We start from the raw sequence: 72,089 nt of genomic DNA, 5'->3' as shown, positions 1-72,089 counted from the left end.
GTAGCTTTAATGGATTGTCATCAGGTTTAGGTGCACGTGATTCCGACCCGACCATGTTCACCCACACTCGTCACTGACCAATGGATCAGCTTGATGGAAATAGTAGACGGGTGGACTTCCCTGGGGGAAACGTTACAGGTTGTCATTGAAATCTACCGCATCAGATAATAACCAAGTTTTAGCTGCAATATCTACAATTCAATTCTACTGACTGTCCCCCTCCCCCCCACCCAGTTCACACCGAGACTCATTCACCCAACAGCCCTGTATTCAGTGACCTACTCTGATTTCTGTTGCGGAAATACTTCAATTTTCATTTTCTCATTCTGCTGGAAGTCTTTCCTTGGTGTCACACCTCCAATTTGTTACATAAACAATATCCATTTAAGGTACTAATCTAAAACGTTTGCTTTCAGTAGTGCCATCTTCTGTATTTGAAATGAATGTGTTTCCTTCTGTTTTTCTCCTTGACCATGAATCAGGGCACTGCAGTATCAGTGGTGCCAGCCTTGTCACCATGCCTTACTCTTCAGTTCCCAGTGTATGGCGCTCTATGGTGGACAGGATGTTTGGGCATCTTTGACAATATGTCGTTGGAAATTGTTCAAAAACAGAAATTGCTGAAGAAATTGTGAAAGATGCTGCAGAATTTTCTGGAGTGAATGTAGAGTTAAAATATTAGGTCCAAAGAAACTTCTATAAAGTTGTTTTTTAAATTTTCATTTCCAGTATCCATAATTATTTGTTGAATTAAAAAATTGTTCTGTGCCGATTCATTTCTGGAGAAACTCAGCAGGTCTGTCAACGTCTGCAGAGAAAGAGAAACAGAGTTAGCGTTTCCAGTCCAGTGTGACAATTCTTCTAAACTGAATACAATTGCAAAATGGTCTTTTAATCCCTTGCCAGATGTGGAGGATGGGTGACAGAGAAAAGAGGGTGTGGCAAAGGAAAAACGGGCTTTTAGCAGCGGTGAACGAGAAGATTCTGTATAACGGGTCGAATTTAAGCTTTGAATGGAGGAAAGGGGTTCTCTCTATTGAATGCAAGATAAATAAGACACAACCACACAAAGTCATACGGAGGCCAGGAGGGAGAATGTGGACCATGTGGTATTATATAAATCTGGCTACAGAAACGTTTTCACTGTCGTGATCATTACCCCCTTTAGACAAAGGAATTCAGGTGCTTGACTTCTTATTGGCACTAGTGAGCGTTTCATGCTGCCTTAGTATTGTAATATGGAGAAAAACAAATCACAGTATGACGTTTGGGCTGAGTGTTGGTTACCTGTCATTTTTAATATTGTTTCAGTTTTGCAGTGCTTATTTTTAAACGCTTGTTCTTGAAGTTAGCATCAGATGGAGTGTAGGATGTTGAGGAATGACATTATAGAAGCATATAAAATCAAGAGTGTTATGGATAGGGTGAATAGACAAGGTCTTTTCCAAAGGGTAGGGGAATCCAAACATAGAGGGAATAGGTTTAAGTTGAAAGAGGGTAGATTTAAAAGGGACTAAAGGGCAGCTTTTTTACACAGAGGGGGTTTTGGGTATGCAATGAACTTCCAGAGGAAGAGTGGGAGTTGCAAGGACAGCTACAACATTTAAAACTCATTTGGACAAACATATGAATGGGAAACATTTAGAAGCCCATGGACCTAATGAAAACAGATGGGACTAGCATAGTTTGGAAAACCTGGCAAGCATGGACATTTTGAAAAGCTTCACGCAGAGTCAGGGTGGTTTTGTGAAAGGGAAATGATATTTTGCCCTGTAAAATCATGCAAAGTATTTCTGGAGACGCCTGTAAACGTAAGAAGTGGACTTGATAAAGGGGATCTGGTGGACACGAGGCTTTCCAGAGATTTTCCACAAGGTTTTACAAAACAAATGTTCTTACACAAAACAGGAGCTCCAGGACGTCGGGTACTGTATTAACATGGGATGATGATTGTTTAACACATAAATCGGACAGTCAGGATTAATGGATCTTTATGGTAAAGGTGTATCTGCTGGAGGACCACAAATATCAGTCTGACGGCATCAGTTATTTACAATCTATACTGATAGCCTGAAGGAGGGTGCTGACTGCAACACACATCCGAGTTTGAGGATAACACTGAGGATCAAAAGGCAGGCTGTTACTTAATGGAGAAGACTTCCAGAAAAGGAACAGTACAAAGGGTTTGAAGTCTTCCTTGTATAAAACATAAAGTCAGCATGATGATGCAGCAAGTAGCTTGGTTGGTACATGAGGCGGTTTCCTGGGAAGAAAGGCTTGTGTTATTGAGAATCTCGAAGATGGTGAGGCGATAATTCATTGGGGTTTAAATGAATGAGGAGTGATACTGCTGAAACCTGCAGGACATAGAAGGGATTGGAGAAGGTAGATGTTGAGAAGTGTTTTTCCATTCTTGAGCAAAGTGTCGAACTCGATGATATAGATACCGAATAAGGAACATCGATTTCAATCTGAGATGCAGAGTCATGATTTCTCTCTGAAGGTAGCGAATGTCTGGAATTCCCTAACTCGGAGAGGTGTGGAGGGATACAAGGAGTCGGCAAGAGAGTGGAGTTGAGCCCTGGAGTAGATCAGCCATGTCCTTATTAAATGACAGGGTTAGCTTGAGGGGCCGATTGACCTACTCCTGTTCCTATTTATTCATTTCACATGTTATGCTTTTGGAAAGTAACGGGTTATTTTCCTGAAAATCGTATTGTACAATGTTGTATCCAGGGAGAGCAGAGGATTTGTTGTTTTAACCCTGGGTGGGGGGTATGGGGTTGTATTCCCAGCGTATCTGGGTCTGCAACATGACCCACATCTGGAGCAGAAGTTACAGAGAGGGGAAGCCTGGAAACAGGGACTGGGGGGTGGCGGTGGTGGTTACTTCCTGATCAAGCCTGGATTTTCCAAGTACATTTCCAAAACTACACCTAACCATCAGAGTGGCCTCGATCTGCTCCTGTGTAGCATGTCCGAGGGCTGAATGGAACATCAGAACATAGGGTTGAGGGACAATAGTGGGCTATTCGGCCCTTTCACACTACTCCACCAGTAAATAAGTTCATGGCTCATCTCATTGTGATCCCAGCTGCACTTTTCTTTCCATGCTCCATTATCCCTGATTCACCTGTCCATGGAAAATCAGACAAAGCCAGCTTCGATCTAATACAAAAGGTCCAGCCACCCAAACTTCTGGGAAAGAGAATTCCCACTTGACTGAAATCCCACTTTGTGGATTTATGCTAATTCCTGCTCTGACGGATGTCGGAGGGTGTCACTGTTTCCTTTTCTTGTCCCATTCCTCCACTGCTGACACCACATTTTAAATGTAACCAGGTTGGTGATATGGCCGATGATAACGTTCTCAGACCGAGTCAGGTTCAGTGACAGGAACAAGTCAGGCAGATTTCTTTAGTTAGCCACAAGTAACTAATAAAACTAACGGAACTAACTAATAGAACTAACGGTGGATACGTGGTTAGCACTGATACCTCCCGTTACCAAGTAGCTGCGTTCAGTTCCAACCTATGGCAACCCTCTATGTGGATTTTGAATATTCTCCCCATGTCTGTGCGGGTTTCCTCCCATTGTCCTTAGAGCGATTGGCCATGCTAAATTGCCCATAGTGCCCAGGGATGTGTAGGTTAGATAGATTAGTCATGGGAAATGCAGGGTTACATGGACAGAGTAAGGGGGGAGGTCCGGGGGGGATACTGTTCCGAGGATCAATGTGGACTTGATGGACGGAATGTCCTGCTTCCACGCTGTGGAGATTCAATAAAAACAACAAGAAGTTTGGACTATACAAACACCCAGTGTTTATCTATCTGATCACTCTCCTCTAGGTTTTGTATGTTTCAATAAGATCGCCTCTCATTCCAAGAGTAACCTGTTAAAGCCTTCATAATATAAGACCAACATTCCTGGAATACATGAAGTGAAACATCTCCGAACTGCTTCCAATTTAATTTTCTCCTTTCTCAGGTAAGGAGGCAAAAATAATCTCTCACACAGATGAATTTATTTTTTGTTTTCTCAATGGTGAGAGTATTTGGAACTCTCTTCCTTGCTAGAGCATTGGAGGCAGAGATATTGAATATGTTTGAGGCACAGACAGAAGGTTCATAAATAATAACGGAGTCAAGGATTATCGAGGAATGGCAGGAGTGTGCAGTGTTGGGGAAATGCTGACAGTGGTAAAAAATCACACTGCTCCAGTACATCCAGGAACATAATGCAAAATGAAATGATAATATCGATAAAATGTTAAGGGGAAATACAAGATGGTGGTGATCTGAAAGGTCTTCTTTGTTGGGCTCTGCATCACAGCACGGGCAAATTGGTTCCCTAACCCACTTCATCCCAGCCATTTACTTAAAATGTTGTGGTTCTGTTCGCCGAGCTGGGAATTTTTGTTGCAAACGTTTCGTCCCCTTTCTAGTGATATCCTCAGTGCTTGGGAGCCTCCTGTGAAGCGCTTCTGTGATCTTTCCTCCGGCATTCACCTGATGAAGGAGCTTCGCTCCGAAAGCTAGTGTACTTCCAATTAAACCTGTTGGACTATAACCTGGTGTTGTGTGATTTTTAACTTTGTACTCCCCAGTCCAACACCGGCATCTCCGAATTTTGTTTATTAATGATCAGTAATTCGTGTTCTTCCTCTCTCGAGTTCAAATGTTGCGACAGTGTGTTCTGAGTAATGATGTGCTCTAATGGTCTACCTGGAGCATTAAGGTGAGCCATTGGCCAGAAAAGAGGAAAAATTATGTTCTAGCCTTAAAACGAGAGGGTGGATGTTGTCCTATTGCAGGAGTTGCATCTTGATGACAAGGAACATTTGATATTGCAGCAGGTCGGGCTTGATCGGGTTTATTTCTCCCCTTTTCATATTACGAGAAAGGGAGAAGCCATAATGGATAAAAAGAATCTTCCATTTAACCTACTAGATTGTATTTGACACTCACGGGAGGCTCATAATAACAAAAGCCTTGATCTATAGTAAAGAAAATAGTATTTTGAATGCTTATTGCTCCCCCCCCCACCCCCCACCCCCACACCCCCCACCCCCCCCCCCCCACCCCCCCGGCACTCCGAGCGTACCCTCTTAAATTCCTGGTAGATGCATTTTCCAAATTCAGTTATCTTGCATCGTGGTACATTATTGTGGAAGTTTTCAAAAGTCTTATGGACCCCGCGGTGGACAGAATGTCCAAAGTTGCCCCAACACACTCATTATAATGTAAGCAATTAGTAGATATGTGTGCAGAACGAGAGGTGGTGGATGTCTGGTGGCAGATCCAAATCACAAGTAGGGATTTTATTTTCTTCTTTAACCGGCATAAATGCCAGACGAGGGTTGATATCTTCTCCATTCCTGCAACAATCTTAGATTCGGTGGCATCCTACACAATTGGGAATATTACCGTTTCTGACCTTGAAGCAGTATACTTATTGATGAAGATTAAGGGCAATATAATAGATTCGAGGCACTAGCGAATGTATCCCTTTATTCTTAAGTTTAGTTGGTTAATTGAGAAGTTAGATGAGATTACTTACAGTGTAGAAACAGGCCATTCGGCTCAAAAAGTCCACACCCACCCACATTTACCCCTAACCCTACAAGCAATCAAGCATGGCCAATTTACCGAACCTGCACATGTTTGGACTGTGGGAGGAAACCCACGCAGACACAGGGAGAACGTGTAAACTCCACGCAAACAGTCACCTGAGACAGGAATTAAACCCGGGTCTCTGGCGCTGAGGGGCAGCAGTGTGAACCATTGTGCCACTGTGCTGACTACTGCAATTATTCAGGTCTTTCTTAGCCATTAATTCAGATTCAACTAGTAACTCATCCACGCTATGGTAAATAGCTACGGCTTATGCCAAGGGAATAATCATTCCTTATGATATTGTGGAAGGGGGAGCAGGAACGCTGGTTTGAGGCAAAGCTGAGGGCGGCCGAAAGTACATTCTGTGATTGCCCTTCGTGGCTAAGCTGCAGATGATAACAACGCTTCGGCCTACAGTGAATTCCACGCTCACACAGACAGCCAAGAAGGAACTTACTTTTGCAAAACAAAGGCTTTTTGAACATGCTGATAAGCCAGGCAAGTATTTAGCCTATCTTGCCAGGAAAACGATCGCCCCTCTTACGCCATTACCTCAATTAGGGAAGGTATTGGGATCCTTACCTTCAATTCCAAAAAGATTAATGTCTCCTGTCCGAGATGTTTCACCGAATTATTTCAGACTGAACATTTTGAGGATAGTTGGATTAAGATGGAGTCATTTTTCAAGAACCTGGGTCTTCCAGGAGTAACCCCTGAATAGGTGTTGTGCCTTAATGCACCATTGTCAGCGCAGGAGGGTGTGAAGCAGCTTCAGAATGTAAGGGTGCATGTTCCTGACAGATTTCCCAGTGAGTTTTATAAATAATTTATAAACTTATTGTCAGGGCTGATGTTTAACGTGTTCCGTCACTCATACAGTCACAAACCCCTCCCTCCATCCTTAGTAGAGGCTCATGTCTTCGATCCCACCTCTGGGGCAGGATATGGTGGCATCCCTACGGATGGCCTCCGTCAGTGGCTCAATCCCCAATGTAAACAACAATGGCAAAAGGTGTCAACCTTGTCGGCTGCCTGGAGAAAAATTAATATTACTGGTTGGCACACCATTAGTGAGAACTGCAGCCAGAGGATCGCGGTAAAGGTCACTCACCCACTTGATAAAAACTTTGCGATAACAAAACGTTGTAATGTACAGAAGAGATCTGGCTACTCAACCCAATCAAATACCTTCCCTCATCTAAAGAGATCAATAATCCATGGACAGATTGTTGTTAACACTCTTGGATCATATTGAGTAAAGATCTGCGGCCCTGTATAAAGCATGTTTGGTCCTCTTTGGCAACAGAAGGCAGCAAAGTTTCCAGCCTTAATGCACGGGTCTCAGACAGGATTTTGAGACCAACATTTTAAAGTGAGATTGGCATGTAAGAAGCACAATCCTCGGGGGTCTTCCTTTCTTCAGCACCTGGCCCATAAGCCTCCAAACCCTTCTTATTCATTTACCCATCCAAATGCCTCTTATATGTTGCACTTGCATCAGCCTTCCCGACATCACCTGGTTGATCATTCCATACACGTGCCACTCTCTGTGTGAAATAGTTGCCCCGTAGTTCTCTATTATATCTTTCCCCACTCACCCTAAACCTATACCCTCTCGTTCTAACTCCCCGATCCCAGGGAAAAGACTTTACCGATTTACCCTATCCATGCCCCTCATAATTTTGTAAACCTCAATAAGGTCACCCCTTAGCCTCCGACGCTCCAGGGAAAACAGCCCCAGTCTGTTCAGCCTCTCCCTATAGCTCAAATCCTCCAACCCTGGCAACATCCTTGTAAATCTTTTCTGAACCCTTTCAAGTTTCACAACATCTTTCCAATAGGAAGGAGACCAGAATTGCAAGGAATATTTCAACACTGGCCTAACCAGTGTCCTGTACAGCCGCAACATGATCTTACAACTCCTGTACTCAATACTCTGACCAATAAACGAAACGCCTTCTTCACTATCCTATCTACCTGCGACTCCACTTTCAAGAAGCTATGAACCTGTGCTCCAAGGTCTCTTTGTTAAGCAACACTCCCTGAGACCTTACCAATAAGTGCATAAGTCCTGCTATGATTTTCTTTCCCAAAATGCAGCACCTCGCATTTATCTGAATTAAACTCCATCTGCCACTTCTCAGTCCATTGGCCATTTGGTCAATCTGAGGTGACCCTCTTTGCTCTCCACTCCACCTCCAATTTTCGAGTCATCTGCAAACTTACTAATTTTAGCTCTTATGCTCACATCCAAATCATTTACGACAATGACAAAAGTTAGTGAATCCAGCACCGATCCTTGTGGCGCTGCACTTGTCACAGGCCTCCAGTCTGACAAACAACCCTCCACCACCACCCTGTCTTTCTACCTTTGAGCCAGTTCTGTATCTTATGGCTAGTTCTCCCTCTATTCCATGAGATCTAACCATGCCATTCAGTCTCCCATTGGGAACCTCATGAAAACCCTTACTGAAATCCGTATAGATCACATCTACACCTCGGCCCTCATCAATCCTCTTTGTTACTTTCTCAAAATACTCAATCAAGTTTGTGAGACATGATTTCTCACGCACAAAACCATGTTGACTGTCCCTAATCAGTCCTTGCCTTTCCAAATACATGCACATCCTTTCACTCAGGACTCCCTCCAACAACCTGCCCACCACCAACGTCAGGGTCACTGGTCTATAGTTCCCTGGCTTAGACAATAGACAATAGACAATAGATGCAGGAGTAGGCCATTCAGCCCTTCGAGCCTGCACCGCCATTCAATATTACCATGGCTGATCATTCCCAATCAGTATCCTGTTCCAGCCTTATCTCCATAACCCTTGACTCCACTATCTTTAAGAGCTCTATCCAATTCTTTCTTAAATGAATCCAGAGATTGGGCCTCCACTGCCCTCTGGGGCAGAGCATTCCACACAGCCACCACTCTCTGGGTGAAGTAGTTTCTCCTCATCTCCGTCCTAAATGGTCTACCCCGTATTTTTAAGTTGTGTCCTCTGGTTCGGCACTCCCCCATCAGCGGAAATATGTTTCCTCCTGCCAGAGTGTCCAATCCTTTCATAATCGTATACGTTTCAATCAGATCCGATCTCAGTCTTCTAAACTCAACGGTATACAAGCCCAGTCGCTTCAGTCTTTCCGTGTAATGCAATCCTGCCATTCCAGGAATTGACCTCGTGAACCTATGCTGCACTCCCTCAATAGCCAGAATGTCTTTCCTCAAATTTGGAGACCAGAACTGTACACAGTACTCCAGGTGTGGTCTCACCAGGGCCCTGTACAGCTGCACAAGCTCCTCTTTGCTTCTATACTCAATCCCTCTTGTTATGAAGGCCAGCATGCTATTAGCCTTCTTCACGACCTGCTGTACCTGCATGCTTACCTTCATTGACTGGTGAACAAGAACAGCCAGATCTCTCTGAACAGCCCCTTTACCTAATTTGATACCATTGAGGTAGTAATCTGCCTTCCTGTTCTTGCCACCAAAGTGGATAACCAGACATTTATCCACATTAAACTGCATCTGCCATGCATCTGCCCACTCACTAAACTTATCCAGGTCACCCTGTAATCTCCTAACATCCTCATCACATTTCACCCTGCCACCCAGCTTTGTATCATCAGCAAATTTGCTAATGTTATTGCTGATACCATCTTCTATATCATTTACATATATTGTAAAAAGCTGCGGTACCAGCACGGATCCCTGCGGTACCCCACTGCTCACTGCCTGCCATTCCGAAATGGAGCCGTTAATCAATACCCTTTGTTTCCTATTAGCCAACCAATTCTCTATCCAATCTAGTACTTTGCCCCCAATACCGTGCGCCCTAATTTTACTCACTAACCTCTTGTGTGGGACTTTATCAAAAGCTTTCTGAAAGTCCAGGTACACTACATCCACTGGATCTCCCTCGTCCATCTTCCGAGTTACATCCTCAAAAAATTCAAGAAGATTAGTCAAGCATGATTTCCCCTTCATAAATCCATGCTGACTCTGTCCTATCCTGTTACTATTATCCAGATGTGCCGTAATTTCATCCTTTATAATAGACTCCAGCATCTTTCCCACCACTGAATTCAGACTAACTGGTCTATAATTTCCTGCTTTCTCCCGCCCACCCTTCTTAAAAAGTGGCACAACATTAGCCGCCCTCCAATCCTCAGGAACGGACCCCGATTCTATTGAACTCTGGAAAATAATCACCAGCGCATCCACGATTTCCCGAGCCACCTCCTTCAGTACCCTGGGATGCAGGCAATCAGGTCCCGGAGACTTATCAACCTTCAGACCTAACAGTCTCTCCAACACCAAATCCTTGCAAATATAAATTCCCTTAAGTTCAGGTCCTTCAGCCACTGTTACCTCAGGGAGATTGCTTGTGTCTTCCCCAGTGAACACAGATCTGAAGTACCCATTTAATTCCTCTGCCATTTCTTTGTTCCCAGTAATATATTCCCCTGTTTCTGTCTTCAATGGCCCAATTTTTGTCCTAACCATTTTTTTTTTCCTTGGACATACCTAAAAAAGCTTTTACTATCCTCCTTTATATTTTTGGTCAGTTTACCTTCGTACCTCATTTTTCCTCTGCGTATTTCCTTCTTACTAATCCTCTGTTGTTCTTTAAAAGCTTCCCAGTCCTCAGTTTTCCCCCTTATCTTCGCTAAGTTATACTTTTTCTCTTTTAACTTTATATGTTTCTTTACTTCCCTCGTCAGCCACGGCCGCCCATGTCTCCTCCTGGGATCTTTCTTCCTTTTAGGAATGAACTGATCCTGCAACTTCTGCATTATACACAGAAATATCCGCCATTGTTCCTCCACGGTCTTCCCTGTTAAGGTATTGCACCATTGAACTTTGGCCAATTGCTCCCTCATAGCTCCATATTTCCCTTTATTCAACTGAAATATTGTCATATCCGATTGTACCCACTCCCTCTCAAATTGCAGATTGAAGCTTATTGTATTATGGTCACTACTTCCGAATGGCTCCTTCACTTCGAGGTCCCTGACCAATTCTGGTTCGTTACACAATACCAGATCCAGAATCGCCTTATCCCTGGTCGGCTCCAGCACCAGCTGCTCTAAAAATCCATCTCTGAGGCACTCCACAAAGTCTCTTTCTTGAGGTCCGATACCATCCTGATTCTCCCAGTCTACCTGCATGTTAAAATCCCCCAGAACAACTGTAGAAACATCTTTGCGACAAGCCAATTTCAGCTCCTGATTCAACTTACATCCAACATCCAGACTACTGTTTGGGGGCTTGTAGATGACTCCCATGAGGGTCTTTTTACCCTTAGTGTTTCGAAGCTCTATCCACACTGACTCTACATCCCCTGACTCTCGGTCCCCCCGTGCAAGGGACTGAATATCCTCCCTTACCAACAAGGCCACCCCACCCCCTCTGCCCGTCAGTCTGTCCTTACGATAGCACGTGTAGCCTTGAATATTCATTTCAAAGGCCCTGTCCCCATGAAGCCACGTCTCAGTTATCCCCACAATATCGTATCTGCCTATTTCCAAAAGAGCCTCAAGGTCATCCACCTTGTGTCTAATGCTTCGTGCATTCATATATAGAATTTTTAAATTGTTACTGCTCTCACCCTTCCCCTCAACCCTTATTTCACTCAACTTTAAAGCATGATGCATTTTCCAGTTTTGTGCCTCCTTGATACAGTTGTCTTTCTTGACTTCTCTTGTTCTAACTACCCCTTCAATTTCCTTTTTAAACATCCAGCTTGTCCCCTCCCCCCGCTACTTAGTTTAAATGTAGCGGTGTTGCAGCAGAAAACCTGCCTGCCAGAATGCTGATCCCTGATCTATTAAGGTGCAAGCCGTCTCTCTTGTAGAATTTATGGTTACCATAAAATATACCCCAGTGATCCAAGAACTTGAAACCTTGCTTCCCGCACCAGTTCCCCAACCACACGTTGTCCTCAACACCCTTCTTATACAATGGCACAACGTTAGCCAACCTCCAGTCTTCTGGCACCTCACCTGTGACTATCCATACTACAAATATCTCAGCAAGAGGCCCAGCAATCACTTCTCTAGCTTCCGATAGAGTTCTCGGGTACACCTGATCAGGTCCTGGGGAATTATCCACCTTTACCCGTTTCAAGACATCCAGCACTTCCTCCTCTGTAATATCGATATTTTGCAAGGTGTCACCATCTATTTCCCTACATTTTATATCTTCCATATCCTTTTCCACAGTAAATACTGATGCACAATAATCGTTTAGTATCTCCCACATACTTCCTGTGCCAGGAAAAATATTCTGTTTTGTTGGATGTCTGAAAAACCTCCGGGTGTGTTGGGTGGTTGTAAGCTCGTCATGGAGAATATCCCTTTGGGCATTCTGACCAGTATGGTGCACCGAAAAGCAGAGATTTATATAAGATATGGCAACCCTTTTTGGATTACCACGATACAGGCTTATCTGCCACTCAAAGAAGGGCTTTTATATAGCCATGACGATATTGTCTAATGAATCACATATTGAGAATTATGAACGTATGAATGTGTATCAGTTTATGTTCTCGAAGAACGAGAGCTATCACTTTGTTATGCGAAGCCGTATTATTTATTTATTATTGATTGATTATTTTTGTTTTTCTTCTGTCCGTTTAGAGACTTTAACTTATTTTGTATATACATGCACATAGGTGTAATTTTGTTCAGTTATTTGAGTTGTTTTGTGATTGCTTTAATATAATAATAAAAATATCTTTTTCAATAAAAAAATTTGTTAAAAAATTAAATTTGCTAACCTTGATTGATTAGAGTCCCAAATAACTCTCATGGTGGTTTACGTTGAAGGCCACCACACAGATGATGGGTTGAGGTTGAGAGAGCATTCCCTTCATGGTCACCTCTGTCAGTGTGGGGAATTGAACCTGCGCTGGTGTCCTCCCTCTGCATCACGAACCAACCATCCAGCCATCTGAGTGGGAGACTGCGTAATGTTGCACACAGAATCAGTCACAAAAAAAGGGCAAGGGAAATTTTAATGACAAGGGAAAAAGTGGATTCGAGATAAAAAAAAATGTTCTCTGCTAGAAATTATATTTTATAAAGAGACAAGTGTTTGGAAGCTGTCTTTGGCTGAATACAATAAGGTGAGACAAGTGAAATAACCAGAATGACTATTGTGATTGGATATCGATAACCATAAAATAAGTGCATGTTTTGATTGGTCTGTGGAAAGCATGCTGACTGTTGCATGAATTTATAAATCAGATGAAATATATTGTAAGGAGAGACCATCCCCTTGGGAAATGCCTTCTGAACACATGCTAGAAGAAACCCATGGTATGAAGTGTCTGAGAATCGTCTGCTCGGTAACATGAACCTGGGGGTTGAATGACTGGACGTTCCTGTAACATGGAGCTGAGAAAACCATAAGAACACCCCCAAATGAATTGAACGTTGGAGCATATTTGAAGTACTGAATGACCTCATGATGGATTTTAATTCAGTGTGATTTGAAAAACGTACATCTCTCCTCCAACATCTTACGTGTTATGCACTGGGGCACAGCCGTTTTCCTGAAACTGGGGATATGTTGGAACAATACCTGGAAATTTCTATAATTGACATTCTGCAGAATATTCTCTAACTATGTGGGGGGCATTAGAAAGGCAAGAGAGAAAGAGAGGGAAGGTGCTGCATGCAGTAGTGAGAGTGGTGGAGCATGAGCCTTGTTCGGGGGTCGGTGCTATAACAGACATACAGTGAGTGTGAGGGAGCAGAGAAAATATGGTGACCCTTATCCTGACAGAGTGGGGAAGCTTATTGATGCTTTTCCTGTTTTGCTGGACATTTCTTCAGACCCCAGAAACTGCACTGAGCTGGGTGGTGAGCTCAGCCCATGCTCGGTGGATCTGGTAGTGTGGCCCCCTCTGGGAAGAGAATCGTCCCCTTTTGTATTGGCACATCCACCAGGACCTCCGCGCTGCTGTCGACAAACCATAGTGTAATTTCCCCTTCATTGCCATGCTTGGGGAAAATGTGCAGGTCAGCTCCAAACTGAGAAAGCGCAACCATGTGCCCATTGATCTTTTAAAGATGGCACGAGTGTCAGGGATTACGGAATATCCAGGAGCATCCGGGCGACTGTGTGTATATCCAGTCATGATGGATGGGAGAATCTGGCTGGAATCGTAAGAGAGGGACACTATGGAGTAGGGTGTGTAGCTAATGAGATGAATTTGGTAAGATAGCACAACACTCCAATACAGCCTTACCAACATCCTGTACAACTGCAACATAACGTCCCAACTTCTATACTCAATGCCCTGATGAAGGCCAATGTGCCAACAGCCTTCTTCACTGTCCTGTGTATCTGTGACTCAAATTTCAGACAACCGTGCACCTGATCTCCAACGACCTTTTGATGCAGTACACGACTTAAGGCACTCTCATTCGTCATTAAATTCCTACCTGGATTTGATTTTCTGAAATTTTCCTTATCTATATTAAACTCCATTTGCTATTTCTCAGCCCACTTCCCCAGCTGATCAGGGTACTGCTGCAATTTCTGATAATGTCCCTCACTGTAAATGATGTCTCCTAATTTAGAATCATCTGCAAACCTACTAACGTTGCGTTGTGCACTCTGGTCCAAATCATTGACATAGATAACAAACAGCAATGGGCCCAGGACCGACCACTGAGGCACTCCACTAGTCAGAGGCCTTCAGTCCGACAAGCATACTTCCACCATAGCCATTTCCTTCATAACATCAAGCCAACTGTGTCGCCAATTTGCCAGTTTACATTGGAGTCCATGTAATCTAACCTTCCAGAGCGGTCTACAATGTGGAACCTTATCAAAGGCTTTACTGAAATCCATATAGACTATGTCCACCACCGTGCCCTCGTCAACCTTCCTGGTCACTTCCTCAAAAACTCTATCAAAATTTGTCAGGCATCATCCACCACGCACAAAGCTATGCTGACTGCTCCAAGTCAAACTCTGTCTTTCCAAAAGCATGCATATCTTATATCTCCGAATCTTCTCAAGTGGTTTCCGAAACAGATGTGAAGCTTACTGGTCCATATTTCCCAGGCTTGTCTTTGCAGCCCTTCTGAATGAGGGCACAAAATTTGCTACTGCCCAGTCTTTCGGGACCTTGCCCCTGAACGATATTCTCTCGCCTCGTGCAGTGCTCTTAGATATATCTGGTCAGGACCAAGAAATTTATCTGACTTTGTGTATTCTAATATGTCCAACAGCACCTCTACTGTGATATGGACTGTACCAAGAAATCGCAACTAACCTCCCAAAGGTCACAGGTCTTCAAGTTTTTCTTCCTGATAAACGCAGAGGGGAAATTGAGGACCTCACCTGTCTCTTGAAGTTTTACACATGCATGCCCATTTTGGATTTTAAGGCTTCGTACTCTCTCTCTAGTTGTTCTTTTTCTTTACTAGACTGAATTTGGATTCACCCTAATCTGCTCAGCCAAGGCTACCTCATACCCCACTTTAGCCCTGCTGATTTCCTTCTTCAGTAAACTCCTATTACCCCTGTGTACCTCCAGAGATTCCCTTGGTCCCAGCTGCCTGTACCTGAGCGACGCCTCCTTTCTTTCTGGTCAGAGCCTCAATATCTATTGTCATCCAGGGTGCTCTCTTCCATTTCACTTTCTCTTCACCCTCACAGAAACATATCGACCTTGAACTCGTGCTATCTCACGTTTGAAGCCCTACTACTTTCCCGGATCCTTTTACCTGGAAACACACTACTCCAATCAAGCCCTGCAATCCCCTGCCTAATTCCAACAAAATTCGCCTTGTCCCAATTTAGAACTTGAATCTGTGGACCAATTTTGTCCCAACCATATCTATTTTAACATTAATACAGCTCTGGTCACTTTTCCCAAAATGGTCCCCCACGTTACCTCCGTCATCTATCCATCCCGATTTCCCAACAGTAGGTCGGGTTTGTCCCTTCCCGAGTAGGATACTCTAAAAATTGCTTGTGGAAACTTTCCTGAACACACTTAACAAATTACGTTCCATCTAATTTCTTAACCCTCTCGAAGTCCCCATCTGTGTTAAGATAATTAAAATCACCTATTATGACAACCCCATTGCTCCTGCAAGTCTCGCCAAGCCCCCTGCATATTTGTTCGTCTAATTCCCATTGATTATTTGAAGGCATATAGTATAACCACTATAACATTACCACCCCCCTCTTACTTGTTTGCATCATTTAAAAAATCTCATTGGATATTGTCTCAGTTATTTCATCTTTAAATATTAGAGTGATACGCGCCTTAGTCAGAACTATTGGTATTTAAATTGTTTCCATTTACATCTCTTCCTCGCAGTGACTTTCACATTCGCAGCATGCCTTGTCAAGGCACAGTGGAGATATGGAGCTGAAAATGGATGGGAGCTGCACATCCTGTCAGTTCCAAAATTGGCTGCAAGTTTCCCCACACTGAGCTGCGATTTAACACAGTGTTACCGAACAATGTAACAACCTGGGTTTATATATGAATGAACCAGTGCGGACAGCACAGCCCCCCATGCTGGACATTTAGCCCAGGATTATCGATCCAGCATTGGTGTGGGCTGCATGTAGTTTCACTCTGGATATAGCTGGGTTGCATTCAGCAGTACACTAACTGGATCTACACAGTGCTCCATCCTGAATATGTAATGGATGGGCTGGTTATGTGAGTTGGATTGCGAATGCGAGAGAACTAAAAATCTGGCAATGCCTTTATTTTGTCTTTTCATTCTTGTGATTGGACTTTTCAAATCCTGACTCATCCGTTGAGGCCCATCCCTCTGGATGATTCATGGTGACTGTTGTTACAGTATCTGTGTCGGCAACATGACCAACAAATGGAGCAGAGGTTGCAGAGAGGACAGTCTCCGTAAAATGGAATGAGGGAATCACCATCAGATCAGCCATGGTTTTAGTGAATGTTGGTGCAGGATTGAATGGACCACTGATGCAACTTATTCATATATTTCTCTTGTTCCAAGCAAACTCCCCTTCTCTCCCAGTGTCCCATACTGGTGGGGACTGAGTCACCTCCTCCTGTTTCTGTGTAACAGGATCCTCGGGCCCCAGTATCCTCCAGATTTCTCTGTGCCCCAGTTTTGAGCAGTTGAGTCTCCTGTTCCTGTGTCCCAGTTTCGAGCAGTTGGATGCTTCCCTCCTGATCCCAAGTTCGTGAAAATACATGTCCTCCTCCTGCTCCTGAGTAACAGGCTCCAATAGCTCTGTGCTCACCTGCTGCTCCTGTGGAATTGAGGTGAGGGACTGAATGGTCTCTTCACGTTCTTTACAACTTTTCTTGACTGAAGGCCTTTCCCCTGTTTCTGTAAAACTCCATCAAATTCCGAATGATGTAGTTTTGTATTTGACTCTCAGTAATTGAGCTAACAAGCCGACTGGCAGAACTCAGATGCTGAATAGCCTCCTCCTGTTCCCGTGTTATACACTGAAGGGTCAATAGACTCACAGAGATGTACAGCAAGGGAAAAGAGCGGTCGGTCTGGTCATCCATACCACCAAATATCCTAAATTAATCTCGTCCCCCTTGCCAGCACTTGGCCTATCGCCCTCTACACACTTCCCATGCATGTATCCATCCAAATGCTTTTTAAATGGTGTAACTGTATCTGCCTCCACCACCTCTTTTGGCTGTTCAATCCATACACACAGGAGTCTCTGTGTGAAAATGTTGTCCCTCATTTCTCTTTTTAAATCTTTCCCCTCTCACCTTAAACCTTTGTCTTCTAATTTTGGACTCATCTATCCTGGGAAAAGACATTGACTGTTTACCTTATCTATGCACCTCATTATTTTATAAACCTCTTTAAGGTCCCCTCCAGCCTCAACACTTGAAAATAGTCCCAGCCTGTTCAAACTCTCCCTGTAACTCTAACCCTCCAACACCTGCAACATTTTTAAAATCTCTTCTGCATCCTTTCAAGTTTGACAACGCCTTTCCGATAGCAGGGAGACCAGAATTAAAGGCAATATTACAAAAGTGGCCAAACCAATATCCTGCACAGATTTAACATGTCATGCAAATGCTTCGATTCAAAGCACCCACCAATAAAGGGAAAATCACCAAATGCCTTCATCACTGCGCTGTCTACCTGTGACAGCAATTTCAAGGAACGGAGAACCTGCACCACTAGTCTAGCTTTGCTGCCTCACAGGGCAGCGACCTGGGTTTAATTCCATCCTTGAATGACTCGCTCTGTGGAGTTTGTTACATTCTCCCCGTGTCTGCGTAAGTTTCCTGCGGGTGCTATGTTTTACTCTGACCGTATAAGGATAAACAGGTAAGGGTAGATTGGCCATGCTAAATTGCGCACCGTACCCAAGGTTATGTAGGGGAGGTGGATTAGCCATGGGAAATGCAGGCTCAGAGGGATAGGGTAGGGATTTGTCCAGTGGGATACTGTTTAGAGGGTCGGTGTGGCCTCCATGCGCCGAAAAGCCTGTTTCCTAACTGTAGGGATTCAATACTATCTATGGAGTTCTATCATGTCTTGCCTTGATTTGTCTTGCCAAAATGCAACACTTCACATGAAACTGAAATATACTCTATCTGCCACTCCTTGGCTCACCTAAACAAGGTCCCATTATAGTCTGAGAGATCATTCTTCACGGTCGGCGAAATTTGTTATTATCTACAACCTTACTGACCATACTTCATATACACAAATGTAAATGATTTGTATAAGTGACAAAAGGCAGTGGACCCCCAATTGATCTTTCCAGCACATCACTGGTCACAGATCTCCAAGTTTAATGAATAAATGTCCACTCTCACGGCCTGTCTCCAATATTCAAGAACATTTTGGATGTAAATGGCAAGCTCTTCCTGGATCCCAGCAGTCAAACCTTGATAACCAGTCTACCATGTAGAACATTTCAGTTTTCTTACTGAATTTCATAAAGACAACATCCACTGTCCTGCCTTCATCAATCAACTTCATCACTTCGTCAAAAAATTCCACCCAGTCAGTGAGACGAGATCTCCAATGTACAAAGCCCTCATCAGTCCTTGTCATTCCAAATGCACATACATCCTTTCCCACAAAGTCCCCTCCAACAATTTAGTCTCCATTGACATCAGGCTCAGCAATTTATAGTTACCTGTTTTTTTTTCCTTACTTTCTTAAATAATGACACTATGTTAGCAGCCCTACATCTTTTGACACCTCACCTGTGGAAATCAATGATACAGATACATCATCAAAATGCTGACCAATCTCCTTTCTGGCTTCCCACAAACACTTGGGATACAACTGATCAGGTCCCAGGGATTTGTCAAAAATGTCAAAAACCTCCTTGTAATATCGACACTTTTCAATGTATCACTAAATGTTTATTTATTCTCTCGCTCTTGTAACCTCCTCTACATTAAATACTGAGGAGAAATGTTTGTTTCGTATCCCTCCAATCTCGTGTGGTTCCACACAGAGATAACTTTACTGACCTTTAAGGGGCCCTGTTCTCTCCCTAGTTAATCTTTTGCCATTAAAGGATTTGTAGAATTTCTTCACTGCCTCGTTAACCCTATTTCTAAAGCCATCTCATGTCCACATTTTTCTGGCCTGATTTCCCCATTGACTATGCACTTGCTGCCCTTATACACCTCTCTGGATTTACTTGATCTCAGCTCTGTTTACCTGACATATGCCTCCTTCCTTACCTTGACCAGAGCATCAATATATCTAGCCATCCAGCACTCCCTTCACCCACCAGCCTTGCCCCTCTCACTAATGGGAACACGTTGGCTCTGGAACTCTCTGAAACCACGTTTTGATGGCCTTATATTTTCCACCCATCCCTTTTACCTGTGAATAGGGTATTCCAATCAGCCTTTCACAGGGCTCGCCGAACACTTTCAAAATTGGCCTTGTTCCAAATTCGAACTTTAATGTTTACATCAGGTCTTTCCTATTCCACAACTAATTTAAAACTAATATTTATGCGGAACAGAAAGTTAAATAAACACTTGCTGCCCCTCTGTAACAGGATAGAGAGGCTGAATGGGCTCCTCCTGTCCCTCTGTAATAAACTGGAAAGGCTGAATGGCCTACTCCTGTCCTTGTGTAACAGACCCGATACATTAACTGAGACAGCAAGCTATGGATTATGAGCATCCGTTAAACTGTATCTGATGGATGTCTTTCCCTTCTCAGTTACAGAAACACAATCAACACAATGTACTCCAGGTGCCCTCTCACGAACACCTCATACAGCTGCAGTGACACATCTCTTTGTTTTGAATGATTCTGTTGGCAAAATGTGCTGGAAAATGTATTGCTGGAAAAGCACGAAACGGCGTTTTTCCTGCTCCTTGGATGCTGCCTGATCTGCTGCACTTTTCCAGCAACACATTTTTCAGCTCTGATCTCCAGCATCTGCAGTCCTCACTTTCTCCTTGTTTCCAAAATGTGCCAATGGTCGAGATTTCCACCTTTTCAAGTAGCAACAGGCTAATATGGGCTGAATGGCCTTCTCGTATACCTCTGTGAGAGGTCCATAGGGACAGAATTGCTTCGGCCTGTTTCTGAGCAGCAGTCTCAATGTTCTGTCTCAAGGTTATGAAAGGACTTGGTAGCAGGGCACTTAAAACCAGGAGGAGCCTCACAATGGTCAATAAGGAATCTAGAAACTTGCGCATCCGTGTTTTCTTTATGCAACCGATCTGTTATTTTATAACCGTCTCTTTCATAAACAGAGTGGAACATATATAGACCCGGGCAGTGTTCTGTTAATACTCTCATATTCAAGTTTAAAAAACATTTAAAGATTTCTTGTCCATCCCTCAGAAACCCTCATCCATTCCATCCAAACCCAATCAATGTTTTTCTTTGTAGTTATATGAAAAGTGATGTGTGGAACTGATTAATTCAGCCTGTTTGCTCAGTCGTGATTTGGAGATGCCAGTGTTGGACGGGGATGTACAAAGTTCAAAATCACACAACACCAGGTTATAGTCTAACCAGTTTAATTGGAATCACACTAGCTTTCGGAGCACTGCTCCTTCATCAGGTGATAGTGGAGGACACACTTCTAAGGCACAGAATTTATAGCAAAAATTTACAGTGTTATGGAACTGAAATTATACCTTGAAAAATACCTTAATTTTCTTTTGAATCTTTCATCTGTTCGAATACCATGACTGTTTCACTACTTTCATGTGTAAATCACAAAACCGAATAAAAAAAAAACGCTGCATTCTCAGGTTAGCTGAGACAGTGAGTTTGAGCTAGACAATATATTGAAGGTGTTATCCCCCTGTGTTCTCTGTCTATGCCATGATGTGTAGATTGATTCTAATCTGAAAAGTGAGATAACAGAGTTTTACATGAATCCATGCAGTTTTTGAGCTCAGAGTTTCATATGAATTCATGCAGTTTTTGAGCAAAATACAATGTAACTTTGCAAGTGCAAATTCATCCCACAAAATATATGTGTGCATGTGGGTGTCTGTCGATTTGTATATGTGTGTATGTGTCTGTCTGGGTTGGGGAGTTGTGAGTGTGAGAGAGAATGTATATGTGTGTGTAGTGATGTAGAGTGTCTTAAGTCTGTGAGGGGGTGCATGTCTGAGTGTGGAAGTGTGTGTGCGTGTCTGGGGTGGGGGTTTTGAGTATCAGCGAGAGAGAGTGTACATGTGTGTGCATGAGTGTAGAGTGGTCTAAGTCTCTGAGAGAGTGCTGTGTGAGTGTGGGAGTGTGTGTGTCTGTAAGGGTGTGTGTGAGTGTCTGTGTACGTGTCTGTGTACATGTGCGTCCGTATGTATGTGTGTGTATAGTATTGCCTGTATGTGTGTGTGTATAGTGCAATAGTGGTCACCTGTAACGTGACATGAACCCAAGGTCCCGGTTGAGGCCCTCCCTATGTGTATCGAAATTCGCTATCAGCCTCTGCTCGGTCACTTTTCGCTGCTGCCTGTCCTGAAGTCCGCCTTGGAGGATGGTCACCAGAAATTCCGAGGTTGAAGATCCTGGACCACTGAAGTGCTCCCCAACTGGGAGGGAACACTCCTGTCTGTTGATTGTTGTGCGGTACCCATTCATCTGTTGTCGTAGCCTTTGCTCGGTTACCCAGTGTTTGTTCAGTGACTGTGATTAATGCCAATCTCCATGGATTCTAATTATTCCAGTGGAGGATTTCCATCTTTAAATGATAAATGGACGCCGTTCAATGTGTTATCCCATAACATGAGCGAGAACATCACCGACAGCACTGACAGGGATCAGCAGATTTGGAGAAAGGGGGAGGAGAGATCAGAATCTGAGAACATTCGACTGGCATGTTCCAACAATAGACAGGAGGTTATCCTATTATGTTTGGTATCTTTCTGCATTTTATTGTTTGTCATTATCATTGCAGATCCTTTTCGCTCTTCTCATTATTCAATATATTTATTATCCTTTCCTGGATATCGTTGGTGTTCCTCGTAAATGTCACTGTCCAGATTTGTTTTTCTATAAACCAAGTTATGACTGTATTACTGTTCTTTCATATAGTCTACACTTCTTGTCACTATTATTTTCCTGTTGAAACTCTCAATCCAGATGTTCATTCTACAGACCACTACTAACGACATCAATGAAGGTATTCAATTACTGTCTCTCTCTCTGCTCTGACATTGTTACTTACGGGTCTCTATGTTGGCCTACTCAGTTTCAGCGGAGAACGACAATTTATTGTATCATTATCTTTGCTATTTAAATACTAACATCATGGAGGTCACTCTCCACTGTTCTGGTCACAAACCCCACTTCCTTCCACTGTTTCCATCTCATCCCTGACCAATATCTGCGGCTGAAGCAGACGAGTCACAACTGTGGGAGATCCCTTTGACCATGAGCTGATTCCTCACACCATGCCCTGACCATTTCTAACTTGAAATACTCACCACTCCAGAATATATCTCGCTGGTCTATTCCATCTGCTGTTTGAACCTTGAGCTATGAAGTACAGTCTTAATGAAGTTAATAATCTGCTGCAAACACTTCGGCTTCAAACCTGCCGAAGCAAATCTGATTCGGACTCACACCAAACTCCCATCCATCTGTCATTCATGTGCACGCTGATGCATATTGCTGTTGTGTCTGGCAATGCCTTTATTTTGACATTCTCAAACACTTTATCTCATCTGTCCATGAAACTTCCCGCGTTCTCTCTCTGTTGATTAACAAAAAACCTGCTAGTTGTTTTTATTTAAAATAATTTCCTCCATGTGCGTTCCTTCTCAAACAACGAGTTTCGCATTCAACTACGCCTATCGCGCACACACACACACGCACTGTCCCTCAGTTTCTGATGAACACACACACACCCAGCAAATATTCCCATTGTAGGCAGTAATCTGATTCGAGGATAGTTTGCATATGATAGTAAAGTTTGCAATACTCTCTATGCTGGGCAGATTAGTGCAGTTTACTGAGCACCACACTCGCATGGTGTGCACAGCTCTCCATGCTGGGCTGTCATCTAGTCCCAGTTAATGTTGTTTGTGGTGTTCTGTCAAGCTGATTCAGAATTTGATGTGACAAACCAATCCAACTGATCTGACAATGCCTTTATTCAATGTTCTCATTCTTGTAATTTTACTTTCGAAGATCTCACTTCTCCAGTTAGTACCACTGACCTATCTTTTTCCCCATATTTCCATAACATCTTTTCAGTTAATGAACTGTCTCTTTCTGTCTTTAATGTGAATCTTTCTGTCCCTCTGTATCTTTCCCTAGCCTTTGCTTTTGGCTCTCTAGTGTATCGAGTACAATCATTGTGAAGCTGAGAAACCGTGAAATGGTGTGTGTCAGGCTGTTCACTTCCTGGTATGTCCCACGTGATGGTCCATGGACAGGGGTGTTTCAGAATTTATGAGACACATCCTTGTAACTTGGTCTGTAGCTGAATTTGTCCCTCTCAGGTGAACTTGCTATCAGTAGCACGAGGAAGCCCCGAGAGCAAAGGACGAGGCATCTAAATTGTGTGAAAATGCTGTCACTTTTTTTTTAAAGTTATTTTCTCCTTTCTTTAAATAAGAGGTCTTAAAGGCCAAACTGCCTGCTGAAAACGGCTCAAGTAAATAACTTACGATGCTTTTAGGGTTTTTAATAAATAGTAGTAACAACGGCCTAATATCTTCTCCCCAGCTTCTACTCTCTCTGAAACCTGACTTGATGCTGATTCCTACTGGATTGGAGAACTGTATGCAAGAATGTATGTCTGAATGTTTCTTTTTGCCAATGGGTGTGTTTCTGGCATGTTAGTATATTGGACCAGTTCATCTGTAGAAGGTACTGTATCCATTATTCGGTTAAGGTTTCCAATAGTTAAATTATTCTAAATTCTTCGTCATTTTGAATGGATTTTCATTAGAGTGTTCAAATACATTGTGTTTTACTTAATGGTGAGTGGTTTGACTAGAAGCATCACATCAGGAACATGCACTTCACATCTACCTTTAAAGTAAGAAAAGGTTGGTATCCAAGCTACCTTCTTAAACTAGTTTGAGCCAGTCTGGTTGGTCTATAGCAAACTGGGGACTCTTGGCTGGTTCTAAATCGATAATACCAAATTGGGTTTAGAATTACAATCCCTACAGTGTGCGAACAGGCCATTTGACTCAACAAGTCCACACCAACCCTCCGAGGAGTAACCTACCCAGACCCATTCCTTTACCCCATTATTACACATTTACCCCGACTAAGGCACCCAACCCACACATCCCTGAAAACTATGAACAATTTAGCATGACCAATTTACCTGACATGCACATCTTTCAGTTGTGGGAGGAAACCAGAGAATCCAGAATAAGCTCATGCAAACACTGGAGATTATGCACTGGGAGACTATTGCGTTCAAATGTTGCGTATGGTAGCTGTTAGTGCCTTTTGTTCCAGATGTTGAATTCGGTTGGTTTAAACAGTATTTTGTGTATAACGATTCTTTCAGTCATTAAGAGATTTCTGGGTATGGAAGAAGTGAAGTTAGGGGTTTTACAAAAGGTAATGAAGGCAAAGCTGTAGGAATTAACAGACAAGCTGGAGTTGGGGTTGCATTTGTCTGTGTGGAAATGAGAGATAGTTACAGCTATAGCTTGGCAATTACATTTGGTGGAACCGCCATCAGACTCTTTGGAAATGGCTAGAATTCAATTTCAAATGAGGCACTTTGAACATGAGAAGGAATTTAAACAGTTTGAATTATGATGAAAAGCAGAAATAAAAGAAAATGAAAAAAATGAAGAAGAAAGAGAGAAAAGGAAAGAAGAAGAGCAGAGAGTTTCAACTTAAAAAAGTTAGCACTTAGAGATGAAAGTTGACATAGAGGGCGGAGTTCAAGATAGACGGTCGGCGGGATGAAGAGGCTAGTGAGGATGAGCAACCCTATTATAACCAATGGTCTAATGGGGTTCTGTTTAAATGCATCCAGGCATTATCGAAATTTGATGATAAGGATGGAGAAGCCTTTGGAATTTCATTTGAGAAAGTGGCTAAACAAATGCAGTGCTCAGTGACCATGTGAAGTGAGCTGATCCAAACGAAGCTGGTAGGTATTTGCATACCTATCGGAGGAGGTATCTGGGGAGTATGAGGATGTGAAGAAAGCCATCTGAAGTGCATATGAGCTTGTGCCAGAAGCTGACAGACAGCGTTTCAGGAATCTAAAATAGGGTCCCTGGTTAAACGCACATTGAGCTTGAAAGGATCAAACAAAGTATTTTTGAAAGGTGGGTAAGGGTATTAAAAACAGAGCAAACCTATGACACGGTTAGAAAGATTCTTATTTTGGAGAAGTTCAATAATTCACTTCCTGGAGTCGTGAGAACTCGTGTGGAAGAGCAGAGAGTAACCATGGCAAGATTAGAATCTGAAATGACTGATGATGATAATTGGGTGCAGAAATCAAAATTTGGTTTCTGTGAGAGATTGAGAAGAATGTGCGAAATCTTCTTAAAACATATACCTGTGAGAGTAAGGTTTATTGGCAGAGGCCAGGGGTAGCAGGTAAAGGGGTTACAGCATTAAGACGTACAGAAGTACGTAACTCTTTTATGCTGAGAAATGAGGAGCTATGCCATTCAGAAGGATTATTGGAGAGATGAGAAGTGCTCCATTATGTAACGTGTGATTGGAGTGCCCAGTGGAAACATCAACAGATTTATTCCACAATGGGGAAGGAGGCTTTGAGCTTGGTGTTGGCGTTACAACATTTCAGCATTTGCATTGCGAATAACATACCTGAGACACATCTTTATCACTGATCGTGACCTCTTCAAGTTTTTGGTGAAGTTTAAGGAGAAAAATACTAGTCTGTTTCGATTGAGCCTATTATTGCTGCCATTCAGTTTGAAATTATAGAGTTGACAGGGCGAGAAAACGTAAGTTTTGACACGTTGTGGAGACTTGGATGAAGAAAGACAAAGGCATTCTGTGGCAGGAGTAAAATGACTGAAATCGAAACTAGTTGTAAACATTTGTATCCTCACAGTCAATGTAAAGTATAGGCATTTCTGTCCACTAATAGAGGAAGATTAGGAGGTCTTAAATTAGTCCACCTTTGTATATTGTTGGATTATTTTATTAAAGATGGAGTTGTGAGAATATTACCACTGTATTTTCTCTTGTTTTTTTAAGAGACGTTTTAACGTCAGAGGTGCAGAACTGCCGTCTGAAAACACTCCAAGTAAATAACTGAGAAAGTTTTTAGGTTTCGTTAAAACGGTAATAACAAGGGAAGGGCAGTGGCCAGCTCTCCAAGACCTGGTTTCCTCGTTTTGTTTTTTAGCTGCAACATTCAGAAGCTGCTGGGGATCCCAGAAGGGTTGGAAGTTTCAATACATGATCCCCAGCTGCTTTTCTCTCTGATATCTCTGTTGATGTTGTTTCCCCCGGATTGGAAAACTGCTGTTAGGATCTGTATTTGAATATATCTTTGTGCCATGCGGTGTATACCAAGAAGGTACGGTATCTAATGTTTGTGTAAGTGTTCCAACATAAAAGAAATCCCAAAATGTTCTTTGCTTTGATTGTATATTAACTAAAGCATTTTCATACATTATATTTTGCTTAATGTTGAGTGGTTTGACCAGTCACAACATATGTGGAACGCACACTTCCCATCTATATTCAAAATAAGGAAAGGGTTGGGTCTAAACAGCCTTCTTAAAACATTCTGGGGGATCTGGTCTGGTCCACAACACTTGTACCGAGGGGTTTCTGACTGACTCCTGTAATTGAAAATTTAGTGGAGGGGCTGGGGATGGTTTGCTGGAGGTTGTGCTGTGAGCTGCCTCAGACATTCCGGGAGACCTGAGGATTTGGTGACCCAACTCTGTATGGAGCATGAGGGCTGTAGTTACAGCATCTGAGTCTGTAACATGAACAACAAATGGAGCAGAGGCTGCAGATAGGGGAAGTTCTGAAACGACAGAGTGAGTGTGTGTGGGGAAAGGATCTGCCGAATCCTCATCGGGTTTTCCAGGAACAGCTTCCCAAGCTTGACTTTACCCAGGATCAGAGTGTGAGGGGACCCTGACTGAACAAGGAGCTGGTCACAGAGCAGTGTCACCTCCTTCAACACGACCTGCAGCTTCACACCATGGAGAGGATGGTGCTGCCAGTGGCTGTGAGGGTCACTGTTTCATTCAGCTTCTATGATCCAGAACTTTCCAGGCAGGACTGGGTGACATATCCATCATTTCCCAGTATCTCAACGTCAATGTCACCATTCGGTGATGGAGGATATATATGGTGGATGAGGTAATAGATTGTTTCTCCCTCAGCAGGGAGCTGCCGTGTGTATCCAGTATAGTGGGATTCCCGATGGTGTACATGGCATCTGCAGAGTGCTCATGTCAACGGGGAGACGTAGAGGAACTGTAGGAGCTCTCTCTGTATTCATGTTACAGTGTACACATGCACAGTACATCATGTTGGTAAACACCCACTGTCCTGGCAGCAGTCACGGCCTCTTCATTCAGAAGCAGTCAGCCATTCCCATCGTCATCGGATCTCCACGTGGAAAGAAATGAATATATCTTTGATAATGGCCGTCCCCTTGATCCACGTTTGAAACACCATCCCCACCACCAATCAACCACATGAAAGTATTCCATGCGAACGGAGAGCAATGGGGTCACTTGGAGTGTCTGGGAGCTGACGTTCAGGGATGGAGCAAAACATCCCATGTCTGAACGTATCATAAAGTCTTGTAATCCCTCTCCATTTCAGTAACAAACTGCCTTCCATTATTCCTGTATATGGAATGACAGGTTATGTTATGTTAAATTCCACCTGCCAAGCTATTATCTATTGTTTTTACCTCTCTGAATCTATTTGCAGACTCTCCACCCTCTCTTGATAATTTAATCTCTTGTTTACCACAGCGACATAACAATTATTAGAAGATGTGACAAGTAGGTGAGACCAGGGAAACCCAGTGGATGTGGTCTATCTATACTTCCAAAAGGCCTTTGATAAGGTGCCACACGGGAGGCTGCTGAGCAAGGTGAGGGCCCATGGTGTTCGAGGTGGGCTATTGGCATGGAATGAGGATTGGCTGTCTGACAGAAGGCAGAGAGTTGGGATAAAAGATTCTTTTTCGGATTGGGAGCAGGTGACATGCGGTGTCCCGCAGGGTTCAGTGTTGGGGCCGCAGCTGTTCACATTATATATTAATGATCTGGATGAAGGGACTGGGGGCATTCTAGCGAAGTTTGCCAATGATGCGAAGTTAGATGGATAGGCAGGTAGGACTGAGGAAGTGGGGAGGCTGCAGAAGGATATAGACAGTTTGGGAGAGTGGTCCAGAAATGGCTGATGGAATTCAATGTGAGCAAATGCGAGGTCTTGCACTTTGGAAACAAGAATACAAGCATGGACTACTTTCAAAATGGTGATAAAATTCATAAAGCCAAACTACAAAGGAATCTGGGAGTGCTAGTCGAGGATTTTCTAAAGGTAACCATGCAGGTTGAGTCAGTGATTAAGAAAGCGAATGCAATGCTGTCATTTATCCCAAAAGGGTTGGAATATAAAAGCAGCGATGTGCTACTGAGACTTTATAAAGCTCTGGTTAGGCCCCATTTGGAGTACTGTGTCCAGTTTTGGGCAGAATACCTCAGGAAGGACAGACTGGCACTGGAGCGGGTCCAGTGGAGATTCACACGGATGATCCCTGGAATGGTAGGTCTAACATACGAGGAACGGCTGAGGATCCTGGGATTGAATTCATTGGAGTTTAGAAGATTAAGGGGAGATCTAACGAAACTTACAAGATAATACATGGCTTGGAGAGGGTGGACGTTAGGATATTGTTTCCGTTAGGTGAGGAGACTAGGACCCGTGGGCACAGCCTCAGAATTAAAGGGGGTCAATTCAGAACAGAAATGCGGAGACATTTCTTCAGCCAGAGAGTTGTGGGCCTGTGGAATTCATTGCCACGCAGTGCAGTGGAGGCCGGGATGCTAAATGTCTTCAAGGCAGAGATTGACAAATTCTTGATGTCACAAGGAATTCAGGGCTACGGGGAGAATTCAGATAAGTGGAGTTGAAATGCCCACCAGCTGTGATTAAATGGCGGAGTGGACTCGATGGACCGAATGGCCTTACTTCCACTCCTATGACTTTTGGCCTCATGGTCTTATGGACATCACCAAACTCAGCATCTGTATATCTGTTCCATCCTCCTGATCATTAATATAGACTGTAAATAGTTGAGAACACAGCACTAGTCACTTTGTGACCCGACTGGTTATGTTCTCTCGAACTGATTTATCCTGAGTGCCTCCTTCCTGTATGATGCCCAGTCCTCCCCCATTCCTGGGCAACACAGTGGAAGAGTTGAATAATAACAAGGAGCATCTGTGAGGAATCCAAGCCCTCAATGAGGCTGATGTCAACTCGGTCTCCGTTCCACTTTCCTGCCATCTCTCCACCCTAAAACTGTAGTCTCTTGTTGTAGATTGCACCATATGAAAAAAATCCACTCCACATCTACACTTTCAATTGCTTTTAGCATTTTACAGACCTCAATGAGATCCCCTTTCATTCTTATAAAGTCGAGAGTATAGGCCTAAACTGCTCAATTTCTCTTCATAAGACAAACACTTCAAATATGGAATCAATCTAATGAAGGTCTTCTGAATTGCCTCCAATGGAAATACCTCATTCTGCAGGACACCCAAACTGTACTCCAGTTACAGCCTCACTCATGCCTTGCATAGCTACACCAACACTCCCAACCTTTCTACTCTATCCTTTTATAAATAAACACTGAAACTATGCTTGCATTTCTCATTACTTGCAGTACCCACAGGCAGGTTTTCTGTGATATGCAAGCAGATACCCAGATCCCTCTGCACCTAAGCACTTTGAACTTTCTGTCCATTTGGATAATAATTTGTCTTTCTATTAAACTGGCCAACTTGAATAGCTCCATATTTATTCACTTTAAATTTCCTTGCCAAATTTTGGCCCATTCACCCAACCTATCCATATATTTTAAAACCACTTGCATCATCATTCCGAAGTAATTTCCCACCGATTTTAGTATCATCTGACAATGTGGCATTATATTTTGTCTCCCGTCAATCGAGTACAGTATTACCATCGATTGCAAATGCTTGAGGCATGAGTACTGAAATCAATGGCACAAACTGCATTTGCCAAAAGAAAATAACACATTTATTCCACCAGACTATATTTTGTTGGTTAACCAATCCTCCATCCAAGCTAATAGATTACTCCTAAACCCATGTTGTCTGATCTTACCATTTACTCTTTGGAGAAGAGACATATCCGATGCCTTCAGGAAGACCAGATATGTTCCATCTCCAGAATTCCCACTATCCATCTTGTTTGTGACATCTTCAAATAACTCAAGCAAACAATTCAAACACGATTTAGCCTTCTTAAAACCATGTTGACTCTGACAAATTGTGGTTTGACTTTGCAAAAGTCCTGAAGAATGGACTCTAAACATTTGCCTTAAATTACAATAGTTTATTGTTACACTTTAGTCCCTGATGTATACCATTATTAAAAGCTCTTCCCTTTTGAAAACCTTTACGTTTTCTTTGAATTCCTGTTTACTGGGCACAAGGCTTTAAGAGATCTGCTCCAATTGCTGTGTAAGAGCCACGTGTGGCTGAATGGACTCATCATTCTGCTGGTGTACAATATCGGTGGGCTGACGTCTTTCCGGTGTTCCCATGTTGCCATCTCCAAGGCCAGAATGACCTCCTCCTGTTGATGCTTTAGAGGATTGGGAGATTATGGAATCTTCCTGTTGCTGTCTAACATTTTGAGAGGCTGCTGGATCTTCTCATATTTCTCCATAACAGGTGGAAATACTGAACCGTCTCCTCATGTATCCCAGACATGGGACCAAGGGATTGATTGGTCTTCTCTTGTTCCCGTACAACAGACACGTGTCTAAATTACCTCTTCCTTTCTCATGAAACAAGTCTCAGATAGTTTTTATCCTATCCAATTCCCTAGCAAAAGGCTCGGTGAGTCTGAATGGCCTCCTGTTGTCCCAGTGTAACAATCTCCAGTAACTGTGTGACCTCTTCCATTTCCTATGTTACAGACTTGAGAAGGCTGAATGGACTGATCCTGTTGCTGTTTAACAGGATACTGGTGCAGCATGGCCTACTGTTACAGGGTCGAATGGATGATTGGCCTCCTTCTGTAAATGTATAGGGGTTGAATTGCCTCGTCCTGCTTTGGTGTAACAGGTTCGAAGGCCTGAATATCCTCCTGGTGTTCTTGTGTAACAGGCTGGAGAACAGAATGGATAACTCTATTATCTGTGTAATTCACTTCACTTGTTAACTTCTTCTGTCAGCTGTGTTCAAATAAGACCATCTTTAATTTTTGTAAACTCCAATGTCTACTGGGTCAACCTGATCATCCTTTCCTCATAAGCTTTCATTATAAGCTTTCATTATAAGGAATCAGTTGAGGGAACCATCTCTGAGCTGCTTCCAATATAACAACATCCTTTCTTCATAGAAGAGGCTAAATCTGTACACATTACTCCAGATGTGATCTCCCTGTACAGCAGCAGCAACACTTTACCAGCCTGCTGTAAAGTTCCCGCGCAGGTTAGAGCAGTCTCAGCTCTCTGGGAGAATACAGAGCATTGTTGGAAGATCATTGTCCTTGTCTACTCCATCAGCATAACGGGAGATCTGGAGAAGTTAAAGTTGGAGAAGATCATAAATGATGTGGCGAGATGATCTCTGCAATTAATCTCCCCAGAGCCCAAGTCGCTCAGATTCCACAGAATCTAGTAAGGTGGAGTGCAAAAACAGCAAGGAGGAGCAAATATTGATGGGAGTTAAATATCAAAGTGAAAGCTGCAGTACAAATGCTGGACATGTTATAAAATAGGAAGTGAGATATACACATTTGTGTTTAAATCATATCTAAACTGTGTTAACCCAATTGAATGCTAATGCTGCGAAAAATGGATGTCATGACCACGTGTGAGATGGTTTACGTTAACATTATGTCGAACACTGAGCTCAAGATCAGGTTATTAAGGAATTGGTGTTGAGTGATCAGAAGAGCTAATTGAAACTTTTGCTGTAAAGGACCTTTTGGGAACAGTGACCAAAATGTATTGGTTTCATTTTATGCTGTTTGAGTACAAGACAATTTTTGTTTTATTTGCAGTAAACGTTATAAATCTGAGTCATGCAAGCCATGAAGGTGTGAGGAGAAAGTGGCGACTACAGATGCTGGAGATCAGAGTCGAAGAGTGTGGTGCTGGAATAGCACAGTCACGCAGCATACTAAGAGCAGAGAAATTGATGTTTCGGGCAAAAGCCCTTCATCAGGAATGGAGCTTATGGGCCAAGGGGGCTGAGAGATAAATGAGAAAGGTGTGCGGCAGGAGGGAGGTAGCTGGGATTGCGATAGGCCGATGTAAGTGGGGTTGAAAGAGTTAGGTGACGAAGGGAGACAGAACGCCTCATCTATTGCACACAATGTGGTTTTCTCTACATTGGCGAAGCAGGAGGTCAAGTTGTGAATCATTTCAGAGAACATCTCTGGGACAACCACATTGAACAAATCCATCACCTTGTGGCTGAGCACTTCAATTCCCCTTCCCACTCTGCCAAGGACATGAGGGTTCTGGGCCTGCTCCATCGCCAAACCCGAGCCACCAGAAGCCTGGAGGAAGAAAGCCTCCTCTTCTGCCTTGGGACCCTCCAACCACAGGGGATCATAGTCGATTTCCCCATTTCCCCATTTCCCCTAATCCCACCTTATCCTACTCCAACCTTCCAAGTCAGTACCGCCTTCTTGAACGTTCTTCTGTGTCCACCTTCCTTCCTATCAATCTGGGCCACCCTCCTCTCCGACTATCACTTTCAACCCCACCTTCATCTACCTATTAGATGAAAGGAGGCAGCTTAGAAAAATGCCAAGTGTTGCAGTAAGCCAGTGGATTCAGAGAAATGTAGGACTCAGCAAAGGATGACCAAGAAACTGAGAAGAAAATCAGAAAGAGAAAAAGCGTGCAAACGAAAGAAAAACTTAAAGACTGCTAAAAAGCGTCTATCAATGTATGAAAACAAATTAAAACAAGGCCAAATGTGGAACAGTGGGTGTGCAATCTGGATAAATTATTGCAGAGAACAGAGAAATCGCAGGGAAAAGAAACAGTTTCTTTGTGTCTATCTTCATGGAAGAATGTCCAGAAATTCTTCCAGAAAGACCAAGTGACAATGGGACTTGTGTAAGTAAAGTCTAAGATCATTCTTATCAGTGTTGGGGTTATCTTTGAAAAGAAAGCTGGATTGAGTATTTATAAATCTGACAGATCAGATGTACTTCATGCAAGAATTTCAGAGGAAGCAGCAATAGACATGTTGATTGCATTGCGGATTTTCACTTTATTTTCTGACACATTCTTGAAAGGTATTTAGCCAATCTGGATAAGGCAAAGGTTATAAATATTATCCAACAGTTTAAGAAAGAATGAATTTGGAGAGTTGTGAAATACAGACCAGTTATCTTTTCATCCGCAGTCATGTATCTGTAGGACTCTATTACAAAGAACGTGCTACTAGATATTTAGAAGGTAATAACATAACTGGGGAGTGTGAGAATGTACCGATGAAAGGAAAACCAGAAGTGGCAAACATATATTTGGAATGGTTTGAAGATGATTCTTGTGGACATAGGCAATGATGAACCATTTGATAACGTATAGTTGGATATTCATGTGCTTTTTTTTAAAGAACTCACACAGCAAGTTCATAAGAAAAATTAAAGCGAGAGGTATTGGGAAGAACGTATGCAAATGGGAAAGCAAAAATTAGGTTTGCGTTCATGTGAATGTAATTGGAAGATCGAGGACGTCGTGCACCAGTTGCATCGAGCGTTGGTGAGACTCAACGTAGAATATTATGTATCGTTCGGAGTCCCAATCTAAGAAAGAATATATTGACTACAGAGGAACTTTAAAAAGTATTATCTAGATTAATCGGTAAAATGGCAAGATTGTCTGATGGGGAACCTCAGCTTGTAATCTCGAGTTTCAAAACATGAGAGTTGATTGTAGTGAATCTTAGAAATATCGAAAGGATAGAATAACAGAGGGACATGAGGAAGTACAAGTAGGCGAGATAAGGGAGAATCCCACGATATTCCACAAGGACAAGTAGAACAGAATAATCAGCAAACAGTTAGTGTCCATTAGAAACCAAAGGGGCAATCTGTGTGTCAAACTGGAGAACATTGATGGATTGTTACATGAGACCTTCACATCTATTTTACTTGGGAGAAGGAGGAGGCAGGTACAGAATTCAAGAAGATGGACTAGGAAGCTCTTGAACAGACTGATGTAAAATACGAGCAGGGATTTGAGGTTTTGTTCTGTATAAATTTGGACCAATCTCCATGTCTGAATGAGTTGTATAACAGGCGGCTGTTGGGGTCAAAGGAGGAAAGACACTGACTGAATATTTCAATTAGAATCTGACCATAGGGGAAGTGTCAGAGAACTGGAGAACTGCGAATAAAATTCCACTTCACAGTAGGGGTGGGAGAGATAGACCAGGTAACGAAAGACGAGCGAGTATTAGATCACTGTTAAGGAAATTACTGGATAAAATAGGGAAGGAGAAACTCGAACTCCAATCAGAGTCGCAAGTTTGATCAGGGATAATCATCATGACTTTATCAGGAGGAAGTCACATTCAATGGGTTTGATTGCATTAGTTTGAGGAGGTCGATTATTCAGTTTTGTAGGAAGGGCTTTGAAAAATTTCCACCTGGGAAACTGAAAAATAAAGTAAAATCTCACAATATGAAGGATAACTTGACAAGTTTCAACGAAAATTGTCTTAGTGGCAGGAGGCAGAAGGTGGTGCGAGACGTCTGTTTGTGTGACTGGAGACCAGTGTCCCCTGGTGTACCACAGAGATCAGTGTTGTGTCCCTTATTGTTTGTGTTATTCATAACAAAATATAGATGTGAATGTGGAGTGGTCTAGGTGGAGAGTGGGGAAGGTGTGATAAGTAAGTGTATGTTTGACATAAAGATTGGCTGGGTGGTTCGCAGTGAGGAGGAAGGCCTTAAGTTACAGGAAGATGCAAATGGAATGGTCAGATGGGCACATCAATGGCAGGTGGAATTTAACCCTGATAAATATGAGGTGATGCACTTTGGGAGATGGAACCAGGCAGGGGAGGACTCAATGAACGGCAGCACACTGGGAAGCTCAGATTATGTTTCTCCACACATCCCTGAATGTGACTGGACAGGTTAATGCTTAAAGATGTGTTGCTGGAAAAGCGCAGCAGGTCAGGCAGCATCAAAGGAGCAGGAGAATAGACGTTTCGAGCAGATTCCTGAAGAAGTCTTATGCCTGAAACGTTGATTCTGCTGCTCCTTCGATGCTGCCTGACCTGCTGCGCTTTTCCAGCAACACATTTTTTGAGCTCTGATCTCCAGCATCTGCATTCCTCACTTTCTCCTGGACAGGTTAATGGACTAGTTAAGTCTTGGACCATGGGTGTAGCGTCTCTCAATCAGGGTGTAGATTATAAGAGCAATACAGGGCTTTGGTTCGGACAAAATGGAATACTGCATGTCGCTCCGGAAACCACATTCCAGGAAGGATGTGATTGTACTGGAGAGGGTGCAGAGGTGATTCACCAGGATGTTCCCTGGGATGGAGCATATCAGCTATGGAGAGAGGCTGGATAAGCTCGGATTGTTTACCTTGGAGCAGAGAAAGCTGAGGGGTCAGTGATTCAGAAGGATAAGATTATAAGCGACACAGACAGGGTGGATAGACAGCAGCTGTTCCTTTTAGTCAGAGGGTCAAGAACAAAGGAGCACACTTTTAAAGTGAAGAGTTTGAGCTTCAGAGATGATTTAAACATTTTTTCACCTCGACGTGTGGGGTTCTGGGATTACTTCCTGAGAGGGGAATGATCACCTCACAATCTTTAATAAGTACTTGGACGAGCAATTGGAAGTGTCATAACATTTCAGGCTATGGGCCTGGTGTAGGAAAGTGGGACTAGTATAGATCGTGCTGTATTTCTGTCGGTACAGAGTCTATGCCCCTGTGAGTGTATGGTCTGGAGGGTCAATTATTGAGCAGTTTAAGGCAGGAATTGATGGATTTCTGAAGAGTTATATTCATAAGGGTCATAACAGTGAACTGAATTAGCTTGTTAAATTTTGTCAATGTGAGAAATATGAAAAAAACAAGTGCAGTTTCCTTACAGTTTGAAACCAGAGAATGGAGAATGGAGAATAGGGAAATGGCAGAACGATGAAGCCACTACTTAAGTTCTGTCTTCACAAAACTTTCTAACAATACAAGGAAAACCAAGTCTGGTGTGGGAAAATGATAGAGTACATGGAACAATAAACATAGTAAGTAAATGGTTTAGCAGAAATTATTGTGGCTGAAAGTAATGGTCATAGGCAACACTGACGTAGATTTATGAAATGGGAATTATGTTTGAGAACCAAACTGGGAGACAAATGAAAGAGAAGCAATGGATGTAAAACATTTTGATTTTTAGAAAAATGTTGGTAAAACTCCAAGCCCAATTTGCAAAATCAAATCTGAGTGGATTGGGGCAAATATATGGCCATGTTTCTAGAATGGCACAGCTGGCAGGAAACAGTGAATAGAAATAAACAGACTCGTCAAGTTATAGCCTGACATTTACTGAAAGGTATGATTCTGTGAGTATGACTATGTCCCAGACTCCCCCTTACCTTCCCTAGATATCTCCTGTCTCATCAGCAGGACGGACACAGCAGAAGTGGCGGTACAGTGAGATACAGTTGAAAGGGAATTGCTCTTGGAGTTCTCAACAGTGACTCCGTATCCCATGAAGTCTCATAGCATTAGTTTGCACATGGGAAAGGAAAGCTCCTGCTGATTACCACGTACCAACCTCTCTCAATTGATGAATAGACACTCCTCCATGCTGACCAACACTTGGAGGAATCACTGAGGGTAGCACGGGCGCAAGATGTACTCTGGATGGGGGATTTCAATGTTCACCACCAACAGTATCTCAGCTACAGCATTACTGATCGAGCTGGCCGGGTCCTAAAGGATATAACTGCTAGACTGGTTCTGCGGCAGGTGGTGAAGGAACCAACAAGAGGGAAATACATACTTGACCACAACCTTACTAACCTGCCAGTTACAGAAGTCTTTGTCAATGACAGTTTCGGTAAGAGTGACCATCGCATAGTCATTGTGGAGACAAAGTCACACCTGCTCGATGAGAATAACCTCCACCATTTTGGGTGGGATTATCACGGTGCTTAGTAGGTCAGATTTCGAACAGATCTAGCAGCTCAAATCTGGATGTCCATAAGGTGTTGTGGGTCATCAATAGCAGCAGAATTGTACACACACACAATCTCATGGCCTGGTATATCCCCCTCACAAATATTGCCATCAATCCAGAGGATCAACATTTGTTCAATGGAGTGTGCAGGATGGCAGGAGCAGCACCAGGCATACCTGACAATGAGGTGTCAGCCTGGTGAAGCCACCAATCAGGACTACTTGTGTGCCAAACAGCATAAACAGTAAGTGATGGACAGAGCTAAGTGATCCCACAAGCAACGGATCAGATCTAAGCTCTGCAGTCCTTCCACATCTAGTCGAGAAACGTTGAGGACAATTAAACAATTCACTGGAGGAAGAGATTCCACAAATAACCCCTTCCTCCATGATGGAAGAGCCCAGCACTTCAGTGTATAAGATCAGGCTGGTGCACGCGCAACAATCTTCAGTCAGAAATGCTGAGTGGATAATCCATTTCAGCCCCCTCCAGTGGTCCTCAGCAATTCAGTTACCAGTCATCAGCCAATTTGGTTCACTCCATGCGATATACAGAAACATTTGGAGACACTGGATAGTCCATAGGGTCCATAATCATAATAGTACTGAAAACTTGTTCTCCATAACTTGCCGCTCCCCGAGCCAAACTGTTTCAATGCAGTTACAACAATGGCTTTTCCTGATTATGTGGAAAATTACCCCAAGTATCTCCTGTCTATAAAAAAGCAGAACAAATCCAATCCGGTCAATTACTACCCCGTCAGTCTACTCTCGATCATCAGTAAAGTGGTGGAAGGTCTCAGTGCTTTGAAGCAGCACTTGTTCAGCAAAACCCTGGTCAATGACGCCCAGTTTTGGGCTCCAGCAGGGCTACTCAGATGCTGACCTCTTTACCGTGGTTCAAACATGGACAAAAAAGCTGAATTTCAGAGGTAGGGTGAAAGTGACAGCCCTTTAAATCAAGGCTGCATTCGACCAAGCGTGATATCATGGGGCTTTAGCAACACTGGAATCAATGGGTATCAGGGGCAAACTCCCTGCTGGTTAGAATCATACCTGACACGTAGGAAGATGGTCATGGTTGATGAAGGTCAGTCAACTCAGCTCCAAGTCTGTCGGAGTTCCTCGAGTAGTGACCGAAAACTTCTTCAGGGCTGCTTCATCAATGACCTTCCCTCCATTTTAAGGTCAGAAGTGGGGATGTTCGCCAACGAGTGTACAATGTTCTGCAACATTTGTGGCTCCTATGATACTGAAGCAGTCCATGTTCAAACGCGACAAGATCTGGAGAGTATCCAGGCTGACAAGTGGCAAGTAATATTCAGCCCACACGAATGCCAGACCATGACCATCACCAGTAAAATACAATCCAACCTGCCCCTTGGCATTCAATGGTGTTACTATCACTGAATCCCCCAGTATCAGATTCCTGGTGGGTAATCATTGCTCAGAAACTCACTGGTCTCGCCACAAAAACACAGTAACTTCAAGAGGAGGTCAGAAGCTAGGAATACTGTAGCAAGTAACTCACATCCTGACTTCCAAAAGTCTGTCCATCATCTACAATGCATAAGTTAGAAGTGTGACAGAAGACTCCCAATTTGCCTGGATGAGTGCAGCCCCAAAAACACGCAAGAAGCTTTATACCATCCAGGACAAAGCAACCAGTTTGACTGTCCCTTCATCCACAATGCTCCACCATCAACGCTCAGCAGCAACAGCAATGTTTTACTATCTACATGCTGCAATGAAATGATTCACCAAAGATCCTCAGAGACCATCTTCCCAACTCACGACTAAGTCTATCTAGAAGGACAAGGGCTGCAGATGTATGGGAATACCATTATCTTCAGATTCCCTCCAAGCCATTCACCATCCTGACTTGGAAATATATCACAGCTCCTTCACAGTCGCTCGCTCAGAATCCTGGGATTCCCTCCCTAATAGCATTGGAGGTCAACCACAGCAGGTGGACAGCAGCGTACAACAAGGCAGCTCACCACCACTTTCTCAAGGGCAACTAGGGACGGGCAATAAATGCTGGCCGAACCAGTCACACACAGATTCATGAAATAAATAAATAGAAATTAACAGAGTAAGTTTGCTGAGGTGTCGGAGGGATCGGTGCTTGGGGCCCAGCTTTTCACAATGCCCTTTAAACATTTGGTTGCTGGAATCAGATACAATATATCCCAGCCTGCTGACAGCACTAACGGATGTGGGATTGTGAATGCATGAGGAGGATGTAAAAAAGCACCAGGAAGACTAAGACAAATGTAGTGAATGGGTAAATACGTGACAGATGGAGAACAATGTGGATAGAGGCGACGGTGTGCCCTTTGGTGGAAACGATAAATTGGCAGCCGACCATTTGAAAGGGATTGTTTGAAACATGTTGATCGACACAGGGACGAATGTTCCTTTTTGTTGTTTCCTTCTGCATAAACCTCTGAGGCCCCTGCAGCGCAGTGAGTTCGGCAACCAGAAGTCAATACTGGACATGGCATTGGCACGCTGCCCAGTGTATATAGACCCATCAAGTGGGGAGCTGTAACACTGAAAAGGATCTGCACCTCCCTGTACACCAGTCGCTGAAAGTAATATTGCAGAAACAGAAAGCAGTTAGGAGGATAAATGGTGTGTGGACCTTCATTTCAGGGGGATGTGAGTCCAGGAGAAAAGGTGTCTTACTGCAGCTGTACAGGAACTGGTGAGATATCATCTCAAACAGTGTAAGTATTGTGGGCAATTTTGATCTCCGTACCTAATAAAGGACAAACCTGACATTGAGAGACAGCAGTGAAGGATGACCAGACTGACCTCTAGGATGACAGGCTTCTTGTGGGAGCAGAGTTTGGGGTGACTGGGCCAGTATTCCATGGGGTTTAGGAAAATGAGTCGAGATCTCAGTGAAATATACAGAACTCTGACAGGGTGAGTCAGATTGGAAGGAGGGGTGATAATTCCCCTGGCTGCAACGCCTAAAACAAGGGGACACAGTATTAGGTACACCAGGTCACTCTGCATTGAGATGAGAATAAATGTCGCACTCACTGACTGGGGAACATGGGGAATTCGCTCGCACCTGGAAACCGAGACACTGATTAAAATAAGGATTTAGAGACAGTAAAGGAATGGTGGGAGAGCAGGAGTACGGTGTGGAAATAAAGGGCCGAACATCATTACATTGAATTGGGTAGCAAACTCGATGGACCAAACGTACTACTGCGCTTCCTATTTTATAGCTTCCCAAGGTTACTCACATTAACGGATATGTATATCGTGTGGGGTAAGTGCATTGAGGAGATGTTTTCCATGAACTAGAATGGGGGAGACTCAATGTGTTGTATGACCTACTCCTTTCCCGCTGTTGCTGTGAAGTCTGTGGAAAAGCTCTGCAAATGCTGTCACAAGCTCTCAGATGTTAGGAAGGAGGTTTCTGCATGGTCGACAGGGCTGTGTTCCCATTCCCTTTTCAGACACTAATGCTGAGGCCGGGTGTTCTGTCCGGTTTCATCCTTTCAGATCTCGGAGTAGTTAGATACAAATGAGTGCCCTTGCTTGGCCGATTCAGAGACCATTGAAATGTTTATCACATGTCAGGGTCTTAGGAGTCAGTTTTAGGCCAGCCCAGGAAATCATTGGAGATTCACTTCCTAAAAGTACATTGGAGAAGGAAATTCTGTTTACAATCGATATTGGCTTCAAGGTCACTGTTACTGACACCAGATTTTAGATCTCAATATTGTATTAATTGTTTTTAACTTCCACCACCTGCCAGAGCGTTAGCCTGGTCTGGATTATTAATTCAGTGACATTTCCACAACAGCACCATCTCCACATGGGGACCGATCGGAAACCACACTGAGCAGGTTGTTTATGTGCTGCTTGACAGCTCTGTCAAGAAGAACTCCCACCGATTTGATTTCAGTGATGGGACTGAGGGGGTGGTAATTGATCAGATTGTAATTATACTCATCTTAGCGGACTGGACATAGGAAGTAGTTTTCTACATTGCCAGGGAGATGTCAGACTTGGAGCTGGAATGAAACAGCTTTCCCCAGGGACACGGCTTGTTGTACAGCACAAGGCTTCAGACCTATTGCAGAAATGGAGTCTGGACTTATTGCCTTTGTCGTATCTGCTGTGTTCAGCTGTTTCTTCATGTCAGGTGCAGCGAATCGAATTAGGTGAAGACTAGCATCTGTGATTTTGTTGGCATCATGATGAGGGTGAGTTGTATCATCGAATCAACACTTCTGGCAGAGGATGGTGCAGATAAAACATCCTTCTCTTTTACACTGATGTGCAGGTCTGTTCCATTATTTAGGATGGGGATGTTTGTCGAGCCCTCTCCTCCAGTCACTTTTTTAATCGTCAATGACCATTTATAACTGAACGTGACAGGACTGCAGAGCTTAGTTCAGATCTATTGGTCAAGTCCGGTAGCTTTAATGAGTTCGCATCTGTTTCAGGTTAATGTGGTTCTGACTCTGATATGTTCACCCACACTCGTCACTGAGCCATAGATAGTGTTGATGGTAATGACAGACTGAGGTGTTACCCTTGCAAAAATTTTCAGGTTGTGGTTGAATGCAGGTCTGCTTCTCCTGCTGCTGTAGTCTGCAGCACTACATGAATACGCAGTTTCGAGCTGCAATATCTGCAATGCCATTCTGCTGTCTGTTCCCCAATTCTCACTGTGACCCATTCACCCATCGGCCCTGCACTCAGTGACATAACCTGGTTTCTGATGTGGCAATACTTCAATTTTCATACTCTCATTCTGCTGAGGGTCTCTCTTCCCGGGTCTTGCTTCCAATCTGACACATTCCACAAAAGCATTTAACTGATCTTAATTCAAATGTTTAATTCACCTGAATCTATTTCCTTGAGAAATACCATCTTCTGTGTTTAAAGTGAATGTGTTTCCTCTGTTTCTCTCCCTGACCTTGATTAAGAGCTCTGTAGTGTCAGTGATGCCAGCCTTATGTAGTTTCAGAGCCAATGAATTCTGTGGATTCCCAATCATCTTCACCACATTGTATGTTTCCTCTTTTGGTTTAATGCCTTATCACTCATGGCTGCCTTGTTCTCCCATGAGTATGTATTATCTTCTTAGGGTTGAATTTCTAGTATTATCTTCCGAATTATCCCCGGAACCTCCTGTTATTGCTGCTCCATGGTCTTTCCTGCTCAGCTCCCCTTCCAATTAACTCTGGCCAGCTCCTCCCGCATGTCTTTGTAGTTACATTGCTTAATTATAACCACATTACATCTTGAAGAGAGCGTTAGATATAAACTGAAAGAAGGAGTTTTGAGAGATGGGACACGGAGAATAATTGGTGGATTTCTTCACTAGATACAAAGGGAGAACGAGAGAGAGGATATAGATATGGAGATGTGGAAAATGAGAAAACTATATTAACGAAAGAAGTAGATGTACTTCCCTCAATGTTTTGGCAATTCCTGTGTGCTGTGGTTCTTTGTACAGTGCACGTACAACAGAGTAATATGTTCAAATGCTGGGTCTGATGCCATAACTTTTATCTCCAATAATATGACAGACCCTAGTTTTGGAAAGAACCAAGCAGGACAACATATTTAATTGCTTGTAGAAAGGAGATGAACTGAAATAAGTTGGGACACGAGAAGCAAGAATTTATAACACACATCCTGATAAGAATGAGAAATTATATTTGGGAAGCCCAGAAAAGGGGGAACGTTGAGAAAAAGGGAAGGTATCACTTCAGATGAGGATCAAATAATGTTTTAATGCTTTATAAATTTTACACATCATGTGCATAATTTTTTATTAACTGTATCTCCGTTGTTCATTCAGAATGTGTTGTACACATATGAAAAATGTTACTTCTCTGAACACACACTGATTAAACAGTGCATTTAAAACGATTGTTCCTCCATTTCAAACTCTCCTGATGTCATGCGAGCAGAAAATATGAACACCACCTGGCCACCAAAAGACATGACCCACTATCACGAGTGTTCATGCATACAGACAAAGAAGGACACCACGTTGACTGTGCCAACACACACTTCCTAGGACAAAGCCACGCACAAAAGTTCTTAGAGGCATGACACTCTAACCAGAAGTCCATCAATAAACACATCGGTTGAGATCCTATCTACCTTCACCTTGAAAAAAAACTGAAAATAACATCATGCACCTTAAGAAACCAAGGCCTATAAATAGAAAGATGAGACATACCACCAGTGCGTCACCAGAGACTCTCACTGATGATGTTCCCTTGTCATGGTGACGAACCATCTGAAAACAAACCTTCACGCTCAGCGAGTTAACTTACATACTTATAAATTGTTATTTTTCTTTTAATAGTGGAGTTTGGCACTACTTTGTCACTCATGTTTTAACAGAGTACGAGGCGAGGTGAGCTTTTCTGGGTGTGTGGTTTCAATTAACAGAGTGGTTCGACATCGATATCGTAACGTTTTGAGGGCTTGTCATATGGGATTTGAACAGATTTGGGGTACAAAAGGTCCCAGCAGATTCCATCACTTGACAGTTAGTGACCAAGATCTTCAAATAAAACAGGTGACAAAAGTCATTTAATTTTGTTCCTTGTGGTTGGTTAAATTAAAAGAAAAGGCGTTCAACATTACTAAAGAGGTTCTGAGGTTTGAAGCTGATTCACAAATTTGTCAAGAAAGTGTAGAAAGACAAAGGAAGGGCATACTTTTAGAATTAACATGTAGATTAGAATTGGGTTTCACCAGGGACAAAAGGAAAGCTGTCACCATAATGGAGTTGGTCAAGCACTTTGGTGTATCAGAAAAGCAGGAAACTGCAGTCGAGTTAGAAAAACTTAAATTGCAAATATGACAACTGGAGTTAAAGATAAAGAGAGAGATAGAAATAGAGAGAGAAGATAGAGAAAGAGAAAGAGAGGAAAAAGGAAGAGAGGGAAAATTTGAAATACAGAAGTTAGGAATTAGATAAGAAAGTTAAATTAGCAGGATGAAGATGAAGGGAGAATGTAGGGATGTATACAACTATATTAATACATTGCCATGTTTCGGTGAGAAAAATGCCAAAATCTTTTTTATTTCATTTGCAAAATTGGCTAGGCAGATGGCGTGTCCAGTGAACTTGTGGGTAATGGTAGTTCAGACTAAGCTGATGGGCACAGCTTGAGCGGTATGTGCAGCGCTGTCAGATGACGGAGCAAGAGATTATGCAAATATCAAACAGGCTATTTTGAGTGCTTATGAATTGGTACTAGAAGAATATAGACAGTGGTTCAGAAATATAGAGACGGAACCAGGTCAGAGTTATGTTGAGTTTAAAAGAATAACCACAGTCATTTTGATAAATGCGTGCAGGCCTTAAAAATGGATAAGACCTGTGAGGCCCGATGGGAGATTATTCTGCTGGACGAGTTTAAAGACTCACTCCCAGAGATGGTAAGAATTCATGTGAATGAACAGGAAGTTCAAGAAATGAGAAGCGCAGCAGAAATGGCAGTAAAGTATGTATTGATGCATGAGATGAAATTTAGCTTCTGGGAGGATTTTCATCCTGTGAGGGATAGAAATTGGGAGAAAGGGAGATCCTATACTACAAAACATAGAGAAAAGCACACTGGCAATAGTTTACCACAAGTTTAAAAAAAAAAAGCCCAAAGAGTTTGAAAGGATGTGAAAGGCCTCAGGTCTCACTATAACGTAGTGGAAGACATAAAATTACAGTACCGATGGTTTAAGAAGGGCACAGGGAAAAAGGTGTTTTCACTACAGTAAGCTGGGACACACAGTGCCGGGCGTTGAAGGAAGACACTTTGGGAAAAGATGTGGTAAAAGAGCTTAAGCCATTGGTATTAGTGAACCTGGTAAAGGAGACCCCAACTAGAGCCGAGGAGCTGCAAGAGAGTGCACAGCCTAGACAGGGGCTGTGTATGGAGTTGGTGCCTAATCTCTATAAAGAATTTGTCTCTGTCGATAAACCTTACTATGAAAAAATGGGGTGTGGGGGAGCCCAAGAAGTTATAATTTTGCAAGATGCGGGATCTGTTAAGTTTCTAATAGTTGAGAAGTGAGGAGCCGGAAAGGCACAACAGATCAGGCAGCATCTGAAGAGCAGGACAATCGACATATCAGGCATAAACCCATCGTCAGGAATGTGGCGAGGGGACAAGGGAGCTGAAAGATAAAAAGGAGGGTAGGAGCTGGGCTGGTGGGAGGGTCACTGGCAGGGCGATAGGAAGATGTCGGTAGGAGTGATAATGATATAACAGAAGGGAGGTTGGAGTGGATAGGTGGGAAGGAAGATGGACAATTAGGGCAGTTCAAGAGGGCGGTGCTAATTTGAACGGTTGGATCTGGGATGAGGTTGGGGAGAGGCGATTTGGAAATTGGTGAAGTCGATGTTGATGCTGTATAGTTTGATGGTTTCAGCTGTCCTACCACCTGTCCACTTCACCCTCCTCTCCGACCTATCGCCATTAGACCCCACCAACATCGACCTATCGCCTTCCAAGCTCCCTTCCACCCAGCTCCACCCCCACCCTCCTATTTAATTCTCAATCCCCTTCCCCCTCCCTTACCTCCTACTTTCCTGATGAAGGACTTATGCCTGAAACGTCAACTCTCCTGCCCGTCGGATGCTGCCAACCGGCTGTGTTTTTCCAGACCTACACTTTTCAACTCTGATCATCAGCATCTGCAGTCCTCACTTTCCCTTGGCCTCTAATAGTAAGAGATGGAAGTATTTTCACTCTTTCTGACATGTTACTCAACAGCATGATAATTTGTGAAATGGGGACAGAAATTATGCATTCCCTTGTGTAACATTACGTTGGAGTGTCAAATCAAGGTTGGGGAAGTAACAGTGAGAGTGAGTGACAGAGTGTCACTTCCAGGAATACAATTGAGAATGATTTAGCAGGATTCAATGTGGGAGAGGCACCCCTAGTGGTGGAAAAGCCAAAGTAAAACTACGGAACTGGGGAATTAAAAGAAAAATGCCCAGGGATTTTTCCAGACTTACAATAGGAAGGAAAACTGAAATAAAAAGCCAAAGGAGTTGATGCACGGAAGACAAAGGCTAAAGCATCTCTAATGGCCTGGAATGCACAAGGACGTAGTTAATTTTTGTTGTACATGACATACATGCCAACTGGTAGGTAAGTCACAGGCAGTAATAAAACCAGCACCTTTGTTGCCAGTTCCTGTATTCGAAGGACCTTTCACGTGGGTTATGATTAATTGTGGAGCTCTCCTTTCTAAAATAAAAGTTGAAAGCGATATCTGCTGATCATAACGGATGTGTCTACCCGATGTCGAGGGATAATTCCATTATGGGGTGCTAAGGCAAAAAGGGAGGTGGGGGAGTTGGTAGCTTTCTTTACTCGCTGTGGGCTACGCAGTGTCATTCAGTCAGACCAAGGGTCTCATTTTACCGATCAGCTGATTAAGGTCGTCATGGATAGTTTCGGCATACAGCAGTTTAAATCAAGTGCATTCCAAAACCGGATCCCTGGGAGCCTTAGAAAGTTAGCATCAGATGCTGGAGACAATATTAACAGCGTACTGTCAGAATTACTCGAATGATTGGAATAAAGGCGTCTCATTATATTGTTTGCCATTAGAGATGCCCCAAATAAATCTACTCACTTTACTTCCTTTCAGTTAATATTCGTACATGAAGTGAGAGGTCCTTTGAAATTAATTACATATAAATTTTCAGGACCGACGTCGGAGATCTCACACTTGGATTATGTATCTGAGGTGAGGGAGAAATAAGATGGAGTAGGTGAGTTATTAAACAGAAACTGAAGAGGGCACAGCATAGAGTGAAGCTGGTGGCAGATAAAAACTCTGAAACTTTGACAATTTCCCATAGTGATGATATATTAGTATTGCCACCAGTGGTAGGAACCCCTTCAAAGCCAGGTTTAGTGGACCCTTTCAAGTTAACAAAATTGTTGAGTCAGTTAAACTATCTGATAAAGATACCGGATATGACAAAAAAAGTTAGAGCATGTCATGTGAATGAATAATGCTCCAGACACACTTAAGACTCAGGAATAGAGTTGTGGCCAGATGAACAAATTGTGCAGTTTATCTGTATGATGTAGTGATCTTTAGCAAGTGATTGAAAGCTCACATATTACAGTTGGCAGACCATGTTGAATGATTACAAGAAGCAATCTTGGTAATAAACTTAAAGATAACAGAATTCGCGAAGGCAGAGGTGACGTTCTTGGGACATTACATTGGACATGGAAGGTTGACCCCATGGAACACAAAGACGAAGGGCTTTGAGTAATTTCCACGACCATCATCGAATAAAGAGGTGCTTCGATTTTTGGAACTGAGTGGATTCTATCGGAAATTTGTTGCAAACTTCAGCAGCGTATTGGCACCACTGATGGATTTATTAAAGAAGGAAACAGAATTGTGGTAGACAGAAAAATGCCAGGAGGCATTTGAGATTTTAAGGCAGCTGCACCAAATATTCTGAAACCCTTTGAAAATTGTGTTTGTTGCTCGGGATGTAGGGGTTGGAGATGTATTGATACAGAAAGATGATGGTGGGATTGAATGGTCAATTGGCTACTTGTCGAAAAAACTCAATATCCACCAGAAAAAACAATACAAAATCTCCATTATTGAAAAAGAATGATTAAGTTTCGTACTGGCCTGACAATATTTTAATGTTTATATGACAAACAAATTGTCGGAGATGGTTGTGGACAATGACAAATCTCTCGCATTTTTTGGAATCTTTGAAGACCAGAATATGAGACTATTTCATTGGACTCTTACGTTAACAACTTTAAACTTACAAAATTTACATGCTGTCGGTCCTAAAATGTGACAGCAGATGGGTTACCGCTGATTTAAATGAAAACGTTTTGATAAGATTTGACTTATCCCATTGTAATATAGGTGTGCAGAATTAACATGAATGGTATAACTGAGATTAATACATTTGTATATCATAATAATGGGATTAAGAATTAGAGGAAAAGGAATGATGCCATCTTTTAATTCTGATGGTTCATTTTCTTTTCTGAAGGGGGAGGTGTTATGAAGCCGAAAGCATGTCTGGTTACTTTAAGACAGAATAGGTCTTGTTGAATTGTAAGTCCAGCGACAGATGCCAGCTAAAGGTCAGGCTGTTCCACGTGTCACAATTAGCTGGGAAATGGATACCTGAGTTTTGGTGGCTGCTTTGTCGGCAATTCAAATACAACCAAATGATAAAAGAAGTCGACGGAATTTGAATATTATTGCTTGGACACATGGAAAGCAATCAAACTATGAGAATTATTGTATCATGGGGAGTATATAAACCCAGCATTTTGAACACTAGAGGAAGAGCCACTGCCATCAAATAGCAGAGTTACTGCTCTGGATTAGGAGTGCTAACTGGCCATCTCAAACACTCTCTCTCAAAGATACATGTTCATTTAAAACCTCCTTGCAGTAAAAAAAAAACATGACCCAGGGAGACCAGCAGCTGGAAGAGTGAACACAGCGGGGAAGATAGAGACTGTGTGGTCTTGAGATTGTAATGTTTAATATGTGGGTTGTTGTTAATGTACCCCTTCAACCACATCTGCTGGCAGCTCATCCACATACCATCCTCTGTGTAAAGAAGTGGTCCCTCAGGTTCCCTTTTATTCCTTCCCCTCTAACCTTAAAGCGATCCCCTCTAATCCTCGATTAGATAGATTAGATTACTTACAGTGTGGAAACAGGCCCTTCGGCCTAACAAGTCCACACCGCCCCGCCGAAGCGTAACCAACCCATACCCCTACATCTACATCTACCCCTTACCTAACACTATGGGCAATTTAGCATGGCCAATCCACCTGACCTGCACATCTTTTGGACTGTGGGAGGAAACCGGAGCACCCGGAGGAAACCCACGCAGACACGGGGAGAACGTGCAAACTCCACACAGTCAGTCGCCTGAGGTGGGAATTGAACCCGGGTCTCTGGCGCTGTGAGGCAGCAGTGCTAACTGCTGTGCCACCGTGCCGACCATTCTGTACACCTTGGAAAAAGACTGAGAGCATTAACCCTATCCATACCCCTCGTGTTCTTATACAGCTCGATAAGGTCCCCCCCTCCCCCCCCCCCAGTCTCCTACACTCTCAAGAAAAGGTCCTAGCTTGTCCAACATCTCCCTATAACACAGACCATTGAGTTCAAGCAATGTCCTTCTAAATTTCTTCTCCACTCTTTCTAATTTAATAACATCCAACCCATAACAAAGTGACAAAACTGAACACAGTACTCCAAGTGTGGTCTTACCAAAGTCCTGTGAAACTGCAACATACATTCCCAACTTCCAAACTCAATGTCCTGCCTAATGAAGGCCAGTGTGCCAAAAGCCTTCTTCGCTGGCCTGCCTACCTGTGACTCCACACTCAGGGAACAGTGCACCTGAACCCCAAGGTCTCTCTGCCCACTATACACCTTAAGGCCCTCCCATTCACCATGAAACTCCTATGTTGAATTGGGTTTCCAAAATGCAAGACTTCACGCATCTATATTAAATTCCATTTGGCATTACTCGGCCCAATTCCCCACCTGATTAAGATCCTGCTGCGATTTCTGATAGAATTCCTCACTGATCATGCTCCCACTTATTTTGCTGTCATCTGCAAACTGGCTAATCATGCCTTGTACATTCTCAACCAATTCATAGATAACAAACAGCTATGGACCCAGCCTCCAGTCTGATAAGGATCTTTCCACTAAACCCTCTGCTTCCGACCATCAAACCAACTGTGTAATCATTGGCCAGTTCCCCCAGCATTCCACGTGATGGAACCTTCCAGAGCAGCCTGCCATGTGGAACCTTATCAAAGGCCTTACTGAAATCCGTCTACCGCTCTGCCCTCATCAAGCTTCTTAGTCACTTCATCAAAGAACTCTAACAAATTTGGCAAGCATGATCTCCCACTCACAAGTCTATGCCGACTGCTCCAAATCAAACCCTGTGTAAGTCTTGGATGCAGTCAATGGTATGCTGTCCTTTATTGTAAGATGATTCGAGTACATAAGTAAAGCCATCTTCCTGCTTTTGTAGAGCCTTGCTGAGAAAGCATTAGGGGCACTCTCTATGGATTTGATCTCCTTTGTAATGAATGATCTCCTTTCCACAGACACGGTAACATGAGGATAGAGTAACGAAGCTGAGTGTTTAATCTGTAGAGCTGTGAGAGACGAGGAAATGGTTACGCTGAAACACGATAAGTGGCAGCGATCATTTATTGGTTTGATTTATGCCATGTGTACCTCAGTACAGGGAAAAACGTTGAGCAGTGGAGACAGGTCATAGTAAGCAAGGCCAGACAGATCATAGGGTGGAAATAGACTTGGACAGAGTAAGGCATACAGGTTACACTGAACAGGACATGCACTAGACAAGATCAGCATGAACAAGATCAGCATTACTTGAAGTTAATGAGTCCATTCATCAGTCTAACGTGGCTTTCTTAATAGTTTATATGCCTTTACTAACTTTCCCCACGTTATTGTGCAGTTGGCGTGTGAACCTGTACTGAACGTCAGGTTGTTCACAATCCCCAACAGCAGCCACAATACCTTCCATCTGAAACAGGTAACCATTCCCACAAGCTTCCACCTTATATAGAGAACACCAGGCTGTCTTCTTGGAGATGGAAGATGCCTTCTTGAGATTTCACACAAGACATGTGGCTTCTTTCCTCACCACTAGAAAACCACGTTAAAGTCCCACATGTGTATCATAAGCATTGGAGGCAAGAGGAGCAACGTAGAGCAGTCTGTCTGTTCAGCCTCTGCTCCATTTGTTCATCATGTTGGAGCATCAATTAGGAGACAGTGAGGACTGCCGATGCTGGAGATCAGAGTAGACCGTCGATTGCTGGAAAAGCACAGCAGGTCAGGCAGCATCCGAAGAGCAGGAGAATCGATGTTTCAGGTATGAGCCATTCATCAGGAATCAGCATCAATTGCCTCATTCTGTCCCTGTGTCAGTACGTTGAGGGGGGAATGGCCTCTCACTGTTCCTGTGAAAGTGACTCAAGGGGCTGAATAGCCTCATCCCATTGCTGTGTAAGTGACCCAAGGAACTGAATGGCTTCTTCCTCGTCCGATTGGACAGGGTCAAGGGCCGGATTGGCTTACCCCTGGTTCCTGCATGACAGCTCAAAGTGCTGACAAGTGTGCTGATTTTGCAGTTTTAAGAGGTTATTTTGTCCTGGTTTCTTTTAAGAGAGAGATTGTATGATCATTACCAAGCTGGTTAGTTAAGACCACTTGAGTAAACAGCGAGGGAGACAGTGTGTTTATTTTAATGCAGCTTGAATGGGTCTGGCCAGCTCTCACAGATTACGATCTCTGGGTTTTGGTTTCTCAGTAGCATCAGAAACTACTGGGGTCTCCACAGAGTTGGAAGCTTAAGTGACGATCTCATGGCTGCTGCTCTCTCTGAATTTTCTCTTGGTGCTGTTTTTAATTCCTGGATTGGAGAAATGTTTGTGACATTCTTTTTCTGAATATTCCTTTCTGCCGAGGGCTGTGTTTATGGGAGATTCCGGTATTGATACAGTTCATTAGTAATAGTTCCTAGATTTGTTATTCTATTAACTTGTCCAATAGAATTACGTTTTTCTAAATTCCTCTTTCTTTGCTTTCATTGTATCTTTCGTGTTTCAATAAATAGTGTTTAGCTTCACACCGAGTAGTTTGACCTGTCACATTGCGTCTGGGACAGTTTACATTTCCTTTAAAATAAAAAGAAGAGTCTATGTTACCGCCTTCAAATATTTTCGACGGGTTCTCGTGTGGTCCATCACACTGGACTCCTTCTCTTCCTGAGTAATAGGCTGGAGGCACTGAATCGGTTGTCCCTGTTCTTCTCCAATAGTGTCAATGGGCTGAATGGCTTCCTCATATTCCTATGAAACCAGCGTGAGGTGCTGAATGAACTCTTGTTTTACTGTGGCAATGTGCAGTGTCAGGCAGTGCTGTTCCATGAATGTTACGGACCATTTAACAGCACAAGTCTCAATGGAGTCTGGGTCTTGCTGCACATGGACACAGACTAGTTCAGGAGCTGACGGGGGTACAAAATGTTCTGAACGTTGTGGAATCTTCAGTGACCATCCCCACTTCTGATCTTATGGTGGGGAGGGTGGGGAGGGGAACCATGGCTGAAGCAGCTGAAGATGTTTGTAAAGAGGAAGCTACCCTGAGGATTTCGCACAGAGGTGACCCAGGACTGAGATGATGAACATCTTCCTTTGTGCCATGTTTGACTCTAAACACTGGAGAGTTTACTCTGATTCCCATTAATTCCAGTTTTGTTAAGCTCCTTGATGTCAGCAGAAGTCAACCACTGCCTTGATATCAGAGCCAGTCATTTATACCTGAATCCTTGTCTCAACCTCTTTTGTTCATATCAATAAATCATGATATAGGAGCAGCAAGTGTTTTCTTCAAACAGGTGGGATTGAATGTCAGGATTTCTCTTCTCAAGAGTGGTGGGGAGCAAAATGACTGAAAGTATTTGAAGAAGCGGTAGATGGATGTTGATCTGTCAGTGAGGTGAGGGCTATGAGGAATTGGGCATGAAACATGATTTGAGACAGAGAGAAGATCAGTCATGATCTTAGTGAAGGGCCAAGCAGGTTTGGGGAGTGAACGACCTGTTCCTGTGTCTGATGTTCTCACATTCTGTTCTTGGAAAGTTAGTTGGTGTTATTTTCATGAATGTCTGTTATGGAATGTTGCAGGCAGGGAGACTAGAGGATTTTGTGAGCCACCTCTGGGTGAGGTATGGGTTTTTTTTTTCTCATTGAACCTGGGTCTAAACATGACCAACAAATGAAGCACAAGTTGCAGAGAGGGGAAGCTCTGTAAAGAGAGATGAGGGGCCTCTTTCATACCAGTGTCTGGATTTTCCAATTGCATTTCCCAAATCACTTCAAAGCGTGTGTGACAGTCCTGAGAGGCTGAATGGTCTCCCCTGTTTCTGTGCAACAGGTTATAGGAGTAAGTGGCCTCCAACCTCTCCTATCTAGCAGGTATGCGGGGCTGGATGGAATACAGAAACATGGGACTGAGGAGCTGGAGTGGCACATTAGATACTTTGAGCCTTCTCCACCAGGCACTAAGATTGTGGACTCAGCCCCACTTTCCTGTCTGTATACTATTACCCGTGACTCACTTCCCTGTCAAACATTTAATTAACCAGCTTTCATTCCATGTGAACATGGAGGCACGATAATCTTCCAGTGAAGAGAATTCCCACTTGAAAGTTCCTTTCAGAATTTTTCATCATCCCTCTTATAGAATCTGACAGTCATGCAGAACGGAAACAGACCCGTTACTCCAATCTGTTCACTCCGATCAGATATCAAAATTGACCTAGTCCCATTTGCCAGCATTTGGCCAATATCCCTCCTCTTTCAGATACATTTTAAATGTGCGATTGTAGCCGCATTTACCACTTCCTCTGACAGCACTTTCTGTACACACACTACTCTCTGTGTGAAACATTTACCTTCAGGTGCATTCTAAATTATTCGCCCTCTCATTTTCAAACTATTCCCTCTTGTTCTGGACTCCCCTAACTTGGGGAGCAGATCATGGCTGTTCAGAATATCCATGCCTCTGATGATTCTATAAACCTCTCTAATGTCACCCTTCAGCCTCTGACACGCCAGTGGGAAACACCTCAACCTAATCAACCTTTCCCTGAAGCTCAAACCTCCAGTTCTGCAACCGAGTTGTACGTTGTGTTCTTAAAGTGGCCTCACCAACATCCTGTACAGAAGCAACATGCCATCACAACTCCTATACTCAATGCTCTGACTGATTTAGGCAAATGTGCCAAATGTGTTCTGCAACACTCTGTCTATCTGCGACTCCACTTTCAAAGAACTATGTACCTGCAGCCCTATGTCCCTTTTATCCACAACACGCCCCAGGACCTTACAATTAAGTGTATAATTTCTGCCCTGATTTGCATTCCCAAAATGCAAAACTTCGTATTTATCTAAATTTAACTTTATCTGTCACTCCTTGTCCCTTTGTCCCATATAATTGTGGTCTCGTTGTACTCTGAGATAATCTACTACACTACCTTTCCGATGTAATCTGTAACCTTACTAACTATGGCCCCAATATTCACATCTAAATCCTTTACATAAATGATGAAATGCAGTGAAGTCAGTACCGATTCTTACAGCACACTGCTGCTCACAAGCCTCCAGTCTGAAAAATATCCGTCTTCCTTCAAGCCAATTGTGACTTGCTTTCTCTGTATCTCGTGTGACCGAACCTTACTCATCTGCCTACCAATCGGAATGTTATGAACACCTTACTGAGGTCCATGTAGACAATGTCTACCAAACTGCCTTTATCAATCTTCTTTGTCATCTCTTCATAAAACTCAATCAAATTAATGAGACATGATTTCCCATGCAGAAAGCCACGTTGACAACCCCGATCAGCCCTTGCTTTCCCAAATGTATGAGCTGAAAAATGTGTTGCTGAAAAAACACAGCAGGTTAGGCAGCATCCAAGGAGCAGGAGAATCGACGTTTCGATATAAACATGTATGTAAATCCCGTCCCTCAGAATCCCCTCCAACAATTTACCCACCACTGACATCAGGCTCACCGGTCTATAGTTCCCCGACTTTTGGGGTCACTGCTTCCTTTCCCATTCTCAATGCTCCACTGCTCACAACACATGTCAAATGTAACCAGATCGGTGATATGGCCGATGATATCGGACTCAGACTGGGTTTTAGAAACAAGTCAGGCTAGTTTTTATTTAATCTGCTCAAATAGCACCTTTATGATCCAGAGCAATGTTACTCAAACTATGATGGAAAGATGCATGGCAAACTGTTTGGATATTGCAAATAAAGAATCGATATTTCCCTTTCTAAAAACACTGACACACACACACGGATAAACAAAATCTCTGCAATTTGAAGTTGAATGCGCTTTGTCCATATAGTATTGTAACTCATGACAAAAGGAAAAAATTGAGAGATTGTTAAAAATGTTATACTGCTTCGGAAGACATTCTAATCACACAAGCTGCTAGCAATGGGACTTTATCCTGGAACAGTTGGATTTGGCTGAATTCCCTTTGCATTAGGCAGTGAAGAGATTCCAATGAATTCTGGCCAGGGATCGCCCAAGGGTATCACAGTGGCTCAGTGGTTAGCGCTGCTGCTCACAGCACCAGGGCCTTGCGTTCAATTCCAGATTTGGGTGACTATTTGTGTCGAGGTTGCAAATTCTCCCCTTCTAATGGTTGCTCCAGTTTCCTTCCACAGTCCACAGCTGTGCTGGTTAGATGGATTGGTCATGATAATTTGTCCGAAGTGTTCAGGGGTTTCTAGGTTAGGTGCATCGTTCGGGGTAAATGTAAGGGAGCGAGCCTGGGAAGGTGAGTATGGACGTTTTGTGCCAAAGGGCCTGTTTGCACACTGTAGAGATCCGAGAAAAATAAGAATGGTAACGATGACTGTAGATTTTTTTGTTTTAGCTCGCACACATTGCTGTCATGAGGAACAATGAAGGAGAAAGAGTGTAATCGGCCGTTCCTTCTCAGGCAGATTACATTTTATCTCTCTCTGAGCTGAATCACACAGTAATGTCATCCTCTCCCAAACTGGACCATGTGAGGTCTCCTTGTACATTGTCCAAACTATGTCTCCATCACATTCCCTGTTCCATGTAGGTGCATCATTGCTGCTGTCATAGACAGAGCCATACCCTGAGCAGAAAATGGTCTCGGTCAATTTGAAGATATGTTTATATGTCCCTGCGTCATTAAAAAATAAAATGTTTAATGTATTCAGAATATTGTGTTAAAATGAATGAATTTTGCAACAATACAGAAATTGCTGGAAAGCTCGGCAGGTCTGTCAGCATCCAGATGCCTTTTACATGCTGTATTTGTACCAGCCTCCACCACTTCCTCTGCCAGCTCATTCCACATGCACACCACCCTCTGCGCGAAATGGTGCTCGTTGGCTCGTCAAAAGCTTTCCCCTCTCAATTTCAACCAATGCTCTCTAGTTTTGGACGCTTCAATCTGGGGAAAAACCCTGACTACTCCCCCTATCCATGACCATTTTGATTTTATAAACCTTTACTGCTGCAAAATGTGACTCCAATCAACACGAATGGCTGTGCTTTAAATCATCCTGGGCCTAAATTCTGAAATGCAATACTGACACCTCTTCCTTCTCCATCAAGCCACAATTCTAAATCCGGTTTAATCAGTTCGTTCAGGTGTGTTATGAAACACCTCTGTGGGACTTGCACCCAGACCTTTGTGCCCGGAGGTAGGGACACTAGCAACACTCGGCAATACCCATAAAGCTGTAACATGATTCTCCTGTGTGTTTGCTCACCAGCCTGTTCTGGCATGCTGTGACATACCTCTGCAACAGGCAGGACTTGAATCCAGGTCTTCGAGTCCAGAGCTAGGAACACTACCACACAAGTTCAGGAATCAAATCCAGACCTCTGGCTCAGAGGCAGGGACATTACCCACGACACTACCATATCCAGATTTTGGGTCTTATTTTAAGTGTCAGCTTTCAGCTCGGTGTGGATTTATTATAACCAGGTTACCTTTACTGAACTACACAAAACACTTTGTATTGTTAAATAAAGGCAAAATATTTGTCTCAACTGTAGGATGTTGAGTGTACGGGATTAGCGGTGCTGGAAGAGCACAGCAGATCAGGCAGCATCCGAGGAGCAGTAAAATCGACGTTTCAGGCAAAAGCCCTTCCTGATGATTTTACTGCTTCTAGGATGCTGCCTGAACTGCTGTGCTCTTCCAGCACCATGAATCCAGAATCTGGTTTCTCGCATCTACAGTCATTGTTTTTACTTTGTTGAGTGCACATGCTGCGCCATCGATGTTAACTATGAACAGCTTTAATCGCTATTACCTGTAGTCTGCAATATTAGGGAATGAAATCCTGCAGACACACTCTGCACAATGAAGGGTCTCGAATAGATTTTCATTGCTGAACACCAGAGACGGAAAAAGACCATAATTTCTGGTCCCAAAAAACCGATCAGTATTACCCAACTCTCACGTGTGACTGCCTTCTTCCGAAAACCTTGAAATGATACCAGGCAGCGGTCCAGCCTCTCCTCCCCACTGACTGTGTCTGCAATCTGTCCCTCCTCCCCCTAACCAAAGAAGGCAAACGATGCTCAGGGTCGTTGTGAAAATCAAGGCCGGAGTGTGCAGGCCTCCTGGAGAGGAGGATGTGCATTTTAAAATTGAAGAGGGAGGGGGAGGTGGCAGTAATATCACAAACTGGGCTGAGGAAAGGCAGATAGAGTTTAGTTTGGATTAATACGAGGAATTGGATTTGGTAAGTCAAACAAGAGCAGGACCTATACAATTAAAAGCAGGGCCTTTGTCAGTGTTGTAGAACAGAGACCTAGGCCGTCAGAGTCCCCATTGGGTGGGGGGGTGGGGGGGGAGAGGGGGTACGCGTAAAAATCCTATCAAGTGTCATTGGCACTTTGGATTTTGTTTCGTTCTTTTTTTATGATTTAGCCTTGGAAAGTTTTGAGAGCTTGTTAGTTGCAGTAGTTTTAGTTTGTACAGATTTTAGGCTCGATGAGTCTTTTGTCATTAATGCTCAGCGATGTGTACTTCGATATGAAATTCTCTAGAGTTCAAATGTTGCTGCAGTGTGTTTTGGATAATGATGTACTTAAATGGTGTACCTGGAACATTAAGGGTGTACCCTTCATGGTGTACCTGGAACATCATCCAGTCAAGAGGAAAATTATACTTTCTCGTCTTAAAAAAGAGAGAGTTGTCCTATTGCAGGAGATGCACCTTGATGACAAGGAACATTTGATTACAGCAGGGTGGGTTTGATCGGGTTTATTTCTCGTCTTTTAATACTAAGAGTGGGGGGAAAGTCATAATGGATAGGAATAAATTTCCATTTAAATTACTAGATTGTATTAACACCCATGGAAGAAACATAATCACAAAGTCTTGAACTATGGGAATTAATCCAGTATTTTAAATGTTTATTGCCACCTGGTGCACCCTCTTAAATTCCTAGTAGATGCATTTTCCAAATTCCGTTATCTTGCATCATGGTACATGATTGTAGAAAGAGATTTCGACTGTCTTATGGCCCCACGATGGACAGAATGTCCAAAGGCCCCCCAATACCCTCGATATAAAAAAAGCAATTAATGGATTTGTGTCTAGAACTAGAGCTGGTGGATGTCTGGAGGCAGATCTACCTCACAAGTAGGGATTTTATTTTCTTCTTTAACCTACAGAAATGGCACACGACGGTTGATCTCTTCCCCATCCCTGCAACAATCTTAGATTCGGTGGCATCCTGTACAATTGGGAATATTACCCCAACATACCTGCCCAAGAAGTTGGATAAAAGTCACATAAATTTATGTTGTATGCAGATGGTGTTACGTTTTTGTCAAATCTCGCAATTTCGGCAGCTCACGTGATGCAATGCAATAATTCACTTGTCGCCTTTTCGGGCTCTATGATTAATTTTACAAAGATGGAGGCCATGCCTAAGGGAGGTCTTGGGGAAATAACTGAATGAGGGCAAATCCTGGTTTCCTTTTAAATGGTCACGGGGGGTGGGGTGGTGAAGGATATCCCAATTTCGGTATATTCATTACATTCATTGGTCATTTATTTAACGTGAACTATGTCCATTTGTTTGACAAAATTAAACAAGACCTTCAAAGATGGGAGGCACTTCCAATGTCCTGGCTCGATCAGATAGCTGTTATTAAAGAATTTCCTTCCTCATTTACTATACCTCGTGTGAATGCTTCCTTTTATGTTTCCCACATTGGTATTTCGGAGACATAATAGCTCTTTTAGCTCTTTTATTTGGCAGAATAAGCAACTCTTTATCAAGCTAACCCCAATTGCAACTACCCGCAGATTGTGGGGAGTAGGTCACCCAGATAAAAGCTATCAATTAAGCTCTTTTTTACCCTATGTTAGTGCCTGGGCTGCTGAGGACTCAACGTTAATACTGTGAGATATTTAACCCTATCAGATAAAGTGAACCTTTATTAGTCTGTTTTTCTTCGCTAAATTGACAACATTTATGAAGTATTGCCATAACCCAATAATTATCAATATTGTTAAAGCATGAACGACAATGCGTCAGATCGACGGCAATACAGCCAAAATCATGTTTCTTACCCCTGTAATTGGTATACCGGGTTGTTATCCGGGGATAATGGATTCCAGGTTTAAACTGTGGGCAGCAAACAGGTCTACCTTGCTTGAGTGATTTAGAATTAGTGGAATCCCTACAGTGTGGATACAAGCCCTTGGGCCCAGCAAGTCCACTTCGACCTTCTGAAGAGTAACCCACCCAGACCCATTCCCCTACCATCCTATATTTACCCGGACTAATGCCCAAACCTACACATCCCTGAACACTATGGGTGATTTATCAATGACCAATTCATCTAACCTGCACATCTTGTCCTGTGGGAGGAAACCCACACAGACACGGCGAGAATATGTTAACTCCACACAGCCAGTCACCCAAGGCCAGAATCAAAGCCGAGACCCTGGTGCTGTGAGGCAGGGTGCTCACCACTGAGCCACCACGTGTTATTTGATGGAGAAACAATGATATCCTTTGATCAAATACCTCGTACGTATGGATTATCTAGTAGAGACCTCTTCTGTTTTTCTTTCCAGATCAGAGATTTGATTTTAAAAAAACACACTATTACCACACTCTTACCGATCCGATAAAGGGAAGAGGGTGCTTTTTGCTTAGAATACATTCTCTGTCAGTATCCTTTATCATTAGTTGGAGAGTGTCCCCTCAGACGAGACTGTGCAGCTTTGTGATGTCTGCAAGAGAGAGTTGAGGGTTCAGGCCACTTCGGAGGCATGGGAGGATATTTGTGAAAATGCTCAAAGGATTTTGATCTGTCATAGGACCCATTCCATGCAGTTGAAAATTCTTCGTAGGGTCTATCTGACCGCAGATTGTCTCTCAAAATGCAAAGTGGGATTATCTTCAGCATGTCCGAAATGCAGAATGACTACAGGTACTCTTACTCATTGCTTGTGGTTCTGCTGCAGACTTCATCTATATTGGAGCACTGTGTAAGATGTGATAGATTGGGTATTGGGGACTGAATTGGAGATGGACTTGGTTTCTGTTTTCCTGGGCCTGCCCAAGGTACTTTCCAAAGATGAATATGGGAAAAAAATTCCGTACTTTCCGTGCTAGGAAAAATATTCTGTTGTTTTGGATGTCTGAACTCCCCCACCCCCAGAGAGGAACAACTATGAACATAAAAAACTGTGTATCAGTTAATGCTCTTGATGAACGAGAGCTGTCCTTTTGTTATGCTGAGCTGTATTATTTATTCATTATTTATTGTTTAGTTTTGATTTTTCTTCTGTCTTTGTGGTATTTTAACTTGTTTTGTATGTACATGCAATGGGATGTAATCTTTTTCAGATATTTGAGTTGTGTTGTTATTGGTTTATTATAATATTAAAAATCTCTTTTTAAATATTTTTTTAAATTAAAATGTTATCATTGATAGAATACAGTCCCAAAACACTCTCATTAGAGAGCCCACTCATGGTGGTTTATCCTGAGGATTACCACATCTCGGGTGATGTGGTGAGGCTGAGAGAGTGTCCCCTTCATGGTAATCTCTGTCAATGTGAGGAACTGAACCTGCGCTGTTGCCCTGCCTCTACATCACAAACCGGCCGTCCTGCCAACTGGGTGGGAGACTGTGTAACTGTTACAGACAGAAACAGCCACAGACAAAGGGTAAGAGAAACATTGATAAGAAGGAAAGTGGTACAATTCAGATAACAGTCACGATAACGCCTGAGGGTAAAAATGTTCTCTGCTCGAAATTGTATTTGTAACAAGACGTGTTTAGAAGTTGTTTTTGGTTTAATATCATTAAGGTGAGTAAAGTGACTCATATGTGTTACACACTGGGACACTACCATTTTCCTGAAACTGGGAAATATTTGGAACATTATCTGGAACATTCTATAATCGGCATTCTCCTGAATATTCTATGACTGTGTGGGATGTATTGCAAAGGAGAGAGAGAGAGAGAGAGAGAGAAGGTGTTGCTCGGGAGTAGTTGCAATCACAGATATATAGTGAGTGTGAGGGAGCAGACAGAATATGGTGACCCTTATCCTGACAGAGCGAGGAAGGTTATTGATGCTTGTCCTGTATTGCTGCACATTTCTTCAGACCTCAAATACTGCACTGAACTCGGTAGTGAGCCCAGACCATGCTCGGTGGATCTGGTGGTGTGGCCCCCTCTTGGATGGTAATGTTCCCCCTCTGTACTCACCCATCCAATACGCCCACCGTGCTCCGTCAACAAACCATGGTGTAATTGCCCCTTATCTACCAATCTGCCATTCCCCTGCCTTTGCTCTGTACCCATCTAATCCTTTCCTATCTGTGTATTTGTCCAAATGCCTTTTCACTGGTGTTAGTGTGCCCACTTCAACCACTTCCACTGGCAGCTCAGTCTAATTTGCCAGTTCACCTTGGATTCTAAAGCGATCTAACCTTCTAACGCGACCTACTATGTGGAACCTTATCAAAGGCCTTACTGAAATCGATATAGAATATGTCTACAACCCTGCTCTCATCAACCTTCCTGGTCACTTCCTCAAAAAACTCTAACAAAATTAGTAAGGCATGATCCGCCACGCATAAAGCCATGCTGACTGCTCCAAGTCAAACTCTGTCTTTCCAAATGCATGCACATCTTATCTCTCAGAACCTTCTCAAGTGGTTTACCGAAAGCAGGTGTGAAGCTTACTGGTCTATATTTCCTAGGCTTTTCTTTGCAGCCCTTCTTGAATAAGGGCACAACATTTGCTACCGCCCAGTCTTCCGGGATCTTGGTCCCTAAGCTTTTTCTCTCGCCTCTTGCAGTGCTCTCAGATATATCTGGTCAGGACCAAGAGATTTGTCTGACTTTGTGCATTCTAATATGTCCAGCAGCAACTCAACTGTGATATGGACAGTACCAAGATACGACAACTAACCTCCTAAAGGTTACAGATCTTCATGTCTTTCTTCATGATAAACACAGACGGGAAATTGAGGACTTCACCCATCTCTTGAGGTTTTACGCATGCATGCCGGTTTTGGATTTTAAAGCATCCTATTCTCTCTCTAGTTGCTCTTTATCTTTACTATACTCAATTTGGATTCACGCTAATCTTCTCAGCCAAGACTACCTCATACCCGCTTATGGTCTTGCTGATATACTTCTTCAGTAAACTCCTCTATCCACTGTATACCTCCAGGGATTCCCTTGATATGAGCTGCCTGAACATGAGCCACGCCTCCTTTTTCTGGTCAAAGCCTCAATATCTCTTGACATCCAGAGTTCTCTCTTCCAGGCTCACATAACCTTTATCCTCACAGGAAAATGGAAACCTTGAACTCGAGCTATCTCACTTTTAAAGCCCTCCCACTTGCACGAGATCCTTTTACCTGGAAAGAAACATCCCCTTCAATCATCCCCTGCAATCTCCTGTCTAACTCCAACAACACACACCTTGCCCCAATTTAGAACTTGAACCTGTGGACCAATTTTGTCCCTACCATAACTATTTTAAAATTAATACAACTCTAATCACCTTTACCAAAATTCTCCCCCACTTTATCTCCTTCACCTATCCTGCCCTATTTCCCAACAGTAGGTCGAGTTTGTCCCTTCCCGAGTACGATACTCCATATATTGATTGTGGAAACTTCGCTGAACACACTTAACAAATTACGTTCCATCTAAGTTCTTTACTATCTGGAAGCCCCAGTCAACGTTTGGAAAATTGAAAACACCCATTATAACAATCCTATTGTTCCTGCAAGTCTTCCCAGTCCCCCGGCATATTTGTTCCTCTAATTCACATTGTTAATTTTAGTGCAACCACTATAACATTACCATCCCCCTCCAACTATTTTGCACCATTCACGAAACCTCATTGGATATTATCTCAGATATTTCAACTTTAAATAGTGGTGTGATACTCGCCTTAAACAGAACTATTGGTATTTAAACTGTTTCCATTTACATCTCTATATCGCAGTGATTTTCACATCCATGACACCCCTTGTCAAGGCACAGTGGAGATATGGAGCTGGAAATGGATGGGAGCTGCACATCCTGTCATTTCCAACATTGGCTGCAAGTTTCCCCACACTGGGCAGTGATCTAACACAGTGTTACCGAACAATACAACAGCCTGGGTTTATATATGAATGAACCAGTGCGGACTGCACAGCTCCCGACACTGGACATTTAGCCCATGATTATAGATCCAGCATTGGTGTGGGCTGCACAGAGTTCCATTCTGGACATTGCTGGGTGGTATTCTGTAGTATGCTAGCCATATCTACACAGTGCTCCATCCTGATCATATAATGGACAGGCTGGTTATGTGAGTTGGATTGCGAATGTGAGAGAACTAAACATCCGGCGATACCTTTATTTTATGTTTTCATTCTCGTGATTGGACCCTTCAAATCCATACTTATCCGGTTAGACCCGACCCTCTGGATGAGTCATGGTGACTGTTGTTGCAGCATCTGAGTCTGCAACATGACCAACAAATGGAGCAGAGGCTGCAGAGAGGACAATCTCCGTAAAATGGAATGAGGCAATCACAATCAGATCAGCCGTGGTCTTAGTGAATGTTAGGGCAGGATTGTGTGGACCACGAATGCAACTTATTCATATATTTGCGTTTGTTCCAAGCAAACTCCCCTTCTCTCCCAGTGTCCCATACTGGTGGGAAGTGAGTCCCCTCCTCCTGTTCCTGCGTAACAGGATCCTCGGGCCTCACCAGCCTCTAGATTTCCCTGTGTCCCAGTTTCGAGCAGTTGAATGACTCCCTCCAGTTCCTGTGTCCCAGTCTCGAGCAGTTGAGTGACTCCCTCCTGATCTTGTGTCCCAGTCTCGAGCAGTAGAATAACTGGCTCCTGTTCTTGTGTCCCAGTCTTCAGCAGCTGTGTAACTCCCTCCTGTTGCTGTGTCCCAGTCACGAGCAGTTGAGTGACTGCCTCCTAATCGAAGTTTTGAGAAAATAGATGTCCTCCTCCTGCTCCTGAGTAACAGGCTCCAATAGCTCTGTGTTCACCTGCTGCTCCTGTGCAATGGAGGTGAGGGACTGAATGGCCTCTTCACATTCTTTACAGCTTTTCTTGGCTAAAAGCCTTTCTCCTGTTTCTGTAAAACACCATCAAAATCTGAATGATTTATTTTTGTATTTGACTGTCAGTAATTGAGCAAACCAGCTGACTTACAGAATTCAGAAGCTGAAAAGCCTCCTCCTGTTCCCGTGTTAAACTCTCAACAGTCAATAGAATCTCAGAGATGTATAACATGGAAAAAGATCCTTCGGTCTGGTCATCTATACCAACCAAATATCCTAAATTAATCTCGTCTCCCTTGTCAGCACTTGGCTCATCTCTCTCTAAACACTTCCCATGCATGTATCCATCCAAATGCCTTTTAGAAGGTGTAACTGTGCCTGCCTCCACCACCTCTTTTCGCTGTTCAATCCATACACGCAGCAGACTCTGTGTGAAAATGTTGTCCCTCACGTCCCTTTTTAAATTTTTCTCCTCTCACTTTAAGCCTTTATATTCTATATTTGGAATTGTCTATCCTGGGAATATACATGGATTACTTACTTTATCTATGCCTCTCCTGATTTTATAAACTTCTTTAAGGTCCACCCTCAGCCTCAACACTTGAAAATACTCCCAGCCTATTCAAACTCTCCCTGTGACTCTAACCCTCCAACACATGCAACATTCTTTTAAATCTCTTCTGCACCCTTTCAAGTTTGACAACATCATTCCGACAGCAGGGTGACCCGAATTAAAGGCAATATTGCAAAAGTGGCCAAACCAATGTCCTGTACAGATGCAACATGTCATGCAAACGCATAGACTCAAAGCACGCACCAATAAAGGGAAGATCACCAAGTGCCTTCTTCACTGCGCTGTCAACCTGTGACGGCAATTTCAAGGAACGGAGAACCCGCACCACAAGGTGCCTCACAGGGCAGCGATCGGGGTTTAATTCCATCCTTGAATGACTCGCTGTGTGGAGTTTGCACATTCTCCCCGTGTCTGTGTAAGTTTCCTCCGGATGCTATGTTTCCCTCCGACAGTATAATGATATACAGATAAGGGTAGGTTGGCCATCCTAAATTGTGCATAGTACCCTTGGATGTGAGGGCAAGGTGCATTAGCCATGGGAAATGCAGGCTGAGAGGGATAGGGTAGGGGTTTGTCCAGTGGGATACTGTTTAGAGGGACGATGTGGCCTCGATGGGCCAAATAGCCTGTCTCCTCACTGTAGGGATTCTATAATTTCTATCGAGTTCTCCTTGATTGGCAGCTTTCGACAGGAACCGAACTATATATCTGGCCCTGACTTTTCTTGCCAAAATGCAACACCTCACATTTATCTAAAATAAACTCCATCTGCCACTCCTCAGCTCAGCTAATTAAGTTCCCATTATATTGTGAGAGATCAGTCTTCACTGTCGACTCCACCACCAAATTTGGAATTATCTACAAACTTACTGACAATACTTCATATACTTAAGTGCAAATGATTTGTGTAATGAACAAAAGGCTGTGGACCCACTATTGATCTTTGCGAGCAGTGCCACTGGTCACAGGTCTCCATGTTTAATGAACAAATGCCAACTGTCACACCCTGTCTCCGATATTCAAGAAAAGTTTGGACCTAAATGGTGAGTTCTCCCTGGATCCCAGGCAGCCTAACCTTGCTAACCAGTCTACCATGTAGAACATATTGGTTTTCTTACTGAATTCCATGAAGACAACATCCACTGTCCTGCCTTCATCAATCATCTTCTTCACTTGCTCAAAAAACTCAGTCAGTGAGACATGATCTCCAATGTACAAAGCCCTCTTCAGTCCTTGTCTTTCCAAATGCATTTACATCGTTTCCCTCAAAATCCCCTCCAACAATTTAGTCACCATTGACGTCAGGCTCACCGATCTATATTTACCTGGGTTTTCCTTAATTTCTGAAATAATGACACTATATTAGCAACCCTCCAGTCTTTTGCCACCTCACCTGTGGAAATCAATGTTACAGATATATCAGCAAAAGGGTGAGCAGTCTCTTTCCTAGCTTCCCATAATATTCTGGGATACAACTGATCAGGCCGCAGGGCTTTATTCACCTTTATGAGTTTTAAAATGTCCAACATCTCCTTGTAATACAGATACTTTTCAAGATATCAATATGTATTTCTTCATTCTCTCACTCTTGTAACCTCTTCTACATTAAATACGAGGAAACATACTTGTTTAGTATCCCTTCCATCTCCTATGGTTCCACACATAGGTTGCCTTACTGATCTTTAAGGTGCCCTATTCTCTCCCTAGTTAATATTTTGCAATGAGAGGATGTGTAGAGTTGCTTCAATGCCTCGTAAACCCTATTTCTAAAGCCATCTCATGTTCACATTTTTCTGGCCCAATTTCCCCATTGACTATACACTTATTGCCCTCATACACCTCTCGGGATTCACTCGATCTCAGCTCTGTTTACCTGACATTTGCCTCCTTCCTTACCTTGACCACAGCATCAATATATCTACCCATCCAGCACTCCCTGCACCCACCAGCCTTGCCCCTCTCACTAATAGGAACACGTTGGCTCTGGACTCTCTGAAACCACGTTTTGATGGCCTTGCATTTTCCAACCATCCCTTTACCTGTGAATACGGTATTCCAATCAGCCTTTCACAGGGCTCACCTAACACTTTCAAAATTGCCTTGTTCAAAGTTAGAACTTTAATGTTTATACCAGGTCTTTCCTATTCCAAAATTAATTTAAAACTAATATTTATGTGTAACAGACTTTAATGTTAAATAAACATTTCCTGCCCCTCTGTAACAGGCTCGAGAGGCTGAATAGGCTCCTCCTGTCCCTCTGTAATAGACTGGAGAGGCTGAATGACCTCCTCTTGTCCCTCTGAAATAGACTCAAGAGGCTTCATGGCCTCCTCCTGTCCCTGTGTAACAGATCTGAGACATTAACTGACACAGCAACCCGTGGATTACGAGCAGCCATTAAACTGTATCTGATGGAGGTCCATCCTTTCTCAGATACAGAAACACAGACAACACAATGTACTCCAGGTACCCTTTCAGTAACACTTCATACAGCTGCAGCGATGCATCTCTTCATTTTGAATGATTCTTTCGGCAAAATGTGCCAATATTCTAGATTTCCACCTGTTTAAGTAGCAACAGGCTAATATGGACTGAATGGCCTTCTCTTATCCCTCTGTAAGAGGCCCATAGGGACAGAATTGCTTTGGCCTGTTCCTGAGCAGCAGTCTCAATGCTCTGTCTCAAGGTTATGAAAGGATTTGACAACAGGGTATTAAAACCAGGAGTGGCCGCACACTGGTCAATAAGTACTGTACTTTGCGTACTTTCCATCCCATCCTTGGCCAATATCTGCAGCTGAGGCAGACAAGTCACAACTGTGGGAGATCCCATTGACTATGAGCTGATTCCTGACACCATGCCCTGAACATTTCTAACTTGAAATACTCAAGTATCGAGAAACATGATCACCCGAATTTTATTTATGTTACCGATCTGTTATTTTATAACTGCTTCCTTTCATAAACAGAGTGGAACATATATAGACGCTTGCAGTGTCCTGTTAATACTCTCATATACAAGTTAATAAAAAGATTTAACAGATTTAAAGATTTATGATCCATTCCTCAGCAACCCTCATCCATTCCATCCAAAACCAGTAAATGAAAAGTGATGTTTTGAACAGGTTAACTGAGCCTATTTGTTCAGTAAATGCGATTAATGCCAATCTCCATGGATTCTAATTATGCCAGTGGAGGGTTTCCATCTTTTAATGATAAATGGGCTCCGTTCAATGTGTTATTCCATAACATGAGCGGGAGCATCAGCGACAGCACTGACAGGGATCAGCAGATCCAGAGAGAGGGGGAGGAGAGATCAGAATCTGAGAACATTAGACTGCAATGTGCCAACAATGGATCAGAATTTGAGAACATTCGACAGGAATATTCCAACAATATACAGGAGCTTATCTGATTATGTTTGATATCTTTCTGCATTTTATTGGTGGTTATTATCATCGCGGATCTATTACGTTCTTCTCATTATTCAATAATTTTATTATCCCTTCCTGGCTATCGTTGGTGTTCCTGGTAAGTGTCACTGTCCAGATTTTGTTTTCTATAAACCAGTTATGACTGTATTATGGTTATTTCATATAGTCTACACATCTTGTCACTATTATTGTTCCTGTTGAATCTCTCAATCCAGATATTCACTCTACAGACCACTACTAACTACATTAATGAACGTGTTCAATTACTGCCTCCCTCTCTGCTCTGGCAGTGTTACTCACGGGTCTCTGTGTTGATCTATTCAGTTTCAGGGGAGAACCACAATGCATTGTATCATTGCCTTTGCTGTGAAGAGCATAGAGGTCACCGTCTTCTGTTGTGGTTACAAACTCCACTTCCTTCCACTGTTTCCATCCCATCCTTGGCCAATATCTGTGGCTGAAGCAGACAAGTCACAATTGTGGGAGATCCCTTTGACTATGAGCTGATTCTTGACACCATGCCCTGAACATTTCGAACCTGAAATACTCACCACTCCAGAATATATCTCACTGGTTTATTCCATCTGCTGTTTGAATCTTGAGCTATGAAGTACAGGCTTAATGAAGCCAATAATCTGCTGCTGACACTCCCGGCTTCAAACCTGCCAAAGCAAATCTGATTCCACCTCACACCAAACACCCATCCATCTGTCATTCATGTGCACGCAGATGTATATTGCTGTTGTGTCTGGGAATGACTTTACGTTAACATTCTCAAACACTTTATATTCACCTGTCCATGAAACTTCCCTCGTTCTCTCTGTTGATTAATAAAAAGCCTGCCAGTTGTTCTTATTTAAAATAATTTCCTCCATGTGCGTTCCTTCTCAAACAATGAGTTTCGCATTCAAACACACACACACACAGACAGACTCTCTCTCTCTCTCTCTCTCACACACACACACACACACACACACACACACACACACACACACACACAGCAAACCTTCCCATTGCAGGCAGTAATCTGATGCGAGGATAGTTAGCATATGCAAACAAAGTTTGCAATACTCTCATGCTGGGCAGATAGTGTAGTTTACTGAGCAACACGCTAGCATGGTCTGCACAGCTCTCCATGCTGGGCTGTCATCTAGTCCCAGTTTATGTTGTTTGTTGTGTTCAGTTAAGCAGTTTGAGAATTTGACGTAACAACCCATTCCAGCTGATCTGACAATGCCTTTATTTAATGTTCTCATTCTTGTCATTTTACTCTCGAAGATCTCACTTATCCAGTTAGTCCCACTGCCCTGTCCTTTTCCACATATTTCCACAACATCTTTTCATTTAATTAACTGACTGTTTCTCTCTTGAAAGTTAATCTCTCTGTCCCTCTGTATCTTTCCCTGGCCTTGGGTTTTGTCTCCCTAGAGTATCGAGTGCTGGCATTGTGTAGCTCAGAAATACTGAAATGGTGTATGTCAAGCTGTTGTTCACTTCCTGATATGTCCCATGTGATGGTCCATGGACAGGCGTGTTTCAGTAGTTATGAGATACATCCTTGTAACTTGGTCTGTATCTGTGGTTGTCCCTCTCAGGTGACCTTGCAATCAATAACACGAGGAAGCCCACTGAGTGAAGGACCAGGCATATAAATTGCCTGACAATGCTGTTACTTTTTAAATAAAACGTTAGTTTCTCATTTTTCTTGTAAGAGGTCTTAAAGGCCAAACTGCTGACTGAAAACAGCTCAAGTAAATAACTTACGGGGCTTTTAGGGTTTTTAATAAATAGTAGTAACAATGAACAGCTCGCATAGACCAGGCTTTCTAGTTTGTTTTTTTCTTGTAGCTGTAACAATCACCGGGTGCTTGGGGTCCCAAAGGGGTTGGAAGTTTTAGTAAATTATCCCTAGCTGCTACTCTCTCTAAAGCCTCACTTGATGGTGTTTCCTCCTGGATTGGAGAACTGTATGCAAGAATGCATGTCTGCATGTTCCTTTTTGCTATGGGGTGTGTTTAGGTGATGTTAATAGATTGAATAGTTAATTTGTAGAACGTACTGTATCCATTATTTGGTTAAGGTTTCCAATAGTTAAGTTATTCTAAATTCCTCTTCATTTTGTATGGATTTTCATTAAGGGATAGTGAGGATGAGCAACCCGATGGTAGCCAAAGGCCTGATCAGGATCTGTTTAAATACATCCAGGCATTATCTAAATTTGATGAGAATGATGGGGGAGCCTTTTTAACTTCATTTCAGAAAGTGGCTAAACAAGTGCAGCGGCCAGAGAACAGGTGGATTTAGTTTATCCAAACAAAGCTGATAGGTATTTGCATCCCTATCGGAGGAGGTGGAGAAAGCCATCTGAAGTGCATATGAACTTGTGCCAGAAACCGACAGTGTTTCAGGAATCTAAAATAGCATCCCTGGTTAAACACACGTCGTGTTTCAAAGAATCAAACAAAGTAATTTTGAAAGGTGGGTAAGGGTATTAAAAACAGAGCAAACCTATGACCCTCTTAGAGAGATTCTTATTTTGGAGAATTTCCACAATTCACTTCCTGCAGTTGTGAGAACTCGTGTGGAAGGGCAGAGAGTAACAATGGCAAGATTAGAAACTGAAATGGCTGATGATGATTGAGTTCAGAAATCAAAGTTTGGTTTCTTTGAGGGATTGAGAAGAATGTGCGAAATCTTCCTAAAACATATCCTGTGAGAGTAAGGTTTTTTTTTGGCATAGGCCAGGAGTACCAGGCGAAGCGGTTACAGCATTAAGTGGTTCAGAAGGATGTAATATTTTTATGCTGAGACATGAAGAGCTATGTCATTCAGAAGGACTATTGGAGAGATGAGAAGTGCTTCATTATGTAACGTGTGGTTGGAGCGTCCAGTGGAAACATCAACAGATTTATTCCACAATGGGGAAGGAGGCCTTGAGCTTGATGTTGGTGTTACAACATTTCAGCATTTACATTGCGAATAACATACCTGAGTTAAATCTTTGTCACTGATCGTGATCCCTTAAAGTTTGTGGAGAAGTTTAGCGAGAAAAATACCAGTCTGTTTTTATTGAGCTTATTCTTGCTGCGATTGAATTTGAAATTATAAAGTTGACAGGGCGAGAAAAAGTAAGTTTTGACACATTGTGGAGACTTGGATGAAGGAAGACAAAAGTCAATCTGTGGCAGGAGTAAAATGACTGAAATCGAATCGAGTTATGTACATTTCTTTGCTCAGAGTCAATGTAATATATATGCATTTCAGTCTGCTAATAGAGGAAGTTTAGGAGGTCTAAAATGAATCCATTTTTGTATATTAATGGATCATTTTATTAAAGGTGGAGTTGTG

Source organism: Chiloscyllium punctatum, chromosome 19 (assembly GCF_047496795.1).
Source record: "Chiloscyllium punctatum isolate Juve2018m chromosome 19, sChiPun1.3, whole genome shotgun sequence".
NCBI lineage: Eukaryota > Metazoa > Chordata > Chondrichthyes > Orectolobiformes > Hemiscylliidae > Chiloscyllium > Chiloscyllium punctatum.
The sequence above is the reverse complement of the archived record's forward strand: the minus strand, read 5'-3'. Positions refer to the sequence as shown.